Source organism: Tetrao urogallus (assembly GCF_951394365.1).
Source record: "Tetrao urogallus genome assembly, chromosome: 2".
Lineage (NCBI taxonomy): Eukaryota > Metazoa > Chordata > Aves > Galliformes > Phasianidae > Tetrao > Tetrao urogallus.
This window is the reverse complement of record NC_136814.1, coordinates 39017398-39089486: the sequence shown is the minus strand read 5'-3', so window position 1 is coordinate 39089486 and position 72089 is coordinate 39017398. Positions and strand designations below refer to the sequence as shown.

The following is a 72089-nucleotide window of genomic DNA, read 5'->3' as shown; positions in this document are numbered from 1 at the left end:
AGTAACACTCCTTGGGCTTCCTTGTGATGCCCTCAGCATGAAGGGAAAAGGACAAAAATGACCCTCAAGTCAGGAGGTGACAAATGAGATGTCAGCGCTGTAACGTATCAGGTTCCCTCGGCATGCTGAAGGTATACACGTGACCTTTCCAACCACAGCATTTGCGTATAGATTACACCTCTTGCATACCCTTTTTAAAGCGATCCCTAAGACTGTTGGTTTGGAAGACATGGAGAAAAGAGCAGGAGTGGGTTTTTTAAAGCTAGAAAGGTCCGTTAGGAGGCACAGTGTTATCTTCCCTTGAACCGTCCGTGTACACAGCTCTACATTTCCACAGTCCTCCTGCGAAGCCCTTGCAGCAAAAGGCTCCCGTCTGTTCCTCCCGATCCGGTACACATGGTAAGACAAGAAGTCAAATCCTTTGGACAAATCCTTATAACTTCACAGATACATGGTGCACTTCTTCCGCAATGAAAGATATTAGTCACGAAACTCAACGCCAGACTTGATTTATAGCCATGATTTTAACTACAAATCCTTCTGCCACCCTCTTGAGGGCAACGGAGATACCAAGTAGCAACATATACACATACATACAGAGCTAAGCTATACACTCCAGACAACACAGAATGAGATTTCAGCTAATATAGCTTCTATTTGATTTCCTCAGAGCAGCACTCGGGTCCTCACAACTCCTATACAAAACAGCAGTATTTTTTCCACCAGGATTTAGAGAGGTTTTTCATCTTGTCTGGAGTCCTACACTTGGATTTCTTTGGTTGCTGCTGGGTATCTGAGTACTGAATTCCAGCCACAATGGCTGCATCAAAGACCTCCTTGAGGTTTTTCTGAGTCAAAGCCGAGCATTCGATGTAGGACGCGGCTTTAATTTCCTCAGCACAGAGCTTCGCGGCCTCCTCCGGGACCGGCTTCTCCTTGCACTTGTCCAGCTCGATGAGCACCTTGACATCCTCCCGGAGGTCCGATTGCGTCCCCACCAGGATGATGGGCGCCTTGGGGCAGTGGCATCGGATTTCGGGGACCCACTTCTCGCTGACGTTCTGGAAGGACGAGGGGCTGACAACACTGAAGCACAGCAGAAAGATGTCTGTGTTGGTGTAGCACAGAGGCCTCAGCTTGTCGAACTCATCCTGGACAGAACGACACTGTGTTAGCACATGACAAACAGCGCTGCGTAGGCCGCAAAACACCCCCAGCTTCAACCCCTGTCCTCCTGGGATACCACAGCACCAGAAACTGGGATGAGGTGGGGCAGCAGGCCCACGTGCAGACCCAAGGCCTGACCATGCCCAGCCACAAGCCCCCACCCGGCTGAGCTTTTCTAACGCTACAGCTTCAAATGCTTACGTATTTCCTTTGCTACTTGCACATCAGCCCACTGCCCTATATCTGCCCAAAAAAGGACCAGCAAAGCCACAGAGAGCAATGAAGCTAAAAAGAAAGATATGGGAGGGAAAAGGTACGCGGGCCTCAAAGGTACCGTCCTGCCTGCAGGCACAGGCGAGAGCACAGCAGACAAGTGGCAGCAAGCACACTCTGGCCGGAAACATTTTGAAACCAGTGCTACTTAACAACATCCTACAGGAGAGGCAATAATTTCCCTGCCTTTGTAACCAGGGATTTAAATCCAATGGCAGCAACAGCGAATCACAATGCACGGGCTTAACATGCCAATGGCATGGAATAAGAGCTTTACCTTTCCCTCCCACCCATGCCACATCAAACAAACTGCAGAGAGGCCTCCCTGGTGCTATCTTTTTTTTTTCCCTCCTCCTTTCCTCTTTTTGTTAGAGGAAACTCCAACAAAGCAAGGCCCTTCTGCAGCTTCAGGAGGTAGCGGAAAGAAAGCCGAGCACCTGAAGGTAATAAAGGAGCAAAGAATGAAGCAAGAAGCAAGGGTTAACTAACTGCACACAGCCCTTTATGCTGACAGCAGGATGAAAGCAGGGTAACACCAGCAGCCTGAGCAGGTAGGATTTGCCTCTATGAAGTGACATTTTAATTAAAATGGACATGTTCTCAAAAGCTCTGAATTTAAAGTGCAGAGAATAAACGCAGCTGAAGACATCTCTCCAACACCAGCATCTTGCTGCTGAATTGCAAGTCGTGTGTTAATTTTCAAGATGGGAAATTTTGATTTAAAGCCTGTGAGGGCAAAGGATATGCAGCTTAAAGCCCACTGGAAGCCTCAGAAGTCTCGTTCCACTTGAATGAATTTCTTCCAGCAGCAACTCCAAGAGAGACAGCAATTTATAAAACACGAGTCAAGAAAGCAAGCTTCATTAGCTCTGCTGATTCCCAGATTAAGGCTCACAGGAGAGTGGGCTCTCACCATTTGACTGGAGGAGCCCTGTGCTCACTGAGCTGCAGCACTGAAGGACAGAGCCATTTGCAGCAAGGAATCTCGCTGCCTAACTGCCTCTTCTTACATGAGAAACCTCAGCAGCACTTGATTCAATGGGCTTGAAAGTCAAACCTAGATCTTAAGGGTCTCTGCTCAGATGGGACGGCGCCCTTCATGTTCCGAGTGCACTCCTGTGGATTCAATGGCAGGTACACAAACGGCAGGGCTCTGCACCTCTTCAGGCTGCTGACACTGAAATAGCTGGAATTTCACCCTGACTGGAGTGCTCTTTCAGCTGCAGATTCCAGCAGCAATCTCACCCAGCCAGGCGTATTTTATTCAGGATGACTAATGCTGTAGACAACCTCTCCATTTGTAATGAAGCAACTCCCCCTGTTCCAGGGCACTTGGACAGCCAAACACCTGAACCACTCACTCTGCAGCAGTGCAGGTGAGCAGACTGACTGGCACCACCTGGCCTGGGCACTACATCCACAGGCTGTCACCACACAGGTGGGGTCATCTGCATGCTCTGCCTATGAGCACACACAGAGTTCCACCTTGGCACAAGACCAGGGGACACCTGATGCTATTACCTGCAGAAAGCAGGTAATAACCTGCTTGCAGGCTTTCAGGTTGGGTTTGTAGGGCAGATGGAAGACCTATACTGCTGCCAAAGCTGAGTAGCCCTCCGAAGTCCTCTCTTAAGTGGGGCACCTGCTTGCAGAGCACCTAACTAGGTTTGTGTGCTAAGGCCGCTGAGATTTATTTGTGTGGCTATGGGGAAGCCACAGACCTGGATCCACAAAGCAGTTAATGAATCCAGCTCCAATCCCTTTCAAAAACAAGTTAAGCAGCAAAAAACCTCAAGCAACCTGGGCTCAAACAGTACTGCATGTGTTTATGACACACACAAGCCAAGAACATGCAGAAAACACAAGAGATGGGTGCTCTGGTCAGGCAAACGAGGAGCTGGAAGTAGCAGGAGTTTGTCAGCTTGGCAGAGGCAGCACTTCTTAGTGGCTGGGAATTGAAAGTGTGAAGTCTCCACAGATGCCACCAAATGGTATTTTTTTCTCCCTCAAGTCCCTTTAACAGCACAGTTTCCACCTCTCTATACCTACAGCTACGAATGTTTTACATGCCTGTGTCTCAAACACAGTAATTCTCATTTCCATGGTTATTTAACTAAAAAATGAAGCCAGTGACAACTGCTCTCAGCAGATGACCAGGTGGCCCTCCAGATTCCGGGGTCACCACAGGGACTGCTTTGCTTGACCTCTCCTCCTGGGACCTCCCCCCACCCTGCTTGTCACTGGGGTTGGCGGCTTCACTGACCTGCCCAGCCGTGTCACAGAGCTGCAGTCGCACCGGCTTGCCATCCACAGACACCACGGCTAGTGGGGAGAGGAGGGGAAAAAAAGCGTGGTGAGTTCAACTTTGCACATTTTCCATTAGGAAGAAATAAAAATTAAAAAAAAAAAAAAAAAAAAAAAGAGTTAAGAAGGAAAGAAGAGATACGGTCTCCCTGTCCTTACAGCCCTTCTCTTTGCTTAGGCTGGATGTAACAGCTTAGCAGGGCTGGAGCCGGGTCTAGCACCAGCAATCGGGCACGCAGCCTGGGGGCTCTCCGCTTCGTTTCCCCGCGAGCGGCACGGCACAGACCCCCGCGCTGTGCCCTCCCCTGCTGTAGGGGCGTCACTCGACCATCCTCTTACGCGTTCCCAAGCACAGAGAGCCCCCGCCGGGCCGAAGGCACGCGGAGCAGAGCCTCACCGTCCGCAGCCACCACTGGAGATGAAATTTTAGCCCTGCCAGCTCCCGACGCAAGCCGCTCCGCTCGAGCGCGCCGGCCGCGGGCACCCCGGGACCGACCCCCTCCACCCCCCCGCCCCCTGCTCGCTGCCGTCCCCCGGTCCCCGCTTACCGGAGAAGTTGTCGAAGGCAGTGGGGATGTACTCGGTGGGGTACCCGTTGGTGGTGTAGCTCACCACCAGACTGGTTTTCCCCACGGCGCCGTCCCCCACCAGCACACACTTGATGCTGCGCCGGGGCTCGGCTCCTGCACCCGCCCCGTTCCCCGCTGCGGCCCCGGCCCCGCTCCCCGCCGCTCGGCAGCGGCCGCCCAGCGCCGCCCCCAGTGCCGCTGCCGCCCGCCCGCTGCGCACCCTGCGCGGGGGCACCGGCGGCACCTCGCAGCCGCCCGGCACCGGCTTGCTGATGTAGCCCGCCTCGCCCTCCTTCTGCGGCGGCATCCGAGCGGCGCCGCGCGGCACCGCCGGCCGGGGGGCGGCGCGCGGCCCGGGGCCGCCGGCCGGGGAACGGCGGGGCGCGGAGACGGTGGCGACGGGCGAGCGATGCGGAGCAACCGCGGGCCGGCAGGAGCGGCGCTGCCGCCGCGAAGCCAGCACCGGCGGAGCGGGTGCTTCCCGGGGGCGGGAGGGCGAGCGGCTTCCGGAACGGTGCGGGCGACGAGAGCCCGGCTGGGTGTGCTGCGGTGTGCTGCGCTTTGCTGAGCTGCGCTGTGCTACGCTGCGCTCGCCTCGCCCCGCGCTACGGAGTCCTAAACGCCAGCCCCGCGCCGCCGCGTGACATAGCGCGGAGTGGGGAGGAGCCGCCCGGTGCGGCCCGACCCGGCCCGGCAGGCGGCGCCATAGCACCCGCTCCGCCCGCCCGACGGCTGCGGCCGCTGGGCAGGGGCGTGGCGCCGCCCGGCGACCGTGCTCCCGATTGGGCCGCCCTCCCCGTCGGCCGCCGCCATTGGCTGGAGCGGATGGGGCGCGCCGCCTGCACCGTCGGGGCCGCCCGCGCTCCGCTGGTGGCGCCGCCGTCAGGGCGCAGCCGGAGCCCGTGTGCTGCAATAGCAGGGGTGGCTCAGTGCGTACCTTGCGTTATACTGCTGCTGCTAGTCCTCATGGGGGTGCCCGGGTTAGATCAAAAGCGTTCTGTTTTAATTTAGTTTAATTATAGCCTGAGTACCTCCCAGGGCTGTACTGCTTTAGCAGTATCTTCGCGGCACGGAGGCAGTCGTGTCGGATAGAGCCAGTGCGGCTCAGCCTTGCTGGAAAGGAAAGCACCCTGTATGCATGGTAAGGGATGGTATCTGCTGTTACTTCTCCCTCCATAGCTGTCTGCAGCAGAGGGCTGTCGTGTGCCTGGTGCACCTGCTGTGTGCTGCACTGTGCAGGGCAGAGCCACGACTGCAGCCTGGCGCTCCCAACTCACTCACTTCCATTCAAAACAGTTTTGAGAAAAGGAGAACTCTAATTACGTCCTAGCTGTATTTTGTCTCAGCATCCCACAAACGATGCACGTTGTTGGTGCTGTGAAGTGGTACGTGATGCTGGAAGGCGTGGTAAGCTCCGCAGCTTGGGTCACTTCAGGTAGTGTGTCATCAAATGAATTGTAGCAGAATCTGGAAAAATCACTAAGACCACCTGGTCCAACTGCCCATCCCCACCACGGCCACTGACCATGTCGCTCAGTGCCCACATGTTTCTGTAACACCTCCAGGGACGGTAACTCCAGAGCTTCCCTGGGCAGCCTGTGCCCATGTGCCAAGGCCATGCAGTGTCTGTGCCCATGTTGGATGATGCACAACCTGAGGGTGAGCAGCAAGCCACAACCGCTGGCACAAGGATGCAATCTGACCTGGTTGTGGGCATGAGGATGTCTGAGCGATGCTATATCCTATCTGTGATGACAAATAGTAAATCCATGTCCTATATCAGTGCAGTGATGAGAACTCATTAAGAGCACAGTTGCACAAGCTCCTGTAGGTGGGAGGTGAGGGGTGAATGCTCCATACCAGCTAAACATCAGTTTGAATGGCGTTGAAAGATGATGCTGGAAAGCTCTTCATTGCAAACACTGCAAGTGAAAAATGCCATGTGTGCATTTTTGAACACCTTCGGTGGCCAAATGCATTGAGCTGAGTGGGGTCTGGTGAGATAACTACAACTGCCCACATTGTTCTTGTACTGGGAGGGCAGGAGCAGCCTGGGAGCTGCATGGCTGTGCTGTACTGTAATGTGCCCTGCCAGATACAGTAGCCCTTTGTATGAGAGGATGATCTAAGCCATTGTTGTGCCCACCCACACCATAGCAGCGAGCTGGGGCAGCACCAACAGCGGTGCCACCCTGTGTGAAAGATGCTCTAAGCAACATCTGCTGTCCCCAAGCTGTCAGCCCAGCCCTACTGCATGCACCCATCTTGCAGGTTGGAATACAGCTGTTTTCAGAGCTGAGCTGTGGGATAACAAATCTTAGTTTCATGCAGGTCACTAGGGTGCTGCTGTTTGTCCATTATCAGCTCTCTCTCTATCTTACGTGCTCGTGTTAGTCAAATATCATTCTTTGAGGAAAATGACAGAATGAGGAAATTATTTTATCAAAATGTGAAGTAGGTCATTGTTATATCCTGGCTTATCATTTTCCCTGTGATACAAAGAATCTGAACGGGGTGCTGGCCTTGTAGAATGAAAGCTTTCCCTTTTTTTTCCTGCAGAAACTTGACAAGCCTGACACAGAGCAAGGCACTGGGCATGACGTGATGCAGTGCTGCTGGTGCAGGGCAGGGTACAGACTGCCCCAGGGGCTGTCACCGGGGTCCCACTTGTTGTGAAAGCAGCAAACCCACAGCTGGAAAGTGGCCATCTCTGATGCTCCCCATTTTCTTCCAAAACAGCGAGATCGTGGCAATGCTGCTGAGCTGGTCACTGGCTGGAGAGGTGAAAAGGAAGGAAAGGGGAAGTATGAGGGAGCAAAAGAGGGCAATAAGCCAGGGAAGCAAAGGGAGATTGTGTGAAGGACAGCTCTGACCTACCCTGACTCCAGAAGAGTGCTTTTGAGGCTGTTTCTTGACCGCCAGGAGAGAAAAGGGCTGGGGAAGCACAAGATTCTGTTCTTTTTATTATGAACTTCATTTGTTGTATGTATGTATATATATATATATATAGATATATATAGATATATATATATGTGCCAGGGCTTTTTTAGAGAACATGTTTGTCACTCAAAATATCAACCTCAGGCAAGTTTTCACTACCTGGGGAAAAGGTTCAGGAACCGGTACACACTATTAACACAGTAATATCCCCCCACCCCTCCAGCTAAATTCTGATTGAGAAGGCACTAACATGAGCTCAAAATCAAAATGGATTGCTGAAATCAACCTGAAAGCAAAATAAAACAAAACTAAACAAAGCAGAATTGCTTCAAGCCACTCAAATTCCTAATTAATTCAGAAAACAAATTAACCCTAGCCTCCTATCTGCAGTGCCTCTGCAGGGGAGTTGCTGTGGGAGGTGATCCCTTTATCTCACTTTTAACATCCTTTTCACCCCACCTCAGACCACAGCCGCTGGCAGACACTGAGTGTCCTGAGTGCTGTGTGACAGTCTCCAATTTGCCCATCCTAGAGCTTCTCATGGCCCAGGGCTGTCCCACAGCCTGGGGCACAGGGATGGAGCTGTGCTGCAAGGATGGAGCAGTGTCACTGTGCTTCTGCTTACATGGCCTTTTAACATGCTATTTCAGCCTCGGAGTTGCAGAGGCAATCTTGAATGAGGCAATTAACTCCAAGCCCTAGACTGAACATCTGAGGGGAGAGAAAATTATAAGAGAGGAAGCTTTGGCAGCGTGCTGCACGCTGGGGCATCCCAAGATGGGCCATGCACATCCTGTGTGGACCAACATCTCGGAAGAGGGACAGCACCTTCCTCCTGGGGGGCCTCTGCCAGCAGGGCTGGGAGGTAAGGGGCATAGAGACCCTCCTGCCCTAACTGGTTCCTTTTGCACTCACAAGCTGGTTGCTTGCAAAGTCTAAGAAGCGATAGTTGCTCCATGTATTATCTCTTCTGGAGCCAGCCACTTTCTCTTGGTGTCAAACTTGGACAATTCCCATGGGCAGTGCTGAAAAGACTTTTTCCAGTTTTAAAGATCTTCTCTGAAAGCAGTTGCTAGGATCTTGTTAGTGAGGATTAAATACTTGGAACAATACAGCACAAGCATCAGTTTTACTGGAAGTGAATAGGGCAAACTTTCCTATAAGCTGCCCTACTTACAACCCAGAGGTGCACCACGGGATGGCTTCCACAGCCTCACAATGGAAAGAGCCACAGTTCTCCATGCTGCATGGCAAAGCAAAGGCAGGAAAGTAAACACCAGGATTCACCAGGTGCAAAGCAAACAGCTCAATAACCACCACAGTCACAGCCTGCCCTGCTCCAGTGCTCATAGGTGGAGCTCATAGGTGGAGTTCCCAGGTGCCTCCCAGTGCCCAGCCCAAATCCAGCTGCCTTCAGCCTCTCAGCTGCCACAGGTATGTGCAATCAGATATGGAAGCCAGCTGCAATGTGAGCTACGTTTTCCTTTCAAGCTTCCTCTGTTTACCTGAAATGCTACATCTTCCACAGCTTTAAGGTTCTCCATGCCTTTGAAAAAGAATGCCAGAGCAAGAAGAACAAACAAAAGGCTGCAGCTCCCCAGCTCCAAGAGCAGAGGAGTCCTCACCCAGAGGTGACCTAGGGGCTTTGAACACCAGGCACTGTTAGCTGTAAATGCAGACCACTACAACGTACTCAAGATTTCCAATTGCAGTAAAGGCACTGGGAGCAAGAGATGGATAGGTTGCCAGCTGTGTCAGTATGATAAGACAAGCAAGGACACCAAAGCTTTCATTTGAAAGCAAATTGAAACCTCAGCAGTGACACAGGGCAAATCAGCACATAAGCTGCACATGGAACTCTGAGCAAGGCACTGTGGGCAAACGTTTCTTATCTTCAGCTGACGTCAATAGGAATAGCAGCAAAGTGTTTCCTAGAGAGGAGGAGGAGAAAGTCCAAAAGATTTTTCAGCAGTAAAAAAAGTGCTTTTTATAAAGCAGTGCTTTATAAAATGTTACTGCTTTTCATTGACAATGAGCAGACAGAATCACCCACAAGTTCTCCCAGAAGTCTGCTTGCTTGTATGGATTTAACAGTGCCATTCCTGCAGGAATGCTGCCTGCTATCTCCGCTGCATCCCAAAGACAACCTGGGAAGCAAAGTCTCTCAAGCAGCACAAGGTACAGCTGTGATAATTACCCACTTGCTCTGATGGTGTGTGAAACAGGACTCTGGGAGAGGCAGGATGTGGTGACTGAGGCTTTCTGCAAGATGATGCTCCCCGCAGCCACCTCCCCATTTCTCAGAGTTCCTGCTCCTCCAGCAGCCCATCTTACTGACTTTTGCTTTGCTTTCCAGTTTTATTATTTTCATTAAATCTAATTATCAGAAGAGTGGATGAGGCCCATCTTGGATGGATTTTTTCTTTGTCAGTAGTTTTCATTTTGCCAAGTTTGTTTTGTTTTGTTTTTTTGCTTTTAAACTCTTTTGATAATAAGAGGCAGGTGACCCAGCAGCAAAAACACTGCTCATCAGCCTGGACAGCTCAGGGGAGGCTTTCTCCCTCCCTGAAAGCCCAGAGGAACGAGCCTATGCTGCTGCAGAGGTGGAATTGCACCCAAACCACAGGGAACTGTCCTGAGCGTCCCAAAATATTGCCCAGCCTACCCTTAGTATCTGCCTGCTGTTTTTGGGTTGCATTTGCAGACCGGGGCTTGGGCTGCATGCAGACCCAATGGGTCTTGCTGTTGTGAGTAATGGTGTAAGAGCAGCAGATCCCAGAGGCTAGTCTGCCAGGGGGAACAAAGAGATGGTTATAGGTTTGGGGAGAAAAAATAAGGAAATGAAAAAGAAAAGAGAACAAAGAGCCATTGACAAGAGGCACAAATAAGCTAGGTCTTAAGTGTCATTCCCCATCTGATAAAACAAAAATGTCCAGAGCAACCATTAAGAAAAAAAAAACACCATGCAGGATTAAATATCTGTTTGGCTCTATGCACTGACTGTACACAGAGCTCTTTTTCCTTTTGTGCTCTCAGTTATCTTTCTTCTTGATTAATGTGGAGCTGGCCACATACTCATATGTGGACGATGCAGACCCATATTTTGGGAGCTGCCTTTGTGTAGTCTGTACTTTCAGGAGCCTTCAGCAAAGCAAAACAGCAACATGTGTGTGAAGGAAAGGGGAAGGTGCTTGGGCTGATCCTATGACATACATCAAAGGGGTAGGGATGAGAATTTGAGAGGGATTCAAAGCCAGAGACAACTCCAGCAAGGGGTTAAAGATGGCAAAACGGTACTGAATAAAAAATACACAGCAGAAAAGGACAAGTGTGGGGAGTGCCGCTGTGGGCTGCTTGGGGCAAACAGGACATTGGTGACCATCAGGCAGCAAGGAGATGGACGGTGGCTGCCCCTCACTGGGCTGTGAGCAGTGAGGGGGCTGCACGCAATTTGGCTTTGCCATGCCAAAGAGAAGGGGGATAATCCATTCTCCACAGCACATGGAGGTAAATAAGGCAAGAAATAATGAGATTAAAGTGCAGCAAGGGAAGCTCAATACAGCTGTCAGAAAAAACTTCCTAATGGTAAGGACAGCTGCATATTGCAATAGCCTCTTGGGGCCATGGCATCTCCACTGGAGTGAGACGCATGGGGCTGTCAGGAACAGCTGGGTAAAGCTGCATGCGTTTCTAGGGAGCAGGGATGTGCTGGTGCTTCTTGATAGTTTCTCTTCCAGCCACACTTTTGGAAAACAATTGAAGGACTGCCAAGGTCAATGGCACTGCGGTGATTTCCACTGGTGACAGACAGATAGCTAGGTAAGCCCAGTACTCCTTCTCTCTAACCATAGTATTTGTTTGCATGGAAGTAGGTGTACCTGCTCAACATTCCTTTCTCTGTGCACTTCCCTGGCCTCCTCTTCTCATCATGCAGATCACCAGTGTGTCCCTGAAGCACAGGATATGATGTCCTCTTGGGAATCCAGCTGGGGAAACTGGAATTCAAAGGTGAATAAGTAAAAATGTGGGGTGTTTTATTTTCTTCTTCTTCTTTTTTAATATATATAAAATAGAGACTGAATTCTGCAAACCTATGTGTGGTTACTTCACTGTTAACCCAAGGGTAAACATCCTCACACTCAAGGCCCATCTCCACTGACTGGAGCTCCCCATTAAAAGGTCTGTGCTTCCCTATAGCGTGTTCTTCAAAAGCCAGATGACAATAAGAAGTCGTCTTACTTCAGCAAGGCACCTCTTTCACTTCTCTCACCACATCCATAAGAAAATGGCTGTGCTAAATACACTTTGGGATCAAAGCCCCGTCAAGCAGAATAGATTCCATGCACCAAACCGACAGGCTTCTTGCAGATTTGTTGCTATGGTGCTATTGCCTTGAGAAATTAAAATATCACTCATCAGCCTCCATGGGAGCCTACCCAGAAAAGTAACCACCACAAATTAATAGAACATTGTTTTGGCCGCAGTCACCGAGCAGTTAATTTGCTTTAAGCTTTAATCATCCTTAACTTCACGTTTGGCTGTTAACCCACAAACTGATCATTAACTGCATGTAATGAATGACTGATTTCTAAAGGATTGTTCCAAAGCAAGTTGCTTTTTCATTTGTTGCCAAATGACTTTAATATCTCCCACCAGCACATGAGTGACCTATTGATTCCCCCATAAGAATCTGAGGTGAAACAGGGAGGTACTTGCAGGTTATCTGCCTATAAACAGGCTGCTCAGAGCTGATAAACTTGATGGGGCTGCATCCCACTTTCCAATTTCACTCAAGCTTCCCAAAGAGGCAGGAGTAACCTGGCTGGGTTGTTGTGGGTCACAGCTGGAGGTCTTTAATCAACATTCCCAGTGAAACAGCAGGAGTTTGGTTGGCCTGAAACCCAAATCAAGATTTCGCTGGTATTTACTTTGGTGCTTGTCCCTTTCATAGCAGCTGGTTATGGATGAATGTGATGTTGCTGCAGAAATGATCAAATGCCAATTGGACTTCTTGTTTTTTCTTCTCCCTTCAGTTTTAAAATGCCTACAACTGAAATGTTCTAGTGGCAACTCATTTAGGCTGTTTAGATGTATCTGCTAGTAAATGAAAGGAGCAATTTTTTGTTTTAGGTAAACAAAATCTTCTGACTCACAGTCCCTATGGTCAGCCACGAGACAATCCTCCTCTCCCATCTTAAGGTCTGTGAGGCCCAAGAAGCTGACTCTGACTCACTGAGGAGGGGTGAGGACTGGGCCATTTTCACAGTGTGCACCTTTCTTCCTGACAGCGCAGACAGAAGTAAGACGGGAGAAAGCCTGCACCGCACTGTCCCAGTTTCTCTTCGGGTATCACTGGGCTTTGATTGTTCTCTTTGGTACAAGAATAAGTTAAACTCATATTTGTAAGTATCTGTTTGAACTCCCCTGCACTGATAGGGACAGGCATTGGGAAATTTGTATTTAGTACCACCACTGCTGCATCTTTGAACTTAATTTTGGAAGCACCCCTGTCACCCCAGTGAAAGTAAAACACGATATGGAACTAAAAGCTTCCTGCCAGACTTACAATGCTAAGTGCTGCCAGCTTTTTCTGGAGAAGAGTCTTCAGTAAAATATTTTCTAATTGAGGAATGCTGATTCCTTCAAACTGTTGACTTTCTGGTGAGAACCACAAAGGAAAACATGCCCAATATATTTCTCAAATAAAAGTAATGAAGAAAAAATTAGGAATGTCTAATGTGTTTTCATGTTACTGGCATTTATAATGGTGTTTTCTTTATTCAAATGATGCCTGCTATTTAAATAATTTTACTTTCAAGTGAACAAAAAAAAAAAACAGCGTGAAAGTATTGAAAAGCAATGTTTCAGTTGACTCCCACTGCTTTTTTTGTTGTTTGCCTGCAAACATTTTCCACAGTTTGAGTTTTCAGTTCCTTTTTGTGACCTTAGAGGTATTTCTTCCATTTCAAGTACCTTCTATTTGCAGAAAACAGCAAGCAGATAATTGTGCCCAAGCAAAAAACAGGGTGAAGCTCCAGCTAAGGCAGGCCATGGAAACACCAGGAAAACATTCCCAGTGCCTCAGCACCTGGTGCCATGGCTTCAGTGAACAGCAGGGCTCTTCAGGGTTGTTCAGACCAAGCATGCCATGGGTCTCCTGTGAGGAGCTGCCAGCGTGGGGCCCAGCAGGACAAGGAAATGGATAGGAGCAGGCTGAGAACTGGAGGGACAGTCATTTTTTATTTTTTTTTTTCTATGTACATTTATTGAATTTTCCAGTTGCAGAAATGCAATCAAGTCAATTCATAGTCCGCAGGAAGAATGTCCTGGTGTAACAAAAACACAAGGTTTCCAGTATTCATTTCTACTGCTAAAATCTTGCAGAAAAGTATCTATTACCACGCATAGGGAGGGAATGTTCTTAACGGGGACAAAGCTCCCAGTGAAATCCTGGATTGTAGCACTGGGACTAAGGCAATGCAGAGGCACTGCTGCTATTACTGTTTTTAACCCTGCTGTGTCCTGCATCACGGTGGGACCAGCAATACACCAGTAACTTCTGCTGCATTGTGCACTTTTGTAAAGCTGTCCCCTCAGACTACACCAAACTCACATTGGAAAGAGTTTTCCAGATCTCAGTGAGCTCCCATTTCTGCCAGCAGAGCTGATAAGAGGGCCTGAGGCAACAAGCCTGACTATAGGGACAGCCGCCTCTGTGATCGCAGTTATCATTGCTCCTGAGGGCAATAACCACAATAAAGCGGTTAATAATAATAAACCCAGATCTCCAAGCAGCAGCACTGCTAGCAGCACTCAATTCATGCCTTGGGCCAAGATGTGGAGAAGCTTGGACTGCGAGGTGCTGAGTGCTGGCCTGCAGGGCTGCTGAGCAGTGTGGGGCTGGACACAGGATGCCGGAGTGAGAGTACCTCAGGACGCCAGGATGCAGGATGTGGGGTGCAAAGCAGAGATGGGAGATGCGTGCTGCAGGATAAGGGGGTGTGCGGATTTCGGGATGTGAGGATGAAGGATACGGGGAAGCAGGGATGCGAGGCTGGAGAGATGGCGAGGCGGCTGACGGGTTACGGTGGCGGCGGCCGCCCCCTGCTGTCCGTACGGCCGCGGTGCCGGTGGCTGTGGGGCCGGGGCTCCTCTGGGAGCTGCCCCGATGCCGCCCGCTGCACCTCGGGTCGGCACCCGCTGCTGCAGAGCCGCCCCCCTTCTGCCCCGCGATAGCCGCTTCCCGCCAGCCGGCCCCCTGCTTTGGCCCGATTTTGCAAGATGCTGACGGATCCTTGTGTTTTTCGGTTTTTTTTCCGCCCCTTTGTTTGTGCCAACACTTGGCGACAAAGGAGCGCGCGTTTTCCGTGCAAGCTGTCCCGCGGTGCCGTCGGGTTACTGATTTATCCTATTAGCTTAGAGGTCAGAGTAGCACAATCAGGGGCTATTTGTCCACTAGCTGGAGTCACTCACGGCTGACAAAACCGTCCTCATTTCCAGCTCCCTGCAGCTGTGTGAGAATCAGTGCTGCGAGTAGGAATGGCGCCTGAGCCCTCTGCACCCCTTTTCCCAACTGCAGATCATCCTGAATAAGGCAGCACAGCGAACCTGTGCCTACAGGCAGCTCGGTGGCTCCAGCTCTCCTTTCCCAGGGACTGCTGGGACACCCGCACAGCTCTGCACTGTCAGCAGCCACCTGTGGTGGGGCTACTTTCTTATTCCTTTATTGCCTATTTTTGTTTTCTATTAAGAAAAAAGAAAGAAAAATGAAAAAAAAAAGACAAAAAAAGAAATAGTACACTTTCACTATTATCAGAAATGTCCCAATATAGTTACAAACAGGCTGTGCTGTACTAATTTCTTAATCTCCTCTAGGATGAACTAAAAACTTACTCATGTGATTACCCAGTTCTCATCAAATATACACAGGACCAACCCCTAGGACTGGTACATGCAGTACAGCATGTTTTCCATGGCTGTTCTGTGCCACTTGTGCAGTGGTAGCAGCACAGCTGGTGAGAACCAGGCCAGCACGTCTCTCAAGCTTCACATCTCTGTCAACCACTTCAGGGGGCTTTTTAGGCAGCCGAAAATTGGTGCTTGAAAAAAAAAAAAAAAGCAACAAACCTGCTCACAAAGAGCAGGAGGAAATTATGCCAAGGCAGAGGTGAAATCATCCCAGGGCAGAGGTGTGGAAGTCGCCCCTGCACTCTACAGGCAGATTGTTCAGGCACCACACTGCAGAAAAAGAAACGTGTTATTCCATGGATCTTTAATTTTTATCCATTCTTTTATTGGCAGAGCCTGATATTTTCCAGCAGAGTTGTAAACCATCTGTCATGAATTCAAGGCAACTGACAACAGGGTTGATTTTCTTAACTGCCTTTCCCCTATAGATAACCCAGAGGTCCCCCCAGGGCCTGAAGACAATAGGTTGCAAACTGTTGGCATTGATAGATAGGCTTCCTCCCCCTCCGTTCAGCCTGGAAAATGTTTGCCTGTCTTGTTGCTTACACAAATCAAATGTTCCAACCCCAAACAATGCTAGAGCTAATAATGGAAACAGGGACTGCTTTAGGGTTTGAGTCTCCTGCTTCCTGGTCCTTTCCATTCCCATCCCTCTGCTCCATCCAGCACTGAGATTGCATTTCATTTAATTATGAAGTGTGTGCACATGTGTGGCAAGGAATTACAGAAATCATTCCAAAGATACCAGTGTCTTGAACTGTGGCATTGGTGCAGGATTTAAACTGGCAAGGTGGAGAATTAGTCTTCTAAAGAAGCAAAACCAACAAATCACCGTATGCCTTTCCCTCACCTGGCTGACTCCATCTGATCAATGATCTCTGTATTTGCTCCCAGAGATGGGACCCAGTCATAGGAAAAACCATGGCTGCAGCACCAGTGTGAATACAGAAATACAGAAGCAGGGACATGTTTACTGCTGCATGCTCCTGGTGGCAAGCTTGGCTTACAGCTCCCGCACCCGTGTGCCAAAGTACACGGTTGCGTGTACTTTGTGGTACAGACGTGTTAAAACCCTTGCACCACAAAATACTGGATCTATTTTGAGGGTGAGAAAGCATCTGACTAGCAAACTAGCTATGTATGTTTTGTCCTGGCTCTGTTAAAAACCTCCTTTCTAACAGAATATGGGAAGTAATGAAACTGCCTGCAGTAAAATACCTGATAAGACTTTCCTCTTCTACAGAGAGGGTAAATACATGTAATTTTCCAATTAGCTCTTGCTCTGAGCAATTATGTTGATCAAATAATTGAATAAGTGACAGGAATGTGAATTCTGGAGACAGTTAATTTCCTTCATCTGCCAGTTTATAGCTTGACTTGCATGAACACATAAACCAGGCCAACGTGTTATTTATAACTTTGGAAGAACAACTAACAGACATGAAGAACTATGTTTTTGGTGTACAGAGATGAAGGTTTCTGCTAGTAAATTACAATAATAGCATAAAAAGTGAGTTTGCTGTTTATAGCCAGCATGTGGGACAGGAAGGATGTGGGGCTTGCAGATGAAACAGTGAGTAAGGTCAGAGGCAGTGCTAGCAGGGCTGGAAGTGGTGCTGATAACCGTAGGGGGCAGAGGGGCAGCTAAAGCCTTACTGTCATGTTTGGTGATGCATGGCATTTGTGCTGCCCTAGGGACTGTCAGCACAGCTCCAACTCTCCTAAGCATCCCTGCCCTTCCGCACACCTACCCACCCCTCCTCATATTGAAGCTGAGCATCATTTTTGAGGAAGAGCGAGGACCAAAATCACTTTGCATGGATGATCCTTTGCAAAAGAAACAAACAAGCTGTTTCCTACTTGGGATAGGTCCTGGACAAGAACCAAGATGCTCTGGAAAAGAAAAAAAAAAAAAGAAAACAGTCCAGCATGCTCAACATTGATGCACAGGAACAACCTTCACAGACCTGGTCCTGATTTCTAGCAAAAGCACAAGACGCAATGGGAGCTTTCTTCAGAATTAACTTGTTAAAAAGAGCTAGGAAAATGCATTTGTTTTTCTTCTTAAAGCTATCTTTAGATTGTCTTAACCAGTTATACCTTTTATCTGAAGCCCCTGTAGCAATCCAGCCTCCCATCCAACAGGAACTAATTAGCAGAGACATACAGTAATAAAAGTAGCACACAGGCATGAGCCACTGCCTCCCAGGGAGCGTTACCTGGATGAGACCTACGCTGGCTGCAAAGAGGAAAATTGTGCAATTAATTGCTTCCTGATTAAAGACGTTTGCAGTCTGGACCTTACATCTTCAAGGCCTAAGAACAGACACCAAGGTAAATCTGGAGCTTGCCCACAGCTGTTAGAAGACCTCACCACAGACTGCAGCTATTGGTGCTGTAATTTTGGTTTATGAATAAATGCTTTCCTGTCTGGGCATATTATGCCCTAAGCCGAGTCTTCAGAAAGTCAAAACTGAGGGGCAACAAAAGGTCTTGTGTGGGTTTAACTAAATTTCTAAGCCAGTTTGGTTAAAGCAGCACCATTCTTCTGTGGGGACAAGATCCAAGGGGAATTAATTTCCCAGGCTGTGAACCAGAAGACACAAAACTCCCCTGGACGATGCTTCAGGCTAGGAGGCTATTTAAATGATGATAAACATCAGTGCAAATCAAGAAATGACCAGTGATTACAGATGCAGCGGGAGAGGGGCTGTCCTAGGTGAAGGGGCCAGGCTGTGGGGAGGCCTGCTGACTCTGCGCCCTGATGCGGCCGCACCAACAAGATGGGGCTCATCCTCAGGGTGGCCCGAGACCTATTGCTGCAGGAGCTGCTGGGCCTGCAGGCTGGCTGCCATGCAGAGAAACCATCAGGGGAAAACCAAAGGGCAAAACAAGGGTATTTTAGTGCGCAAAATTCCATTCTTGCTGCCTCCTGGGAAGCTGCAGGGCTGGTGATTTATGGATCCCGCCAGAGAAGAGCTTTGTTTGGCACCACAGTTTTTCACGCTTGAGTGTCGCAGGAATACACTTTGCTTGCCTGCATTCTGCTGTTGCCCCAGTATTGTCTCACCATCACTTCTTTGCTAGCTGGCTTTGTGATATTCAGCAGAAATATGCTAATCTTTCAAGCAAGAAAAACATTTTAATATCTAATTAACTCCGACTATAGGAGCGGGCCTGTCAAGCTCAGGGTGAAATGTTATGCTCTTAAGCATTCACTTAAACACCTTGCTGGATGGAAGTTTGAGGAACAAAGGTGACAGGTCTTTTTTGTGAGCCCCCAGCCCTCCTCCCCACATACATTGTGCTAGTGAGAGCAGTGGGGTGTTGTATGGCCTGTATTATGGAAGGCTGATGCACAGATAGCAATTTAACATGCGATTTGACCACCCTCCTCTACAAAACCAATCCAGTACCTCTACAGGAGAAGTTACATCACGGGGAAGGAAAACAATCACACAATTGTTAGTGGGGGAAAAAAAAAGGAAAAAAAAATGAGCAGAATGTAGAACAGGAGCTTATCAGAGACTCAGATTTTGGGAGAAAAATTCCCTGAATCCTGAGGAAGGATCCTCTGCAGAGCTTCAAGTGCCTTTCTGACAGCCCCATCTCACAGGAGCTGGGCCCCTTCCTCTTGTGAAAACAGGGCCTGGAGAGCTGAAAATGAACTTTAACAGGAGCCCCCAGAGTGCAGCAGGGCTTTGAAGCTGTAATTAAGCAGACTGGGTCTTAACAAATCTGACTGGCACAGGCAGTCGTGTGTGAACTGTGATTTTATAAACAGTAGGAATTACTCAGAGTGCAGACAACCAAAGCTTGGAAGCATCCGAGGTGGGGCTTTCTCTCACCTCACAGTCAGACCAAGTGCCATCTGAAGTTCAGATCTCAGTTTTGCCCAAGCCTGCAGGTGTTTACATCTGCATGCCTTATATTGCAAGGGATTTGGCTAACTCACCTCCACAAGAACTTGGATTTTAACTTGTCTAGGGAACAGCTGCATGACTTATTTTTAATGACTAGAAATCATCCTTAATTAAAGCATTTATAAGGACTTCCCCAACAGCTGTGAAGTAAATTTGACCTCTCCTCCTTAGTCCACCTCCCTATGCAGTGCTTTCAGCAATCACCTGAATCATTTAGCACATCAAAATGATATTTCCTACAGTTGCAGGTTCAAATTGTCTTTTGGGTAATGTAAGCCCATATTTAAGAATCCAGATCCTGCTATTACATGAAGGGATTTGTATCTTTCTCTTCTTATACGTTGTTAGCTCTTGTCCTGATCTGTTAGAGCAAACAGAACACAATCGTATCTGCTTGCATTAATCATCAGATGCCTGTTTTGCTCTGCTCACCAATGCAGAGTGCTTGTGAGACACCCACTGGTAACCATGTGCCATCACAGCCCTCTTCAAGTACTTAGGGGAGCAGATTCACTTAATCCTCCCAACAAAATTTTCTGCTTGGTTGTGAAGTGAGATGTTCAGCATGTGGCAAGGAATGTAACCGTGATCCAGCAAGAGCATAGGGAGGGAGAGAGGATAAATAACACAGTTACAGAACTGTGATCCAAAATTGCCATAAAGCTGTCCTGGTTTGTCACGCAAACTTCTGGGAAGAGAAATGCTGTTCAGTGGCCAGTACAGTCCAGGCCTCATGGTATCATTTGCTCTCTGCTGTGTCAAACTGAGGACATCTGCAGCGCAGAATCTTGCTCAACCTCTAGCCCTGAAGTCAAGGATGGTATCATGGGATATGCTGCAATCATTTAAGTTTCATTAGCAAAGTTTCCTAAATACTCTGGAAGAAATTGTTCTCTGTTACTGTGGTGGCTCAAGAAAATTCTCATCTCTTACGCTAGTTAGCATCCATTGTGTTATAAAGAACTTAAATTTATTTTTTATAAAAGCAGAATACTACATGTGATTGGGAAACATTCTTTCCACAGTTTGTGATGTTCGTCTTTATTCTGGCTTTCAGAATTGTAGGCACTGGACATGCAACACTACACTTAAATCTCTGGGGAAAAGGATGTGTCTACAGGCTGTGCTCACAAACCTCTGACAGACAGGCCACATTCTGGAGTTTAATTTCTTCACAGAATATATGCTGGGAGCCTTAAGTAAAAGGCAACCCAATTAAAATACGACTTGCACAGCAAAAGAAACATAAGGAGTGCTTAGGATCTACTGCATCGCTGTGCTAGAGTACAAATCTGCATTATGAAAGTGAGATTGGTTGAGCTCTGGTTTGGAATTTCATTTCAATATTGAAATATAATGACAAGGAGCCATGCAGGCTTGACTATAAGACCCTTCACTTAGCCAAAACAAGTTAACAACCATAACGTAGATGAAGCTGAGATAAGCAAGTTTTCACACCCCTGCAGGGGCCAGTCAAGCAAAATGTCTCTCAGGCAGATTGAAAGTTACTTGTTGATACATACCTCGAAAAAAGTAGACAGCTGAGAATCTGAGATCCACTGAAAGATGTCTGCTGATGATGGAGAAACACAGCAGGAAATCATGAGGAATTAAGAGTACAAAAATCAGCACAGGAGAACAGCACTACCAAACAAGGAAAAAAAGAACTCTGAGATGTCGGCCCTAACACCCACATCTTTTGGTTGAGCATCTTCATCTCCTATAGTACTACAAAAATGTCCAAAAACAAGCTGCAAGGTAGCACAGATTTAATGCTCATACCTACCCATGGCATGCCAAGTTTCAAGTGATAAAACTCCACCTAGCGAAAAGATGGGGCTTACTGCAACATTCAAGCTGAGTGTGATAATGGAAAAGTTCTCTCTGGAAGGTAGCAAGCCTCACAACATTACACTCTCCTAGTTTTGATATGGCTTAATACATCCACCTCAAATCATAGTAGACTACAGCTGATCCTCTTCTTGATTTTACTGAGATAGTATTTTGAAAAAGACTTTCTTCAAATTGCACCTTATTAAGCCACATGCCAACTCTATAGAAATGGAACATAATGGACAGTGCAACTGACATCCTCTGGCTTTTATCACCTTGCTGCCTCTTACAATCACATCACAAATGCTGACTGACCTGAAGCCCTTCAATATCACTGAAGATTTATTAATGGACTTGATCTTTGAATCAGGCCCTTAATGTCCTTTTTCTGATGATGTAATAACAGAAATAAATCACTAGTGTTGTATGTCCCAAAAGTTTTAATATATCGTTCCCACTGTTCAGAAAAGTTATTGCATAAAATTCTAATACATAAATTCATCTGAATAACAATTAAAGAAAGTATACACCACAATTTTGTCAGAGCAGCTAAAGGAAACCAGATTTTATATGCAAATCCCTCATAGAGAAATAAAACAAAGCCTCAGCAAAATTACAGTTCTCTCTTCCCCAAATCAACAGAACTGCTATTGTATTATTTAATAGTTACTGCAAATTTTCATTGGAATCGCACTACCTCCACAAGCAAACAGCTCAGAAAAAGAAAAAACCCATTTCAAACTGATATATGCAAATCTGAAATGTATTTATTAAACAATGACTTTCAGCACACATTGGCTTTATCTGTTAACTGAATTAACATACAAAGTGGGTTTAATGTTATTTACACTCCATTTTCCTTAAGCCAATGTTTTCCTTTCATTATGACTTTAGAACAGACTCACAAGTTTCAAAATACCAATGCTCCTTACAGTTTATAGAACTCGACCTTGCGTGCATTGCTAACAGGTACATGAAAACATTTGAGCACCGAAACAAAAGGCCAGATTCCCTCATCTATTAAAGCCAACATCCATGTAAGCCTACAGCTCCATGATGGCAGCTGACAGACCATCAGGAGGACATGCATGCTTTTATTAGATTGATGAAAGGAATGGTGACAAGGACATAACAAAGTGCGTGGCAGATTTAGATCTTACATTTCACCCTCTGGTTAGAATAAGATGTGCTGTGCCAGCTTGTAACAGAAGCATGAATAGGGCTCTTCAATTTAACAGCGTGCCAGAGCCAAAAAATGACATCTACAATTCAGCTTCTTACACAAAATCCTCAAGCATCACAATAATCAATCTTGAGCTGTAATTCCACAGCTACCCCCCTCTTGCACAGCAAAAAAAGGAAGTGACCTAAAGCTCAGATATTTATTCTTTGCTCACAAGTAAATATACTCTCTTCCGCTTCACATAAAACACTGAAATATACCTGTCTTCAGAGAAAAACACCCTCCTTTCTCCCCTTTTTTCACACTACCCATCATAATGGTGAGTTCTCACTTAAAATTCACTGAAAAATTAAGCAAGGCCAGATTACTACCCTTGCTTACTTTAAACAGTTGATAGAAAATACATTACTTCAATGTAATTCACTAGGCTCTGGTATCTAAGAGAGTTCACTGGTGGAAAAAAAATGCCTGTTTGGCAACTACAGCTATTTCAGTGGTCTTCAAACCCTTTTTAGCTCAGGCTAATGAGTTACCCTTTTAAAAAACATTCAGTACATTGTTTTTGTTGCTGTTATTTTCTAGCAAAATGACCAAATTGGTTAGCAATTGCTACTTGGATAGCAAGTAAGCAGATGCTTGGCAAAATCTGACAGCTCAAAAAGCACTTTAAGAGCAAGAGAATGGAAACTAGCCACTAAAGCAAAAACTACATAGAGCTGGAAGTGTGAAAACATGGAGAAATGACAAAGCCGCAGTATAAGCAGTTACACAGGATATTATACTAGTGATTTCTTGTTTCTTCATGCAGTCATGAGGCAATCATTACCATGACATAAATCGTAAAAGCTTTCATTTGAAAACACAGGAGGAATAAGATACTCAATTATCCCACTTACGATCTTGTTAAGATCTTATTAAGTGTCCAGTATAAGATTATGCAGCTGTAACAATTTTAGCTCAATTAAGAAGGCCTGCAAAATGAAGGGGAAGAAGTTTATGCAGCTTAGAAGGCAATGCTGATAGCCTTCTAAAGACAGCCTTTGCATAAGCCTATTTTGATTTCAGAAATACAGAGCAATATAAGCACCACCAATCCAAACAAAAAAACATTCTCATGGCATGAATACCATCTACATTCAAGTTCTCAATCAAATGCAGTCCTTGTGTGTTCTGTAAAAAGGATCGTTCTTCTGGGTTGGTTATTGCTATATTACAGGAAACAAGGTAATATTTTCAGGAGAGTTACAGTATGCATTTTGTAGATCACATAGTTCACAAATACCCTTATGGCCAGTGTCTTTATCCTCTGCTGCTTCTATAGGGCAAAACTAGAATTCTGTTTCTCCCAAATGACACAGTATCTTCATGAAGACCTTCTCCCTGACTTGAACATTTTGAGAGCATTTATGCCTCTTTGCTGTGGTTTCTAACCTGCAGGTAATGGCCCATAATGCACTTCAGACAGAACCTCTAGCAAGAATGCACAGTTCATCAGATGCACTTGACTCCAGTGAAGTCTGTGAGAAAACAAGGGGAATACGAAGGGGAAGGGAAAGTACCCTTGTTTCTTCTCTGAAAGGAAAAAGTGTTTCTGACAATAAGGAGCTCTGCTTTCAGAGCTGTAACTTGACAGGCAAGCTTATTAAAGAGAAACAGCCCCTACACTCAAACACAAAAATCAATTCAAGATTATTAATTTAGATCTGTTCTAGAAATGAATTAAGAGATTACATACGTAAGAGAAACTGAGGAGTCTGCACTGCTATCAAACAAAGCTGAATGTCAAAACCCATGCTGTTTATCTCGACTGCTGAGTCACATCTAATGGTGGACGTGCCTCACCAAACACCACACCCTGGGAGCGTTTCAGCACTTCCCTTCTACCAGAGCACTGCCTTAAAAAAAGCACACACACAATGATGTGACAAGAAGTGATCTTTTCCTGCTGAACAACGTACATATATTTAAGGTTTTCACAAACATTTGGCCAAAATTTGTACATCATAGTACTTCCCAAGTCACAAACACTACATTAACCATTCTTACAGGATATGCTGTACAAGGACACATGATTTCAACAGCTACCTCTCACTTTCCTGCACCCCCTCAGAAGAAGTGTTGGACCCTTGAAGCCTCTGACTGTAACTTCAGTCTCTGCAATCTTGCAACCAGATTTCCTCATTTTCCAGGAGCTCAAAAAAACCATTTAGTTCACATATGCAATGTACAGTGTTTTCACTAACTGCTTTCACACTCTGTTCATAAGAACTGTTCGTTTACTTCACACCACAGAGGTGGTACTTTCTGGATTTACTCGCATCAATCTTGAAGCATTTCTCAGATCCTGTAGCTGCTTGGCTGGCTTTCCAACTCCCTCCTCAAATCTTTTTTCCACAACAGGAAGGACAGTTTCATAAAGGAAGGATGCATTCTGCCTAATGAATGCTTTCTTCTCAGGGTCCTGTTCGCACCGTAAACTGTAATCGACATGCTGGACAGCCACTAGGATGATTTCCACAAGGCTCTCCAAAAGAACCATGTGCAGCTCTGGAAAGTAAAGCTTTAATGCTTCCTCCAAGAAGGCCATAGTCTGCTTAGTGAAAGCTACTACAGTATAGCTAAGGTTGACCCAGCAGTCATCACCAGTGTATTGGTCAAAACTGCCTACGCCGCAGCTCTTCATCTCCTCCCTGAGTTTCCCCAGAGCCTCTGGAGTCATGAGATTCATCCTCCTCCACATCTCCTCAGAGTTGCGGTGCTTGGTGGCCTCGATGATGATATCCTTGTAGCTCTGCAAAGCACCTTTGATATCCTTTACCAGAAGGGCATGAATGATGAAGGTGAGATCCAGTCCAATGTCGCTAAGCTGCTTGCAGTGCTCTTTAGCTACCTTGGGTATTAAGGAAAAACAAAGTGTTATTTGATAAATTGGGTAAACATAGAAAATATAAAGGGGTCACGGTTCACTTACTTCTGCCTTGAGAAACTCCTTATTACTGAGAAATCAAAAATCAAAGGACAAGCCATGGTTGCCAAGAACACCGGACAACTATATTGTAATCTTTTTCTCCCCCCATAACTTGAGAAAACTGGTTACATAAAAAATTAAGGAAGCGTAGTCAGTTTTGGAAAAGCAAAAATAAGTCTTCAAAATACTCACTGTTCAGATGAGATTATACAAATTTTAAGACTTCCAATTAAAAGCAAATTAAGGAAGAACATATTCTGCATTTCTGATAAGGGCAGGGTTTTTTTCGCTGTGCATTTTCATCTTAATGTTTTGTCTGTTAAATTTAAAAAACAAACCAACTCCAAATGAAGATGAGCAGTTTAATGAAGGAAACTCTTGCACCCAGTCAACACCTACACTAGAATAAGAAATTAAGACCTGCAAGCTTTGTTCAGGCCATCATGGCACACCTCCCTCTTTGGGCACTCTTACCTTCACGCACTCTGCTGCAGTTGACAAGCTCTCTTTACTGTCAAACACTTGTTTGCTAAAGGCATCTACAAACATCCTCATGGAAGAGCGGGCCCACACAACGAAGGCAGAGTAGCAGCCATTGTTGCCAGCGAAGTCCGTCTCAAACTCTCTGGCTGTCTCTAGAAGGCTGGTGAAAAAGACGTGGCAGAGTTTGTGGATGTAGAGCAGCGTGGCACCTTCAATGCGCAGCTGTCGGATGGCCGTGTGCACCGCGGCCGCCCGGTTCTTCAGGAAGAGCTCACACGCCTTGGTGGACTGGCCCAAGCGAATGAGCTGGGACACGGCTCGGCGCGTGGCTCGTGGCCCTCCTCGCAGCGAGCGGTCCGGAGACAGCTCAAAGACCAGTACGTCTGTAAGCTGCCGGACCCGCTCATCCACCTTGGCCCGCAGCTCCTTCACGGGCTGGCTCGCAGGCTTGTCTCCCAAGTACTCATTGAGTTTATCGAGCAGGTCCACAGCCCCTTCAAAGTCCCGCTGAGCGATGCAGACGTCCAGGTCCTCCGGCAGCTCCTGGATCCACTCAAGCGAGAGGTCGACCGTCTCCTCCTCAGCGGAGGGCTCTTCCTCATCCTCCTCATCCTCGTCCTCCTCGAAGGGGTTGGTGGACTCAGGAGGTGTTGGGGCGGGCCGGGGCAGGGCCTCCTGCTCCAGGCGTCGCTTCTCACTGAGGGCCCGGTTGCGCTTGGTCTCCTCCAGCACCTCCAGCCACTCCTTCTTGATCTTAGCGTTCTCGGCCTGGAAGATGCGGCTCTCGGGGAACATGAGCAGCTTGAACATGTCCTTCATGGGCGGGTTGTCCTTGACGTTGATCACGGCCAACCCTTCCAGGGGATACAGGGCGTCGTAGCGGTAGGCGCCGCGGCGGTTGGGCAGGGCGGTGGCCACCAGCAGGCAGTCGTTCATCAGGAAGGCGTGCACCCGCTGGATCTGCGCCATGTGGTCGGCGTCGTACTCCAGCAGGTCGCCGTTGTACACCAGGTACTTGCCGGGGCTCTCGGGCAGCAGGTCGCGGCAGCCCTCCACCTTCTCCAGCAGGGTGGTGAGCGTCCGCTGCCGGCCCTCCTCGCTGGCCGCAGCCTCCTTAGCCGACAGCGGCAGGAAGGGGTCGGCGGCGGCGGCGCGGCGGGCGCCCAGGGCGGGGTCGTCGCGGTCGGCTTGCAGGAGCAGGGCCTGTGTGACGGCCTCCATGATGCCCTTCTGCTCGGTGAGGATGTGGCTGAGCTGGTACATCTCGCTCTCCAGGTAGCTGATCTCCCGCGCCGTCTCGATGAACTGCCGGTAGTTCTGGTAGACGTTGCGCTTCAGGCTCTGCGCCGTCTCCTCTTGGAGCGCCTGGATGCGCTGCCGGTGCTCCTGCAGATCCCGGTCGCCGTCCGACTGCTGCGACAGCTGCTTCACGTACTCCGCCGCCGCGAAGCCCCCCGACTCCAGTTGCCGCCGCAGCCGGCTCCCCCCACCGCCGCCGCCCTCCCCGAGCGCCAGCGCCATGGTCACCACCCGCCGCTGCTAGGGAAACCTCGACTGCGCTTGCGCACGGAGCCCCAGACGCCTCTCGAGACGGCTTTGCCGCCTCCCTTGCGCACGCGCAGCCGCTCCGCCGGAGAGCAGCGTGAGAAGCGGCGATCGGGGGGAAGCGCGGCGCACAACGCACGCGCCGGAGGAGGCGCAGTTGGTACGAGAGCGCCCGGTGAGGCGTGCGCATGCGCGTGCGCAATTGGACTAAGGTGGCCGTTGGAGGGCATTGTAATGCGTGACGCAGAGCGCGTAGTCACAGTGGTTCGGGGACCCACTGCGGTTGGCATGGAGCGGGAGCAGCAGGAGGAGGACGATGATGACTTCGCGCTGGCGCTGCAGCTCCAGGAGATGTGGGAGGCGGACGGCGAGGCGGCAGCGGCGGCGTGTATAGAGGCCCCGCCGGACCCCGCTTCCCTCAGCCCGCTGTCGGTGGTGGATGAAGCCTGGGAGCTGCTGGACCCCAGCCCCGACGTGCGCGCCCTCTTCGTGCAGTTCAACGAGGAGCTCTTCTGGGGACGGCTGGCGGCCGTGGAGGTGTCCTGGAGCCCGCGCATGACTCTGTATGGCCGGGAGGGGGAAAGAGGGGAGAGAGGAGGGGGGAGGCGGGGCTGGGAGCCCACAGGTGCCGCTGCTGGGGTTGTGCCCCCTCCTCTGCTGGTGGGGCTCCTCGGGCACCCGAGAGGGTGTCGAGCTGTCAATTCTCAGCTGGCTTCGCGTATTGTAAAAGCGTGTCGCTGTCACTGTTTTGTTCTCGGGTCTCTTTCAGATGCGCCGGGGTGTGTAAATATGAAGGAAACGGTGGGATGTGTTCTATTCGTCTGAGTGAGCCGCTTCTGAAGTTAAGGCCGAGGAAGGATCTGGTTGAGGTACGTGAAGGCTGCTGGTATATTCAGACATGAAATAGATGGCGCCTTGCCTCCCACATCTAATGTTTCATAGTGGAGTTTGTGTGTATGGTGACTCAGAGATTGTGAAATAGTGGGGATGCTCAAGTTTGCTTGATGAGCAGATGCTGTAATTTCAACTTTCTTACATGTAGCTCTCTGGTTGTGGAGGGGGTGATCTCTTTAAAAGTCTGACAAGCTTCAAGATTGTTTCTTTTTGCAGTATCACTCAGTATTGCACGTGAGTAGATTTAATGAGCACACATAGAATAACTGTTGTGGAATGTCACTCAGTATTATATAGAAGCAGAGTTAATGACGTCATAGGTAGAATAACTGCTGTGTTTTTATGACTCAAGCGCAACATATGAATGTACGAAAATTAGATCAGTGCCAAGATGAATGAAAAAGATTAAAATATTTCCAGCTTAGTTTGTAAATTACGTGTAATGCCCTTCAATTAATAATGATTTTTATTGTTTCAGACACTGTTGCACGAAATGATCCACGCCCTGCTTTTTGTTACTAACAATGACAGAGATCGTGACTCTCACGGGCCAGAGTTCCGCAAACACATGCGTCGCATTAATCGTTTGACTGGAGCCAACGTCACAGTAAGCACAGTCCACTTAATGTAATATATATAGTCATAATTTGTTACCATAGTTTTTCAATACTCTGAGTGTGGTACAAATAATGCACTTGTTTTTTTTCAAGCACTCTGTAGTTGGCACAAACACAAATTTGCAGCCACCTCTGACAATTCTGTAGGTGTTTTGCTGGGAGGGGAGAGGGGTGTTGGAGGGAATAAGTTGAAGAAGATGTGTTATAACTGTCACGTGTAACCTCTGTAAGAATTTTCATTCAACACTGGTTTAAAATTTGCAACAATTTGTGAATTCAGGGTCAGAGTAACTCTATGGTAACAATAATATTTGGGGAATAGCAGCCTGTTTTAGTTGAGATCAATAGAGCATGATGAGTTCATGATATTTTAAGATTTGTGTACATGATAAGATTTTAATTAACATAATAGCCAGAGGAAGAATATAATGCTAGTATTGTGTACATTTGAAATAGGTTTTATTGCAGCTGATGTAAGGCAGCCAGGATATCTCTGTGTCATGTCTTTTTTAAAGCTGTGTTTTAATTGCATTTAAATGTTCATCAAATTTTGCCCAGATTCAACTATTTTAACTGATAGCATAGAAATGATGACAGTAAGGTATCTTTGGGATTAAAATGTAAAACCAGAATGTGGGGAGCAGGGAGAACTTGTTTGTCACAATAGTAGAATAAAGTTTTATCAAAGAGGTGCAGTAAACTTGGAAGGGTGTTTCAAAACACAGAGCACGTGCCAGAATCTTTAGGAGAATAAACTGTTTATTTTGCAAGGAAGGCACTTCAAGAGGGACTTTGTGCTATGTCTATTCCATTAGCAGCTAAGCTCTGTTTCCTTCTTGATACCTTACAGGCCTGCAGGAGGACTTCACCTTTGACCTGTATTATGAAAGAATGTGGTGGTGATGGTGTATGAGTGTGTATGAGAAGTTTGTAGAAATAGCAACGACTAAAATAAGAATTCTTCTGAGTGACTGGAGCTTGTTATATTTTTGTTACAACCTAGATCTATCATAATTTTCATGATGAGGTAGATTCGTACCGCCAGCACTGGTGGCGATGCAATGGCCCCTGTCAGTATAGAAGACCTTACTTTGGGTATGTGAAACGTTCAATGAATAGAGCACCCTCTGCACGAGACTACTGGTGGGCTGAGCATCAAGAGAGTTGTGGAGGTACATTCACAAAAGTGAAAGAACCTGAGAACTTCTCTAAGAAGTGCAAGGAGAAAACCGACACAGAAAAACTAAAGAATTCCAAGTCAAGTAAGAAAGGTATTTAAAATTATTTCTTCATTTTCCCAACTGTTCTTATAAGCAGTCCTTTGAGCAAATATCATTACGTGAGATTTATGTTAGACATTACTATTACGTAGAAAAGAACAGGGCCCATCTTGTTCTTGTATTTCTAGGCTTTTCAACTTAATTGTTCTCAAACTTTATTTTGCTGCGTAGTTTTCAAGCTGCAGATTTTTTCGTATAAGCCCATGGTTTATATATAAAAAAGATGCTAGTTTTTGTGTTCTCTTCTTTGCAGGCCGTGTGGGTGGTAAGGAAGATAAGATAGATCCAAAGCCTTTTAGTGGGAATGGGTATCGACTTGGAGGAGCAGACAGTGGATTCTCAGAAAAAAGCTTAACGTTCAGCAGCGATGTTACAAATAGTGAAAGATCTGATTCACAGCATCGTTCAGCAGCAAGCACAATACCAATTCCTAAAAATGAGATAAAATTTGAAGAATCGCCCCGTCATAATACCTACTTTCCTCTCTTTACTGATGATGCAAGTGAGGAAATGAACTTAGCTTCAAAGCAGGAGTTCCCTAAACTCTCTGTTGCTGATACAAAAGCATACAGGAATGTTAACGGATCACCTGTTAAAGTTGCTCATGTTGTGGAAGACAACTCGAAACAAGGTTCTGCAAAAGGCAAGAGGGCTTTGTCACCGTGCTATCACAGGTCACCAAAACAAGTTTGTCTTCAGCAGACTGCAGCAGATCAGACTCTATCCGACGAGAAGAAAAGTTTGGAAAGTACAGTGCAGCAGTGGCCAAGAAAGGAGGACAAAATTACCTTTGAAAGCTATTTCATAAAAAAGACGACTGATGCGGCTTTAAGCATAAATACACCTCTGAAAACTGAAGCTGAATCTGCAGTGTGCTCTCCAAGATCCAGCACTGCTGAAAGGCAGGAAAAAAATGTCACTTGTCCTGTATGCCAGACTCAGGTTTTGGAGTCTAAAATAAATGAGCACCTTGATTTTTGTCTTACTCGACCAGAGGAATCCTTCTGGAGCGCTGTCATGAAGGGAAAGGAAAAATAAAACTGCCTGCTTTTAAGACAGCTCTTAAAATGGAGATGTTCTAAACCCTGCTAATTTATCTTTGTTCCTTGGACTATAATGTATTGGTTTTAATGTATTTTTGGCTGTTAACCACCCATAAGAGAAAAGAATTACTCTCCTTGTTGCACTGAAGTTAAACAGTAGGTATCTTTAGAATAGCAAGTATTTTGTTTAAGCTATCATTACACATTCAGGTAGTCCTTATTTCCTGTAGATAAGAGAATCTCAAGGGCTTTCATCGAAGGTGGGAGAAGCATAGGCACCACAAGCGTAGCTAACAATCCATTTTAAGCTTGGGATTGTGGAACAGGAAAAGGGAAACTCTAGAAGTTCAGTAAAGATGCTAAGAAATCAAAGCATGCTTGGAAGATGAGAGGGCTCTAAGCTTAAGGGCTCAATTTAAAAAGAATTAAAGTAAGCTTTGTTTTCAAAAGGATTTGAAAGTTAGCCGTGCTGTTAAAAGGATGAGCAAATGCAGGCTAACGATTCTCAATATTCTATGTGCCTTTTGGCCAGGGGTCCCAGCTAGGCCTTCTAGCTACTTTTCTTTGATGTTTTGCACAAACTCAGTGAGAGTTCACTATTTTTGATGATGCAGTTATTAAGTATGTGAGTAACTACCCTGCATTATATTGATAAGTAAAAGTTATGAGCAGTGGCAGCAGTGCTGCTAAAAACTGTTATTAGCCGTGTTTTAAAAGCTTCTTCCTACTCCAATGAAAGTATTTAACTGATGAAACAATTTTTGGCTTGACTACTTAGGTATAAAACTGGTTATAAATATTTTTGCTAAAAGAAGAAATACACTTTCTCATATGGCATTACTGCAGCAACTTTAAATGGTTATCTTAGCTGTAGATGCACATATTTTTGCCTTTATTTATAGTTCTTTTCTAAGACTAGGAAATAAGCTGATATGGAATAGAGGTTGGTAAATGACATGTTTGCTCCTTTAAAATACTGCTGTATTTTAAAATGTTGACACTAAGGATGTTTAAAGTGGATCTGATTGTTCTTATATGTTCTAAATAAACTGATTCTGAATTCTACACTTTTGTTAAGCCTGGTTTTCTTATGGCAGTCATGGCCATCTTACATTAGTCATCAGTGCTCATGTTTATGTTTCCAGTGGCAGTCTAGTTTAAAATACCCTTTCTATATCAACACTTTTCCATCTTACATTTCCCTCCAAAAGCACATACTACCAAATATTGACCTCTGCCATCTCCACTGTGTGTTTAATACAGTTTTACTTACAGTTATATTTCTTTGGATCCCTCTCCTTGATTTTCCTCTTCCCTAGGCTGATCAGTTCCAGCTCTCCCAGCCTTTCCTTATAAGGGAGATGCTCCAGGCATCAACTTAGTGCCACTCTGCTGGACATTCTCCAGTAGTCCCCTGTCTTTTGTGAACTGGGGAGCCCAGAACTGGACACGGGGCTCCAGCTAGCTGTGGACTCATCAGGGCAGAGCAGAGTGAGAGGATCACCTCCCTCAACCTGCTGGTTATGCTCTTTGTAATGCACCCTAGGATACCAGCATACTGAAGGGTAGCAGGAACAAAAGGAATAAGGGTAGGTTTCTGAGAAAAAGGGTGATAGACATCTCCTCTGAATAACTAGAGCAGTTCGTGGTAACCATGAGGTGATGCAGCATGTCTTTGCTGCAGAATGTTAAGAAACTGTGACCACAGCTGTGTGCATCATGTCTTCTGGAGGCAGTCATCCCTCAGCAAGGTGCCTGCACATCTGCTGTCCCATTTGGCCAACCTGCATTGAGTGGCCACTGCGAGGTCACTTTTGAACTGAATTCCTCTGCAAGTGTACAGTTATAGCTGCCTGACACAGTCATGCCTGACAGCCGTTTTCCATCAGCTGTTTTTCACACCACTCATTAATTTTTCACTCTAAATTCCCCAGGTTCTGACTTAATCTGAACTATTATAGTCTCTTTGAAGTCCGAGGATTATGAAAACAGTTGTTTGTAAGTTAAATCAAACATTCTACTTGCATTTACCCTTACAATGTGATTTACAGGTAGGGTGTCCAGGGGAGCATCTTGCATTCAGTATGTTGTGTGCTTGTACGTGTTATGAAACAAAATCACCAGGCGAGGGACCTTTTGGGATTCTCCAGTACGCCGTTAGATGGCACTCCTTACACTTAAGGAATGCTTATTTCTCCCTTAAGCTGTACAGGGGAAGGGAAGGAGTGGAGTTGGTAGGGCCTTATCCTGCCTCCACCAGCACTCCAGGCTGAGGGCAGAGCCACTGCCGAGTTGGAGGAAGGATAGGGATAGGAGGGAGGAAGGGAGGTCTGGAACCAAATGAGATCTGAGAAGCAAGATCTTCAACTCGCTTTCCTTGGAGTGTTTGGCATCTCTGCAGGAGGGACTTGGAAGATGACACAAGAGCTCCTTTTTCTAGCTCAGGGTTCAGCGAATAACAACAAAGGTGTCCTTTCATAGTGCACATGTACCATGCCTATTGCATCCATTGCAATGAAGAGTCTGATTTTGTCATAATTTGGCATTAGCCCAGATAAGGGAAGGAAGGCAGAGCTGTAAGGAGCCAGAGAGGCTTATAAAGCAGAAAATGCTTCTCCTGCTCCTTTTTCTAAGCCTGGGAGGTGTGACAAGCTCAGGAAAGGGGTAATGTACTGCAAGTGTGAAAGATTAAAAAAAATAAAAGTAAAAAAAGAAATAGTCCATGGCCTTAATCTCTTGTTTCCTTTTTAGCTTCTGCCAGGCCAGGCTGTTTAAGACTAGATTAAGTCACTAAGAAGGTGCAGCAGCTTGGCCTGAATACCTCACCCTGTCCCAACCATCCCTTATCATTGGCACCATCTCAGTTGCTTTTTTGTCCTGGTCTGAGAGCCTAACCTTGTATGCTGGGCAACATAGAATGGATAAAGGAGCAAGAAGCAACAAGCTGAATATTTGGCTCCACTATTGCCCAGTTTGGAAGCAATGAGTACTTCTTTCTTTAAATGACATCAACCTTTGGGCCTCCACTTGTGTACTCACTGCACCTGCCTTCTCCTTACAGGTCTGTCAGAAGATGCATAGAAAGCTGGGGTTAAAATGAAGGCTAGATATCCCACTGTGGTATCTTAGCTATAGGAATAGGGTTTAGTTGGGGGTCTTTCTTAATTCAGCAACTCATCAATAGGCGGAGCAGCTACAGGTCCTCCCTGACGCTGTTTCTTAGTACCCTTACCTTCCTGCTTTGTTTCCTTCTCTCATGACACCATCATCCAGGCCGTGCATCAGAGGCTTCAGGAGGAGACGGAAAGCACCAGGTGAAGGGAGGCTCTGCCCAGCCAAGGCTGGTGGAGGAGCAGGCAGCTGGGTCACCGCTTCTCACTGCCCAGCCTGGGAAGGCATTTTGTAATTGCTGCTTCCTCGTCAGGCCCTGTGGGGCAGCCGGGTTTATTGGTGCTGCAGATGACTTGGATGTAATTAATTTTGAATGTACCTGTGAGAGATTTAGAAGGCAGGAAAAGCACCTGATGGTAGGAGGTGAGAGGTATTTCAGGCACTGTAAAACCCCAAAGGACTATTTGAGCTATCTGGCAATGTTTCCCTGGCAATTTCGTGTAGTTAAGAGGACATCACCCAAGAAATTTTACTGCTAATGTTTGAGCAGGCCCTGGGTTCCTGAAGTGCATTTTTGTCAAAACAGACACATAAGATGTAGTCATAGAATCTTTAAAGTTGGAAAAGACTACTAAAATCATCTAGTCCATCCATTAGCCCATCCTCACCATGCCCACTAAATGAAGTCCCTCAGTGCCACAGCCACACATTTCCTGAACACCTCCAGGGATGGTGACCCCATCACCTCCCTGGGCATCCTGTGCCACTGCCTCACTGCTCTTTCTGAGAAGAAATGTTTCCTAATATCCAACCTGAACTTCCCATGGCACAACTTAAGGCTGATACCCGTCATCCCAAAGCATTCCAAACGGTAAGTGATGGTGTGATTCGGAGCAATTTTGGAAGATGTTTCGGACACCATCATTCCCTAGAAAGAATGAGGAGACCTGAGATTAGAGAAGGATGTCTAAAATTCCCCTAGTCCAGGCTTTCTTGTAACCCCTTCTTAGGCAGAGCTCTCCTATGCTAAATGAAACTGCAGGGACTGAGTCACTCATAGAGTCGTGGTCAGTTCATGTCCAACCTGGAGCAGATCCCATGAGAGATGCTGCCTGGTTTCCTCAGGAAGGGCGGAGGAGTGGAGGTCTCTGCTGCTGGGCAAGTGTCTTTGGCATTGGGTTGTTATACAGTGCCCAGCCCCTTAGTTTTTGTGTTTCTCTGCTCCTCCATCCCATCCCTGGTGGATTTTCTGCTGCAGGTGACATTGACAGAGCAAGGTAAAGCTGCCTCACCTTATCTAAACAACAGCTTCCGCTATCATATCAAGTGCCAACAGCACAACCGAGAAGCAAGTCCTTTGGCCGCTGGAAGCTGAAGCAGATCAGGCTCCTTTGGGCCACTGACAACGCTAGGGGGACCCAGCTGCTCGCTGTTGCTCCCCCCCAGCTCTGCACGAGGTTTCCGAGATACTTCTGCATTCCAGCTACATGCGATGCAGATAACAGCTCATGTGAGCAAGTTTGCTGAGTCATTAATGAAAATGATCGGGCAGGGAAAAAAAAAGCCCAGCACTTTGTACTTCCATGGCCTCGTGTGAAGTCTAATTTTTACTGTAAAATAGATTTCCTCACTGGGAATTTCATACCAGAAGTTGTTCTAAATAGAACGAAAATTCAGGTCCAAATAGTTAATTGACTCTGGTTTGGTCTTGTTCATTAAAACTTGACTGTGCAGAACACGTGCCCATCATTATCTTGTAGCTGGGGAAAGGAGGACTGAAGGGAAAGTAAATATGCCTTATGTAGCAGCTGAAACCTTACCATCAGCGTATCATCTCTGCTGGAAGGAATGGTGTCCGCTACACGCTCATCTCAGAAAACAGATCTAATTATTACACACAGCCCTGAGTCCTTTTACCAAATATTAGCAGTGTTTTGAACCACACTGTCCTCAGAGAAATGAAAGGTAACACACATGACTTGTGCTAGTTTTGATCTGCTTTTTTGGCCCTTTGTACGATCCTTGCTGTCTTTAGGTACTGAAATACTGACTCACAATGCAACTTACTGTTCAGCCACATGAAGACAGTAGTTCTGGGCTCATGGCTAAAACAGCTGGTCATCCTTCCCAGCATTTATCACCACTGAGTAGGTTAGAAGATGTCCTGAAGAACACGCAAGCTACTGCCAATAGAAATGTAATCCCAAGCTGTTTTTTTAATAAGAGGGAAAAGCTCCCCAAAGTCCACATCTGGAAGGCAGACAAGGAAACAGCTCAAGTAGAATGTTCAGACCTCTTATCTTCAGACATAAAAGTATGATGTTTCGCAACAGCACCCATGAAGAGAAAGGCAGATGGGATGAATCAGCAATTGCCTTTCCTGAGGCAAACATGCAGCATATCCTCTTCTCTTGTTTGTCTCCCATGGAGACACCTATAACATTTTTGCATGGTTATGTTCCATGTTCCCCACACCCACCCCATACATTTTATTTTGGTCTCATACTTCAGTTCTCTTCCTGCCCTGCTTTCCCATTTCTAATTCAACCCTTCCTTCCTCCCTGTCCTGCTATGGACTTGAGTTGGTGATCTGCACCTCATCTGCTCCTTCCATTTTTAGAGCCAACTCTGAGTACCGATTCCCACAAGGGAGTTCTGGGCTTGTGCCTATCTTTGCTCAGGAAGCAATACATGTGCTGTATATTCACTCCTCTTCAAAGTTACAGGGAAAAGCATGATGGAACTGAGTAAATGGCAGCAAAAGTCAACAAGGTGAATCCTCTAGAACTGGCTTTGTCCGGTACAGCAGAGGACCTTGAACCTGCTTCTGATAGCTAACCCCCCCCCACCAGACAGGGGCATGAGTTCAGAAGGGCACATACCTCACGGCCAGCAGACCTTCTGCACTGATGTAAGGCCTCAAACGGGCTTTGATGCATTTGCAGCAATCACTCGCATTCAAGCTTTACTCACGTTCCCCAAAAAAGGCTAAATAATATTTTGTATGAAAGCCCCAAGTTTCTGCAGATCCACGCCCACCCCCAGAAAAGCAGACGAGAGCCAAACCCAAGCGAGTCCCAGGAAGTTCTTCAAAGTCTTGGCCGCTGAGTACTCACTCCCACTGTGCATTTGCAAGTGCATGCAGCCATCTGCATGCCTACAGGCAAAGTACACATGCTAGTTTCTGGTTTCTCAGATTTGAGTTTGCCTTTGACATTTAGCAATCTCCCCTCTTCTTCAAAGCATTCAGGAGGCACTGAAGTGGTATTTCCCAGTCCGATTGTACTTATCAGTGTGACTTAAGAGATTTGGTCCTTCCACCCCTGACCTCAAGGCGGTCAGCACGTCCAGATGTTTTGCATAAGATATTTGCCTCCAGCACTGGGGCTGTCAGCTCGCTTCCTGTCAGATTTGCAAGTGGCTTTCTTTTGAGCAACAGCCAAAAAAAGACTTCACTGTTCCTTGGTGCAGCATTTGACTTTGCTATGCAAAATGATTTCTCCACACGTTGTGCTCAACAATATGATTATAAAAAATCACATCTGTCCAGAATGGCTGTGAGCACTACAGGTCTCCTTCCTCATTCAACACAAAAGGAAGACAGGGAAAGATTTCAAGAGAACGTAAGTCCATATCAGGACCAGCTAGTGCTCCTGCACTTAGGCTTGAGCCTAGTGCCCTGACAGAAACCATTGCCGCAGAGCAGAGGAGAGACCAGCAGGTATCCATGTGTGACAGAAGGTGCACTAAGGCTGGCAGACTCACCCAGAGGCCCAAGGAACTCCCACTGAACCAGCACAAGACAGACAATCAAACAAGCTGGGGTTTCAAACAAGCTGGAGCAATGGCAGAAGCACAGTCACTGTGATGCTTCCTCAATTACTGGACAGCCATTTTGAGGCCCAATGAGGAAGCATAGAAAATTTGTGTGGCATCTTGTGTGGGCTGGCCTCTGTAAACTCTATCACTCTTCTACCATTGCAAAAGGCCTCAAAATTGATTAGGGACCATGTAAAACTGAAGAGTTCCCAGTAAACCTTGCTATCTCATGAGGCCAAAAATGTACAAGTCTATAGGGCCCGATGACATGCATCACAGGGTCCTGAAGGAAATGGTTCATATGGTCACCAAGCCACTCTCCATCATCTTTGAGAAGTCATGGCTGTTTGACAAAGTCCCCAGTGATTGGAAAGAGGCATCACTCCTGTTTCTAAGAAAGGTGAACACAGAGAACTACAGGCCAGTAAGCCTCACCTCTGTGTCTAGGAAGGAGCAGATCCTTCTAGAGGAAATGTTAAGGCACACACAAGATGGGGAAGTGACCAAGACAACTAGTATGGTTTCACCAAGGGCAGATCAGTAGCCTTCAATGATGGAGTGATGACCTCAGTGGACAAGGGCAACTGCTGTCATGTGCCTGTACTTGTGCAAGGCATGTGACATGGTCCCACACCACATCATTATCTCTAAATTGGAGAGAGAGGGATTCGAATGATGGCCTATTTGGTGGGTAAATAATTGGTTGAACCACCTTAGCCAGAGGGGTTGTTGTCAACAGCTCTATGTCCAAGTGAAGGCAGGTCACAAGTGGTGTCTTCCAGCTGTGCATTTTGAGACAAGAGCTCTTCAATATCTTTATCAATGACATAGACCCTCAGCAAGTGTGCTGAGTGAAATCAAGCCGAGTGATGCAGCTGACACTACAGAAGGGTTGCCATTGCATGAAACCTGGACAGGCTCGAGAAATGAGCCCACAGAAACCTAATGAGCTTCAACAAGGCCAAGGGCAAGGTGTTGCAATTTGGTAGAGGCAGTCCCTGATTTGCATACTGGGAACAGAATTCATTTTGAGCAGCCCTACAGAAAAGCACTTGGGAGTTTTGGCAGGCAGCATAAATGAGTGGATGGCAGCCCTGCCAAGGGCAGGGAGGTTGCAACTTGCTAGCTAATCGTTAAGGTTCTTTCCAATGCAAGCCATTCTTCGATTTGATTATTCCTATGATAAATCCTTTCTGAAGTAGACTTTCACATTATGTTTCTTGCACGTATCAGAAAGTGGTGAAAAATTAGTAGTGCCTCTATGTAGGTCGTCACTCCAACCAGATTAAACTTTGGGCTGTTTTTGTTGGAGAAAATAATGAGAAAAATGATCACCGCACCCACGTGATGAAGACAGCTCAGAGAAACAGATCATTCTCCAGAGCAGAAGTTGCTCTGGTTTAAAACACAAATCCACATACCCTACTTCATCAGGGCCATTCATAAACTAGTTACTACAGTGGTTTCTAAAAATTATATAGATCACAAATAACCACATTGTTTTCAAGAACCTTTATACATCATCTTTTTTTAATTAGATTAGCTTTACAAGCAACTTGAGAGCTCTTTCATAATGAACACTGCTTTTCAAATTACACAACTTTATAGGCAACCTGTAAATGAATCCTGAATTTCTTTGCCTGCTATAGATAAAGGTCTCATATTTTACAGCTGGCTAACATCATGAATAAAAATAGCATTATGAAGCTTTGTCTTTAACCAGGACTAGACACATACAGATCATAAGACAGTTTAAAAAATATTTTTGAAACAAGGAGCTGCTTGGTGATGCTCAAGACTGAATATTCAACCGACATGAAATAAAGTTTCTAAAGGACACTGAAGAAATGGCTGACCTGATTTGTTGACCCTATTGTAATGACTTACACAGAGTGTAAAATTAAGCACTTTTTAAACCTGTCTGGCAAGCACAAACCTACGTGATTAGAATTTGATACGCTGTATAACTGCAGAAGTTTGAATTACGGTGGGACTGAAATGATTTTAAAGGCTTATGCTGTACATTTCTAAATTAAAACCAACCGAACCTCCATTAACGAAGTATTAAAGGTGAAGTAAAAGAGGTGGCTTTTTTACTTGTTTCATTGATAGTCTAAATGCACTGCAGACCAGACAGTTAACGAAGATTTGCACTCCTTGGCCAGGTTGGCAGAGGCACTTACAGTAAAGGTATCCTATCTGTTTTTTTCTGGGAATAAACGAGGAAAGAGGAAGAGAATTGCAAAGGGCAAGAACGTGTTAAGAAAAGGAAAAACAAAACTGGGATTTCCATTGGTTCTCCTAATCGATACACCAATACTGAATTTTTCCCCCTTCTGTCAGTTTGTTACTAAACAATTAGCTTTTTTTCATGTTTTACATGAACAATAGTAATCTTTTTAATAAAAAATTACTGAGCTTTCCATAGAAAAGGTCTCTAATTGAATACAAACTATACAGATGCTAAAATTGTCACAAGTTGTAGTATATACAGAAATATTTCTGTACACTCACATTGTTTTGGCTAAGTAAGGAAATAAGGGACAGATAGAAAACCGCAGTGGGTTAAGTTGATCAACCCCCTAGCTCCTATATATATATAAATATATATATATATATATGTATGAATGCAGTCTTTTATAGGTTTGTTTTTCTGAAGCTTTTAAAGCTTGGGGGGAGGGGGTGGGGAAAAGAAAAAATAGAACAGTGTCCAAAACATTTACCTCTTAAAAATTAAAATACCTAAGTTTCTGCATGTCACTTTTATTCTGTGATGTCCCCTTCTCCAACAAAAAAAAAAACCAAACAAACAAACAAAAAAAAACAATGTAAAAGAAAGCAAAGGTTTTTTTTTTTTTTTTTTTTTTACTAAACATGCATCTCAGTGTTGATCAGAGGCCAGTGTTTTTCTGGGGGGGAAATCCTTCAGCACAGTGAGATTCTAAAGATGTATTGCAGAAGGAGCCTACAGTGATGCGCTTCACCTTCAGTGTGCTGACCATTTCCTTGACACTATATGATAGATCAAGGTGTCAACTTACTTAAAGACTGCATGGGACAGCAACATTTGGAAAGGACATTTTTTTAAAAAGTGAGTTTTAGATATTCTGTTAACTTATATACAAAGGAAAGGGGGATGGCAGGTATTCTTTAGAAAAGGGAGAAAGCTCAAAATTTCTGTAAAGTACACAAGGAGGTTCTGGGTACCTCTAATAGCCTAGGAAAGCCCTTGTATGTTCTTGTATCTTGATGGTATTTACCAGGTCCCCAAAGCCAATGACAGCAACCGATAGTGTCAAGTTCACTTAGTGCCAGTCACTTAAAAACAAAACAAAATAAAAACAGAACAAAACCAGAAACAGAGACCGAAACTTCCCCTCTGTAGATTCAACATACAAAACCACAAACTGAATGTTACTAGTAGCAAGATATTGATTTGCTTCTGTTAATATGGTTCAAGAGGACATAGTCAAAAAACAATACAGCAGCAATCTTTAAAAGTTAAGATTAGTGTGAGATATGATATAAAACAATCAGGTTTTTAGCTGGTAATTAAAGTGCTCCTTCTCTGACTTAAGGTGTAAAGAAAATTATTAAAGTGATTATCAGTTACTGGCAACCCTTACATTAGGTCTTTCATGGCAGAGGAGAACAGTATGAACAGTTTTACAAAAATAGATTCATGTTATTTTGGAGAATACTGTAGTTTTTTTCTTTTTTTTTTTTTTTGTTTTTCTTTTTTTTAAGACTCAATTTTGATAAACTGTACCTGGTCATACAAAAATTACCCAAAATTCAAACTTTTACCATATAAAAAAAGGAGTGATGAATTTGATTCAGCTGGATGACAGGTCTGGCAAAATATAAGGATGAACAAATTCTATGTAGGGCACTTGTTTATGTCCAGATGCATATGTTGTTCCTTACTGATTGCTTATCTTCTTCACATAAGCAGTCACAGGCCTGGAGTGACAATCACATAGTACAATGCTTCAGCAGTCAAAAAAATCTTCTATTTGATGCAACATGGAAACACTGTATGCTTCTTTATTAAAACGTTGGTTTGTTGTTGATTTTCCTTTACCTTGTTATTCACATTCAAAAGTTAATAGATAGCATCAAGGTTTCTCAGGGAGAATAGCAAGAGGAGTGGCTAAAACAAAGGCTTATAAAACGCCTTTCCCAACCGAGTCAGAAGGTTTATTAAGTTCAACCCTCACACCTTTTTCACCTGCAGAAAAACAAAAAGGAATCCAGTATTATTTTTCAGCATTTATCAAAGTATGATCTACAGAACGGCTGCACCACTTTCTTCTAGCTTAGTTTTAAGAGAATCTTCAAGGATGACTCAGTACATGTGATGCATCCAAATGCATATTTCTGTGCACCTGCTCTGCATGGAAAGCCAGTATGCTGTGGTTACTTGTAACCTCTGAAAGCAGGCATTTAATTGGCTGCCAAATAGAAAGCTGGATACTTGAGTCACATGTGCAGTTTTGAAATTAATTACCTCAACCTTTACAAACCTATAAGAACAGCCTTTTCAGATGCAAGGAGGCAGTCCACTACTCTGGATGAGAATATCCAGAGTCTCTAGGTATTCATCTTTGTGAAGAAACACTGAAGGATTTTTTTTTTTTTTTAAATGCAACATCAGACTTGACTCAATGCTAATAATAATAATAACAATAGTAATAATTCAGCATTTCAGTCCTTACGATTAACTTGAATAACGACAAGTACACCCAATGAAAACACTAGCGGACAATATTCCATACCCATAGAAAATTCACATATACTTGCGTGGCTTTAGCCAAAACCTGAATGCTCTTTTATAACTATAATATCAATGAAAAATACAAAGACTCTTGTACGATTCTCAGTTCAGATGAAGAACAAACACCGCAATTTTAACTGCAAATAAAACTGCGATTGAGATAAATAGGAATAACTGGGTAATAGGAACCTGTGCTAGACCTAACCAATAGCAAAATTAAAGCTTCCTCCTTCCTTCCTGCTCCCTGCAGCTGAGGAGGAGACACTGCAGAGGGAGGGGGCAGATCTCCTGCTCACCCAAGCTGCTTCCAGGAGCCAAAGCTGTATGGAGACAAACCAAATGGCTCCGACTGTTCTCTGTCAGCTTTATAAGGCACAGGGTCACATGTGTGTGGGGGCTGACTTCCAGCGCCGACACACTTCCCGCAGAGCCCCGCGGGGCTGGGCATGCGTCACCAGCATTCCCCATGGCCTGGGAGTGCCATTGCCACCCCAATCTCACCCCGACCCCTGCCCCTTGGCTTCTTGTCCTTCCGTGTAAGCCAGGCAGGAGCAGCGTTACTCTGACCGCTCCCAAAAGGCACTGAGCCATGACTGCACCACAAGGCAGTGGAACTGCAGCCCCAATACTACAGGAGTGTTCCAGGCACCGAAAAGTTGTGTACAAAATCTGATTTGGAAGTGACTGGGCCCACGTGTCTAAAAATCGGCTTTTTCAGAGCGATTGGTGAAACCTGTGAGAAATATGCTGTGCATATGTGCACCTGCCGTACACCTGATTGTTCTTTGTTCTTATCACAGCAAACAAAATCGTGATGCGTTTACAAGTACGACAAAAGTCCCAAACCACTTCTCCTTATAATGCTAATTTGAACAGGAAAATTAGATCAGCTTCCTCTTGAGGAGAAGTCAGAAAAGGAAAACAGATGCTTGATACATGGAATTGAAAATGGAGGAAGTCACTTCGTTCTTTGATTACAGATTTTAATTTTAGGTTTTTGTTTCTCCAACACAGAGATTCTAGTCAAGTCAGATCGCCATATCCCATCAGAAGGACTTACATGGCGCTCAGTCCTGTGGTGCATTTATTAACCATCACTCCTACCAAAGTGGCACAGGCAGGGAGAGGCCGCATCCCCCATTCGAAAAGCCCAACCAGCCTCAGATCCCAGAGGAAGTGTGCGCAGAACAAGGAGCTGACCTGGATTTCCTAAGTCATGGGCTAGCAGCTTAGCCACTGGGTCACCATCCCTGTAAAGCCTGACTAGATGAATTATGCCTTGGTTTTTTTTCCCCCTTATTGTGTAGAAGGTGGGCTGAGGACATGAGGTTGGACTGCTCAGCTATTCTTCCAGGAAAAAAAAAAAAAAGAAAAAAAACAACCAACCAAAAAACAGGAGATATTGACAAGAGTTTACCTGTTAGATATTTTACTTTAGCTCGTGCTCTTTCATCTGCATCAAAATACCACACCGTTATTGCGTACCTAGGGAAAATGATAAAAAAAAAAAAAAATTAAAATCCTGAACTGTAAGGAAAAACATTACAGTGAAGCACTTAATGAAAAAAGTCAATGAGACCATACTTCTGCAGTTCAGCAGAAGAAAACCTTCATGAAGAGAAAGCAAGCACTACGCACTGTCTGAATAGCTACTGAAAGGGTGACGCTGACACTGTAAGTACTTTTTCCCCCAGTGAGTTGTTATTACAGTTGTTGCCCAGAAACTGGGCAATCACTCTGCCCCATGACCTCATCTTCAGCTTCACTTGGTCAAGTCCACTGCTGAGTCACACTGCAAGAAATGATTCTTGGACACTTGCCATAAGGGAAAATTAACTGCCCCTTCTTACACAGCTCCTCTGGTTTTCCACTGCCCACAGAGGATTTAAGTATGAAGTGCCAGCTATTGAGAAAAGACATTAAGGAGCTTTAGTGTACGGCATTTCACCCTCTGCACAGAAGGGGGAAGGGAGAGTGCTGCAGCGTTGGGAAAGGCTCTAAATAAGAGGACTGCAGACTGCAGTTTCAAATTACTTCTTGCAGAGGTGCTTGCATTATCTCAGTGCCCTAGTTAATGTTCAGTGCTATGTGTGCAACAGGAAGTTTGGACCAACAACTCCAATGATTTATCTATTAACACAATCTGTCAGTGTTTACTCAAGATGTCGGGCAGTGAATGCATGCACATTTAGCATTATCATCTCCCCTAAACAATAACAAAAGGGGTTTCAAGTTCCATCTGTGACTCAAACTGGGAAGAACCCTTAAAATACTCCAAAGAAAAAGAAGAGATTCACGTACTGATGGTTATTACTGATCTCCAGCCCTCCCCCTATTCCCAAAGTAATCCAACAGTAGAGTTGAAGGGAGAGGGAACTTGACCATTTGCTACCACCTACTTCCTTCCCAGGGCAAGCAGGTATAAAACTGCAGCACCCTGTCAATCTTTAAAAAGCACAGTACTGTGCTAGTGACAATGGGGAAAAAAAACACAATATAAAGCCATTACTGAGTAACACAGACAATACTCCTAGGTTACAGGAGGGTCTGTTTATGCAGGGCCAGGTACGGGCCTCTCCAGCTCTACTGAGTACACGCTCAGCAATTTCTGGTGCTTCAAGTACCACGGCCTACCTACCCTGGCTAAGAGCATGTTCTCTCCAAAATACGTGATAAAACACGGGTACAAACTCAGCAGCACAGCAGAATTCTAATCAACCATCCAGAAGAGAAAAAACAAAATTTTTTGCCATAGTACAACCAGAACTCGACATCCAGAGACCTAGGATCAGGTCATAATTCATGATTTCATTTGTTTCTCATTGGGATTCCCTCACCATTGCATCATGCAATGTATCTGAGCCCATTAGACCTACCTTGTAGCAAATGCTGGCTGTACTTCATGAGGGTTGCGGCGATCAGACCAGAAGAATAGCAGTCTATCAAATTTGGGTTCAATGTCAGCAAATTGGGCTTTACCTTCTGGAAATATCCGAAGGATGCCTCCGCTTACCTACAAATTAAGTGTTTAAAACCAATGCATTAAGTATATAGCAAGACATTATTTTCAAAGTATCACATATCACATTTAAAAATATTTCACATGTACAGAGCTGAAATTAAAGCCTTTATCACACCCAGTTAACTATATCCTTTTGCCAAATCTACCTAAATCACTGAAATGCTTGGATAATCCTTATTAACAAGTCAGTCACCACATCTATAGAGAGTTTTAAACCACCAATAGTGAATTCTTACTTAGACCACTCAAACTGTGCCATAAATACTTATCTATTCCAAACCTCTTATCCACAATAATATAAAGATATGTGCTGATCTGAATGACACTGACACTTTGAAAATAAATGCCTCATCTACAGAACATCTCACTAACTGCAGAATCAGAGGCAAAAGGACATCCAAGTCAACGCAATGTAGGAATACATCTAGGCAGACAGAAGAAAGAATGTGTACAAAGCCCTGCAGCAAAGACACATTAGCAAGTATACGTAAAATTGTATAGAAAGAAGTTGCATACCTTGGCATCCCAGTCTTTATTAAGATAATATATACACGTAACACATCTTCCATCTCCATTTGGGTTATCAACATGGCGAACATATCCTGTTCCATTGCCTGGGTAACAAGCCACCATGGCCTACAGTCAAGGAAGCAAAAATAATGATTAATCTTTTTCCGCTGGGGGAAAAGCACACATTTTATCTGTATTATCTGTACATAAGCAACACATAAATTGAACTAGAAATAGCAGTACATTTTTTTATTTTACGTCTAAGCTTTCTTTCTAGGTAAGAATAGCACACAAACTGATATATATGACAAAGGCATGAAACACATTGTGAGGAACACTGTTAACATATTGCAAGTGGGGCCGCTCTCATGTTGTGGCTAACAGTCAGACTTGGCTCCCTTGACTATGATACAGGAGAAGGAAGATGTCTCATGCATAATTAATGCTTCTCATGAGATGGAGACTGGTTTTCCAGACTCAAGTTCACGGACAGCTATCCTTTACATCTTGGTTGTGGTTTTTTTCTCGCCCTCATTTCTAGTGCAAAGTGTTTCTCTGCAAAAAAAGTGGTGTAAAACTTTATTTTAGGATGCTTTATAAGACAGCACAATTAGCCCATCTTTCTCAATTACTCCAAGTGCATTTTTTTGGTCATGTTTTCCACAGTACATTGGAGGCCTTTGAATCCCTGTTGAAAGGATACAACAAAAACATCTTTTTGATTCAAGAAGTGAGAAATTTAAAAGATGCACCGGAAGTGAAATCTAATAACCCAAGGACATTACACCATTTCCAGTACAGTAGTACTTCTACCTATGCAAATTCCTATGCCGCATTGTCCAAGAGGATGGAAAGACAACTGCAAAGTGATTTTATATACTTCATATACTCAATACTTCATTAGAATCCAGACACTCGCATGTGCACAGGAAACAAACCGGACATGCTGCTCACTGATGGTCTGATCAGCTCGATCAGGACTCAGATTGCAAGCACAGCCCATTTGTGGAACAGCATGTCTGCCCATCTTCAGACTTTTCTTGGAAAAGATAATAATTCCAGGCTTTTGAAAGAGATCAGAACAAAGTTTCCCTGGCCAAGGAATTTCACATTTACCCTGCCATCACGGTACTCAGACATCTGCAGAGACAATATAACTTCCACGAAAAGCCATAACAAGAATTTCAGGGAAATGCAAGAAAGCAAAAATCTGATACGCTATTAACCTCACCGAATATTTGGTTTTGGGGTGAGGGGGGGGGAGAAATTGAACTCAATGATACCAGTGCAGATTTAGCCTGGTTGTTACAATATGAAGTTAGATCCACACAGATTTGCAACCTTCATCCATAACACTCTTCTGTAAACTATCAAAAATAGTTTTCCAATTAAAATGCTAACTGTGGAAATGGAAACCAAAGTTATCTCAAGTCAAGAGTATCAGTGCATTTTTTTCTTTTATATTCCAAATTTAACTTTTTTTCTTTTCTTAATGGTAACAAGTAAAGCTTTCTAGTTTGCATTAGTTCCAAGAAATTGCTCTGAGTAGGCTCAAACAGTAAAATATTTGTACACAGCTTGTAAACAGAATGGATATTGCTATAGCAGCAAACATTTTAAACTTTCATTTACAGATATACTGTAATAAGAGAAAAAGCAATGCTTTGGTAGACGTTTCTAGGACCTAAGAGAACATGACGTTTGCCAAACTCTGTTCACGTGAAAGAGAACTAAACACACTGATACAGCATTGCAGTATAAGTACTCTGAAGTACAACATTTAAATATACTTGTAATTTTAAGGTTAGGCATTTCAGCTTCTCAGTTCCTTTACTGTAACCACGGTGTAGTCATCATTACAGCTCTCATGTTATGTAAACACTCTATATATATATATCAAATAATGTGACCTCCTATTTGACAAAGCCATTACTTATCAGTTTTGCCGCAGGAAGATAAACCCACAAAATCAAAACAGTGAGTTTAAGATACCAAATAATGTAATAAGGGTTCTGCAATTTCCTCTCTTAGCGAGAAAAAAAGGAACAAAACAAAGAGAAGCTGGGCTGGAAAAGGAAGGTATTTGGTTTCCACTGAAGCAAACCCTCTTGAAGAAAGGTCCACGGACCAGCGTCCCTGCTGAGCTCTTGTGGAACACACACAGTGCTGGACACAGATCCTGAGTTTTGCTGAGCCAAGTCTATACAGCAATCCTAACAAGACAAGAACTTGCAGTTTTGCTGAGGTACTGAGAAAAGCAAAGGCTGACATTTGTCATTCGTCTACACCCATGAGAAGCAGCTGCTCCAACTCATCCAGAATGAAGAAAAGATGGAGGTCAAATAGCCGCAGCAGTTTCAATTCTCTCTGAAATCACGAGGAGTCAGACTCAGATATGGAAATGTCTCCAGGCATGTAAATGACCTATCTGTCAGTGACTTGAAACACCCCAGAGTTAGAAGTTTAGAAAGCAGATTCCAAGTCTTTCTAGCAAACACCCTATTAATTAATTTATTTTTTTTCCAACCTTGAAGTTGCTGAGGAAAGAGCAAACCAGCAGTTGGAAAGTCTGGGGGCAACATCAGCTGCTGTCAGCATAACACAGAGATCAGCCATATTTCTTGTTAGAAGTGTTTTGTACCTTCTGAGTCTGTCACTGACACTGTAAGAAAACAACAACAAATGCACTTGTTTTTGGCTTTGGAACCTCAAACTTCTGCTATCATTAACTGCAAGAGAGAGTTTTGCAGCGATAAGTTATCTAATATGCATTTGTTATAACAGTAACAATGACTCAGTCTTTAGCAGCGAATTGGAAAGCAAACAAACTGGCCCATCAGCCAGTGCAGCACAATGTATGTTCCCCAGTTAGCGTGACAATTCCCTTTCTCCAACTGAACTGTGATAAGGAAAGTAACCAACTTTTTACAGGACATGTGAAGTGTAATGCCTTGTGAAACAATGCAGAGAGAGCTGGCATCAAACTGGCACATACTGCAAAATTACTCACATTTCTCTTCTGTGGGAAAGGACGGAAAAGCTACCATGCAAATAATGAAATCATGTACTTTTCTGTTATTCTCCCATATACATAAACATGCAAATATGTATGTCAGGAAAAGGGAAATTTGGAGTTTGTGACTTTTTTTGAATTTTTAAATGGCAGCCAAAAAAAGAACAGGCATTTGAGATCAGAATGTCCAAAATTCCTTAAAATTCTTATGCTCAAAACAATAAGGGTGTCAGCTCTTCAAAACAAAGCTATCTGTCCTATTGGTTCTCCCATAAAAGTTACCAGGCAATTTGACTCAAGACACTGCTTCCATTTTCATAATAGACAAGGTCTCCTCTTTCGTGCTCCTCAGACTCTACAGCTTTTAAGTGTTCGGTCATTGTAAATACATTCATACTCGTGCAGAACTGAAGTCACCAATGCATTGCTCTGCACAACACTTTCAGCGTTAGCCTTTAATCCAGCAGCACTCCGCCTGAGCACTCATGCCTAGCACATGAGAGCTGTCCTAAGATACCCTCTAGAATTTATGAGTAATTGAAAAAGCATGAAAGCACCCTCGCTGCTCTGCAATCAGCACAACTTGTGTCTGTCAAACAAAATTAATCACACACTTAAGCAGCTGTTGATCGCTCATTCACACGCATTCTGCTTCCAAGGGTTCAACTCTGAAAAACGAACTGTAGGTTATCATCCTAAACAAGCAACATTAAGTTGTTAACAGAAGAACTGAAAACATTTTTTTTTTCCCCTATGCATTGCCATCTTTAACGCGCCAAAGGTAACAAAGGCAACAGAAGGAGTAATTCATTGTCCATGCAGTTTTGCTCACTCTGTAAAGAGGCACAGATAAGACATTTGACTGGCACACACAGCACTGCAGTGCAGCAGAATGTGTGAGTTCCAAGGGAAGCATCCCAAGCCTTGTTCACCAAGTACAACAGCCTAACCCCTAGATAAAGAAAAGAGCTGCAGGTAAACACACTGAAGCTTCTTCCTCTCCTCTCCTATTCCTCTTACAGCTGGGTATCAGTAAGCCTACCATTCCTTAAAAGAAGCAAGCACTAACAATAAATTCATAGGAAAGGGAGAAAAATACTACTTACACAGTAAAATAAAATTCCTCCAGGAAAATTAAAAAACAAAATCAAAACAAAACAATAAAATGGAGAGAGGACATGTGTTATGCCACATTAATGTATTAATATAAAATAACTTTATTGTTTAACTCAGGTTAAAGAAAACTGCATCAGTCAAGGAGATGTCACTTTTGCTGTTTGCTGAAGGAACTACAAATCCCAGTGAGCAAAACAAGATGTCTAAATGCAAGACTGATGACTTCCTAACAAAATTTATCAGATGCTCTCACAAAGACTTGAATAGAAATCCTCAGTGCGGGTCATCAGACATATTCAAAGAAAAAAACACTCACTGGAATGAAGAACCAAACTAAAGAATAAAACTTCTGACTTGTTCCTTCGTGGTCTATCTAATGCAACTCTAGTTCAAGTATTTGTTCATCCCTGCCAAACAACAGTTCTGAGGAAACATACCACAGTTTCAACATACATCAACCATGATTTTTTGTAAGGTGTACAAAATGACAATTGAACTGAAAGGAAAAAAAAAATCCTGCATTGGTACATTTTGGCATGAGCATAATCAAGATTATTGACTTTAGCACGCTACTTGGATTCATATGCTTTCTACTGCAGATTCCTCACAACCAGAGACAGAAACTTTCAGCAAAGGCTATCAACTGGAAAGAACTATTAGCTCTACCCAAAACAGAGGAAGTTCAAAGTGACAAAATAAACTCTTTGGGACACAGCTAATCCAAGGATTTCAGCACCGATGTTCATCCTCCAAGTCAGTCTTTATGCTGGTCTACTCCATGATCCAGCAAATAAGGACAGAGAGCCAGGTGTTCACAGTAGTCAGAAATGCATAATTGGAAAAGCTGGAGAGAAATATCAGCATCTGCATCTTTCAATCACTGTCAGCTGGAGAACCTATGTGCTTAAAAACTTAAAAGTGGTGGCTCACATGTCCTTGAGTGAGACTGGGGATCTCTAAATTTCAGTTAGAAACTAACAAAAACAAGAGATCCACCCACTGCTGCAGCTCTGAAGCTCTCCCCCTTAATAGTAAGTTACCACCACAGACATTTAATTTGCTTATTAGCAAAGCAGAACAACTTTCATTATCTGTAGCATTTTTCTCTGCAGATACGCTAAAACCACCTAATTGCAGTTAAAGGAAAGAAAAAAATACAAAAATCCTACTTAAGGCAGCAACTATCTGGATCGCATTCTGGCAAGCACACAGCAAGCAGCTCTTCTAGGAAAAACCAACTGAAGGCAAGGACGAGAAGTGCAGGTCAGCCCAGGCCACGGGGGGGGCTGTGAAGACAGCAGCAGGGGTTTTTATCAGGAGTTTGGCAAAGCTGCCTGCTCTTGAGCTGGCATGCTGAAGGCAAACTGAACAAAGTTGAAAAACAAACTCAGATAGGTAGGGAGGGAGGGAAAACAGAGCTGAAATAACTTCTTGCACTATAAATAGGAGCAGCACGCAGTTATGTAGGTGGTTTATGTTTTCTATGAACTTCCAGGCAGTTGAGAAAGTAATGGCAGGCCTGACCTAATTCACCCTTCCCCACACCTTTCAGTACAAAGGCCACTGCAGGGTTTCCAGTCACTTTGGTAGAACTGTACCTTGTAAACAGGCAAAAAAAAAAAAAAAAAAAAAAAAAATCAAGTAATATGCCATCATGTTTGGCACAACTGATAAACACTCTTACCACTTACCTCTAACTTCCTAATAATATTCAAAAGATATCATATGAGAAATCACATGATTTCTCAGTTCAGAGAAAGCTGTGCCCAGTCAGCAGTCTGGCTGCTCAGCAGCAGCCTGCTCAGTTTCTCCCCGAGTTAACTCACTCCTTCACCCGTTACAGCTGCCTTCAGATTTAAGGGACAACTACCTACTTTAAAGACCCACTGCAGCCCCTCTAATAAATTGAGGCATATCAGAAAGCAGAAACGCTCATGCAGTTTCACTGGCTGTGTTCAGCCCACCCACACCTACTTTGAATTTATGCCAAATTCTCTGCACGTAGCAGAGTTGTTGCTTGGTAAACATGCCAGGCATTTCTAGCTGCATGGGAGTCAGCACCTCCTCTCCAATGTTCATTTCAAACTGCAAGCAACAGCAAGATCACATGAAGCTGGTTGCCAAACACCATCTCTTTCCTTCACACGCATTCATAGGCTTTTAAGAAGTTTTCATGAACTCTTAAAATTGATAAAATTTGGATGCAAACTTGGATAACTCATCGGTTTTTCCCAATGGCATACATAGAAATGCCATTGCTCAAGTTTGATGTTCAGAACATAAACATGGGATGTGCTCATACTTTAACAGACAAACCCAACAGATGTAAAAAAATGACACATAGGAAGGAGAAGCTCTCATAAAACAATCAAACAGGAGCCATTGACCTCAGGGAGATCTTGAAGATGCTTGGATGGTTGGACTGAGAGAATCTTAGCAGAGCTCTGAGGAATCCGGGAGATACACCTCCAAAGGTAAACCAACAAGTGACCAAACCCAATGTCATAGACACAAACAGCAGGAAGACCTAAAACGTGCTTCCTCTCTCCCAGAAAAGAACTCTAACATTAGTTTTACAGCCTCCAACTAGTCTACTACTTAACTGAGATAACACCACTTAAATATTAACAAAGCTCTCACTGCTTTCGTACATTTGAGCTTGTTACCAGTCTCAAATGTCCAAACGCAAAGAGATCACCAAGCCAGTTTGCAAACTCCAGGGGAAAAACTGCAGGTGGTATCTTCCTTAACACACTGGCATTTTCCAGGCTGCTAGCCAAGACACCTCTTTCCTCAAAGTTATGTTAGCTTAACCAAAAGGTTTTGTTTTAAAACTAAATCTGTGAAATCAGTGCAAATACCCTTGCAGTCCTCCAATCTGATTAAGATCTGGCTTCCCTTAGCTTAATCTAATTCCTTATTAGCAAAATAAAAGTGGTTTCAATTAATAAAGTCTACAAAGAGTTGCGCACTGACTTGAACAGGATTATTTTTTTTAAAGTAAGGTTTATCTAACACATCTCTGAATATAAACGTCTTCAAGCTTACAGTACTCTACTACAATACTTAAAAAAAAAAAAAGGAGTACATTTGAGCTGCTATTTACTGATGTGCTTCAAACCATTAATAGCTTCCGTGATGTTCAACATACATAGTTGGAGTTTTAATACCACAGTCTGCTATAAACCTAAAACTCACCAACCCATAACAAACAAACAAAAACTAATCAAGGCTTCCTAAAGAAGGTAGATGAAAATTACTGTTACCGAGGACAGACAGTTATCTTTCAGTAGCACAGGCACAAATACAAAACTCCTCTCTGCAGCTGAGAAAGGTGTTTAAAGCCTAAATCTGTCCACAATATGATTAAATAATTGACCAGAACACTTTCAAACAACTGCTGAAAAGTGTAAAATACATTTGAAGAATTGGCTGGCCTTCACACATAACTCCCCTTTCTGTCCAAGAGAAGCAGACTAGTGACTCAGTGTTTTGGCACTGCGTAAAAATGACAGAGAAATAAGTCAATCAGCACAAATTTTAAGAGTCTGTTTTTAATTTAACACCATGACTGCTTTGAAATGAATAACACCATCAAAAAATAGTCTCAAACTGCTTTTTTCCAAGAAGAGGCAGAACGTTCTGCTCTCGCATGACTCCAGTCAACTTACTCATCACTAACCATTCAGAAAAAGTACAGGGAAGCAGCATCTTTAGCTAATAATAGCACAACACTGAAACAAACTATGATAGTAAATTAAAATAATAAGAGGTTAAGTGTCATTTGGATACACTACTTAAAATATCTTCTGACAGTGTTTTGTGCAGACCAAACTCTCAGAAACTAACTAACCGCATGACACTGACAGACATACTGATGATTCTGTCTTACTTGAAACAATTATTCTGTTTCCACTTTAGGGAGAATTGGGAAAATAAAATTCAGCTTGCAGGAAATATTTCCTAATATAAAGATTCGAATGCTGTGTGACTGCACGACAAGACAATAATAGGACTGTATCTTCAGCAGTTAGCCAAATAGAAGCTAATTGTATGATGTAAGCATCTTGAATTTTCAGCGCCTACAGAAAGCACTCAAGATCTCAGCACACATAAAATTTTATCTGTAGGATTTATTGCCACAAACTCTACATCAACTAAAAATGATTTAAAAATAATGTTCATGATTCTTGCAAGGGGTTATGGAGTATTCAGCAATGCTGACAGTATTCCCAACCTGACAAATTCTTTAGTATACCAAAGCACTCACTCCTAATTTAAAAGAATTAGCTGAGTTCTTGAAGTATTCATAAAAATGAGTAACTACACAGTGAATGTTAGCATGCAAAGTGCTGCTTTAATTCATAGTAACCTTCTGCAGAAGTTCTACTGTGGTCTAAAGCCAAATAACAGCAAACAGTCTGTAATATGCTTTCAAATCATCTACAGTTTATAGGTAAGAAATGCTGACTGTCCATATAGCTTTTTATGGGCTTCCATATGTACACTGTCTCTATTCAAGCTCTTCTATACAACCCCATCACCGCAATATAACATAGCCTCTCTCAGAACTGGTATAAACAATATTTGGGGTTTTTGGTTTTAACCAGATGACTCTGCATACAGAGTTCAAACATAAACTGGCACCTGTGCTCAGCTCACAACACAGCTGGTAGAAAGTCTTGAGAAACAGCTATGGCCACACAGAATTATAGGCTGCTCACAAATGCCGGGAATCCGTCCTATGATGTTGACATCAAGACATTAAATTCAGCTTAGATAAGCGTTCAGTGGCAGTAAACCCAACCCTGAATACCTCCAAGATGACTTCCACTTGAGAAATCTAAACAAAAGGTAGAAACACACTGGCCACAGACACTGGGACAGACAACTTGTTTTTCACTGCCAGTTTCAAGTGTGAAGTAAAATGCCACAGAGCCAGCCTGGGCACACAGGACCACCACCATCAGCCCCCATACACTTTTGCTGCTCCTGCTCGCTGCCCCACTTTCAGGCCCACACAAGCGCATGCTGCGACAGGAAAATCTACGCAGGCACAATGAACTCCCTGACGAGACTGGCTCAGGAATGTGATTTATTTACTTTACGAGTACGTGGCCATATGCACAAGAGAAAGATCTGAATGTACCAAGCACCGAGTCCAGGCCGCCAGAAAAGCTTGAGGGAAATGCCTGTCCCAGCACAGTCAATACAGAACCCCACTGTCTCCTTCAACACCAATTTTACAGCACAATTCTACAATAAATTTAAGCTCGCAGCAACAATAGCATTTCTGGTTTAGGAACTGCTGTTCTTCATACTCTTTCCCAGTCTCCCTAAAAGTCACTTCCCCAACTGCTTTTGTCCCATGAGAGCAAAATGGCTGTTATGGTGGATAGCACACACCACCCTCATGCCCTGGGAGAAATACTACAACCTGGTGCGTTACCAACTATGCGCTGATTAAAAGGCACACATCTGGCTCACTCCAACTCGCTTACATACAGAATCACAGAACTACTAGGAAAATAGACAATCAAAGAAAGAAAAAAGAAAAGCTAACTACTTTCCTCCTTCCTACTGCTTCAATAAGGAAAATAATATTTTATATCCTCATCAAATTATTTACCCTTTCTAAAAGGCAGGTAGGTTCCTCTGAAGATCAGTGTTTCTCTGTAAATAATAATTAGACAAAAAAGTCAAGAATCTGCCAAGATTCCTGTCAACCATGTTGCTATAACTGTCACTCCACAAGTTCCACGGTCAGAAGCACAGTGCTAATCTCAAACTGCCTATTTCCCACTCTGATAATCAGAAGGTAGCTGAACTAAAACCCTGCAGAGCTGTTGGGCTTCTTTTATTTTTATTTATTTTTATTATTTGTTAAGAAAGTACCAAACAATCCTGTTACAGATAACTGTTACGTCTTTACAGCATCCTGTACTCGCTGAGGAAACATGGTAGGGATTAGGAATCACAGCCTAGATCTGGGGTATCCTGTCAACCCATCAGAAATCATATGTAAGATGTATTTATGCAATGCACATGCAAGAAACGCAGAACATAAGTTCTATTTTTCAAAGCCTATTCCCTACTTAAGGTTGTAACCATGAAAAGGAAAGAAATAAAAACTGTACTTAAGAAAGTATATTTGGAAACATCCTGAAATAATTCATGGATACAAATTCCCTGCTGTCCTATGCATCAGTGGAGGAAATCACTGATGTGAAGATGATATATAGTGGAGAAAAAAGACAAAAAAAAAAAAAAAAAAAAAAAAGGCAAGAATAGCAACACTACCACAAGTCAGTAGTACCAGAAGGCAAAAATAATGCTGAGTATCACAAGAGCTAAAGCGAAACAATTGCTTCTGCAAAATACCAGAATTCTCTACAAGAAATAAACTTCCTGCTCAGGTCAGCAGGCAACCACTACAGATTTCAGAGTTGAAAGCAATGAACCTTTCAGCAACAGACTGTATTTTACAATGAAACTTCTTACCATTACTGAAAGTAAGTACAGGCCTTTCTAAAACATGCATATATTATTTAACTCAATGGTGGTTAACAGCTTCTGAGTAAGAGACAACACTTCAGGAAATTTCCTGTGAACAGGCAGGTGATTTACTGTCTTCTATTACATGTAGTGGAGGGCTCCATATACTACAATAAGGATAACACAGCTTCTTACCTTCATTTGATCTGAGATCTGCAACTAAAGACAAGAAAAAGCCATTTTGAAAAGAGCATGATGGAGGGGAAAGAGTGGGAGGAGAACGAAGAGCAGGCAAGAACTCATGGAACGCAGCAGCAACTTGCCAAACATGCACTGCATGATAACGAAGAGGAGCAAGTTCCAAAGGATAGGTTTTAACTGTGCTTGCCCCATTACTAACCCCAAGACATCAATAATAACTGAGATACCCCAGAAAACCTCAGCTTTAATTTTCTGAACCCTCCAGCCTCTAAACCAAATACAAAACATCTCAGATATGAGAAGCCAATATTAGCACACAGGATTGTGACTGAAAATCAGAAGGAAAAAAAAGCCCCACTACACACAGCACACTACTGCCATGCTCATGTCTGCCCACTAGTTCAAAAGGCAGTTCAGATAATCTGTCTCCCAGATGTAACATTCACATGGAATGCATACTGTGGCATTGCAGAAAGCTAGCTAGAAAGAAAAATAATCAATTCAAATTGCAGGTGCTGTAACAGTAGGTAACTGCAGGGCTCCTAACAAAATTCTTCCACTAGTTTTAGCTGGAATTGACTGACTTACTGCTTTAAATCATTAATTAGCTTTTTGCTGGAGGGTGGGTACACACAGAACTGTTAAAGTGAACACTGAGCTTGTATTTAATTGTAAATTCTCCAAGGGAGGGCATTGTTTTTGTATGCTTTATTCATACAAGCAAAATGGAATTCAAGCTTATGGGCAGTAACACATAACAATGTTCGCTGGGTTCTGAAGAACTTTAAAAAGCTAAATTCTCAAGTAAGAAAACAGAGCTTACAATGCCACAGGCCAGGATGCTGACCCAAGCCAGCAACACCCAGGGCTGCAGCAGCATCCTCCCAATCCCCTGCTCTGAAGGGCAGCTCTGCTCTCAGGCAGACTGACTGGTCCCCCACCTGGAACACAAAAAAGCCCTAAAGCACAAGCAAAAAGCCTGGACTGTATTTAATTCCCAGGACCAACACAAGCAACACTATGCAGTTACACATGTTACTAGCTTCATCTTTGCATGGGTGCATCCTCAAAGAAGCAGGATGTATGCTTAGAAAGAAGAAAAGGCATAGTAAAAGCTGAAACTCTGCAACATTCTTGTTGCAATGGGATAAGATTAAGCCAAAAAAGCTAGTTGATCGTTTCTTCACCTGTGTTTCTTGTCCTTCGGGTTGAAGTCTTTCATAGTTTTTAAAACTAAATTTCTAGAATTAAATGGGTAAAAAAAACCCAGTTTCTCTCATTTATACCTACCGAGCTTATAATATATAACTCTGGCCTAGCCTTTGGCTCATGAGAAGTTACCACTCCCATTTTCTGTTTTCTCTGAGGAAAATGACAAAGTCAGGACTTCAGTCTAGGAACTCCTGTGTTGTTCTTGAGTCTATGCCAACATTAGGAGGCCTCAGGGAGCCACTGTATGTCATTTTCCCCAGGCTGCAATGGAGATTTAGTCAAGGCATTAATTTTGATGCAAAAATTAGAAAATTTTAAGTATAAAGCACTTTAAGTATGGCCCTTACTCTCAAGGCATTCTAAAGTACTGGAACAGATAAATGCAAATAGCAATAAAACCATGAGTTGAAGCAGCAATTTCACCACGGCAAACTAACTTCTGTTCAGTGAAAAACAACAGCTCCCAACAGGATCCCCACAGGGTCTGTACTTTCCACGTGACCAGGAAGAGGGAGGGAGTAGCAGGGCAGCAGCATTTACACGCAATAAGGAAATACACTATGGGAACCATTCCAACACTGAATGCAGAAAGGTGCACAGAAGGTTGGAATGATATCAAGTACCTGGACAAGAAAATGGCCATTCAGTAAAGAGGAAGTGCAAAAGGGGGATTAGCAGATGCACAGAGCTGCATAAATGGGCAACAGGAATGTACAGAGGTATAAAACAATTCCCAGCCAAAGAAACGCTAAAAAGATCCTAATTCTTCAGTTCTGGAAGGAAAAAGTATCAGCTGAAAAATGTATGAAGGAAAGTATCAGGCTTAAAACCACAGAAGATAAAACTACTGCAAAATGAGCTTTCACAACAAAGAATCTTGAAGACGTTGAAAATCATCAGGCTGTAGGCTTTAAACAAAAGGAAGTTCCTTCCCCATTTAATCAAACTGCAGGACTCATTGTTACAGGATATCACAGAGGCCAAAAGTACAAATGGCTCTTAAAACCAAGATTACGTAAATTAATAGCAAGTACATCCATCCATCCGTGCATACTAAAAGCAGCAGTTCAGATGCAACCTCTGGCCAAGGAAGTTTTTGAATTGCTGGAAGCCATACACAAGCATCATTTTGTCAGTATTTTGAAGATTCACCTACACACAGACTATAGATTACTTGCAATAAATGCATTATGATATGAAGAGATCACATCCTTAGGAGAAAAAGAGACATTTGATAGGGAAGAACAAACACCAGAAGGCAAATTGCAAGAAACTGAAACAAGATTTAGGCTGCAAGAAGAGTGTAAGCTTTCAGCAGAAGAGATTGGTAGTATTTGAACAGTATCAACAGCTGCTTTAAATGTAGCTTCATCACAAATTTTGTTCCCAGTAAGACTGAGTACTCATCTGAAGTATTTCTGAAGAATACAACTCCATCCAGCTTCAATTTACTAGTAAAGATGATCAACAGGCATCTCACAAAAGGCAGGCACTCTTTATCTTTCAAATGCAGTCCTTGCAGAGGATAGCCCACTGGAGGGGTGTCTGCCCTGCCAAATATCCAGCAGGGCACAGAAACTGAGCAAAGCCTCATGCTCTGCAAGCTCAGCAGGGTCAGGCAGCCCTGCCCTTGGTGCCTGCTCCTCCTCCATCCATTCAGCAGGAATACCAGCAGCCCAAGGTCTTGAGGGGACCATAGGTAGGAGCAGCAGGTATCTGTGGGGAATGCACACGAAAGAAAAATTGACAGGATTAGCAGGACCATAAGAGGACCATAAGCTCAGGGCTGCAGGGTTTTGATTTATACAACAGCCTGGAAATATACATGAGCCTGACCCCTGCCTGTTGAGAGGTTCCTTCTGTGTACGCCTATGAAATGTGTAAGTGGGTGGCATTTTTCTTGGGTAAAATAAAACATCCTGAAAATAACTTCATCCAGATGTCTGTTACAAATTCACTGCACAGAACAGAGTAAATAATACGGAGAATATTAAAGAAAAGCACTTTTTGACAGTGGCTTTGGAAATGCCTGCTGCTCTAAGTTCCAAAGGATCCCTGGTGCATTATACCCTCTCACTACAGAAATCCCCTTACAAACTTCAAAACATTTCTAGACAGAGACAAGCCTGCTCTACAGACAAGGAATTGATTTTACTTTCCTTAAATTTTTCGTTAAATCAATGTGTGAAATGCACACATACTCAAAAACAGCAAGCTGCACTAAGCCAGGACCATGTGATGGGCACAGGTCAACTGTATAATAGGTAAACTGGGAGAAAACTGTCATTAAGCTGCAGGAGAGACTGCGGTACAATTACCACCTGCATAATGAAAAGAGATCCAAGCTAGGAACATTTCAGACTGTTTCAGTCAACTTTGATGATACGATGCCCAATGAAGCTGCTGAAACTGAGCGAGTTCAAGATGCCCTTATCAACTGGCCACAGCTTCCGTTCTCACAGTGGCAAGGCCGTGTGCCAGCTGCTCCAACAACAATGCAGCAGCCAACCGAAACCAGAAGGGCCTGACGCCTTCAGCTGAGTACCAGCCACACACAGCAAAAGCTGTTGACACAGCCTGATGACCACAGCAAGAGCAGATGTCTGAACAGGACAGAGAGCAGCAACAGGAAAAATACGCCATTCGTCAGCTCTGAGCTGCCTGCTCCATTCTTAAGATTTATTGCTTTAATTTAACTAGTACCTTCAGAGACAGTTCTAGCTACATATCTGTGGCTTTCTGAACTACGTTAATACAGAGATAACAGATCCCGGCACTCCACCAGGGCAACAACAAAAAGGCAGAGGAAGAGTATGCCCAGAGATGCCTCTGTCCTCCGCAGCTTTGCCAACATTTTTGAGCTATCACAAAGTGATGCAAATTGACAATACAAACTCTTCTCGTAAACAGATTTAAAATACATTTACAAATCAAAAAATAAATTAAAAAACCTTAAATCTTCAGTCAGTTTATTGCATCTAAAGATTTGTGAAGTCACCTGACCATCTTACCATCAATTCCCATTAGCTGTACCCCACAGGCACGTCCTTCACGTATGTTAGGGCACTGTGCATAGAACACATACATTGCTGCCCTACATCACACAAATCCGTGCACAGGCGATTCCTACCCAATACCTATTTATAACATTATATGCTAACAAAAATACTCTTGAGTCATTTCGAGTTAAATACCAAAGAACAAGAAAGTCTTCAAACGCACGCAGCTGTTACGTGCATAGAGGCACTGCTCTATTTTTGACAGACACTGTCCTGGAACAGCGAGTGAATTAGCTTTCAACCTGAGGCTTACGACTGCAACTTACCAGCTAGTTCTGGAACAAGCTCACACTGAAAATATGCTTGATCAGCTATGGTTAACCAATAATCTTCGGAAACTGGGAGGAGTTTACAAGGACTTAATGAGCACAAAATGACTTTTGAAAAAGGCCACAAAGACCAGCATTGGTTCTCTCCTCAAACGCGTTCTAAGTAAACCATGAACGTGAAAGGCAGAAAGGATATCATAAATAATGATTACTCCATTTAGTAGTAGCTAGAAAGTCAAACAACTGCTCTGGGGGGTAGGGCAGGCAGCACAGTGCATCAAAGCAGCAACACCATCAGAAAATGAGCAATGCCACCAAGAGGAAAAAGTTAATGACCCACTGTACACAGAGGTCACTCATGCACGTGTACCCCTGTGGTTTATACACCTCTGGAACAGCAACGACTGAAAATCTAACTGCAGCTGTGTAGCCCAAAAGGACTGGAAATGCAACATGCAGTGAGCCAACCCAGCACTTCACAGAGCTATATCCTCATGCACCAAGGAACAGAGAGGAAATGGGACAATAAAAATAAAGCAGTACTAAAACAGTCCACTTCAGACTGAGCCTCTGCAGCTATAGAGATGAAGAAGGGGACATGGCTGAGCAGGGGCCCTCCGCCCTCACCCTCCAAATTACTGAAGCTGGAAAGATTCAAAGAAAATGTTTTCTTTCTTGCGTATGTTCTATTGAGGAAAATCAGTAAAGCTTTTGTATAAAATTGTCAAAAGAAAGATTCCTGAAGGATAGAACAACATGTTTCTGATGGCAGAAACTGAATCTCATACTAAATATGCAAGGATAAAGGACAAAGAAAGCATGAGGGGAAAAAAATGATATAGGAAGCACAGATTTCTTAACTCTTATTCAAAGTTTCATGGGCAAATTTTGAGATAATCAGTCCCGAACTGTTAAATTAAGGCTGTAGTTTGGCAAACCCTTTAAGCTGGCATAAATTAGCACTGCTGTTGAAAGAAAGTCTCAGCATCTGCCAGTCCCCTGCGCCAGCACAAACATCCAAACACTGAACCACTGAACCAGGAGCATTTCTTTTGCCAGTTCATTTTTCAGATGGATCAGTTCCCCACTCCAGTTCACAGGATGGCCATGTAAATACTTGTACCAATAAAGAAGAGTGACTAATTTTTCAGCCTGAAGTGCTTGGTAAACTACACTAAATCACAAGGATATAGAAAAGTCAATAGGGGTCACGGGCAGTGCTCCCCAACTTTGGACACATCATATGACTCTTCAATTACAATCACTATACTAATACGTGCAGAGGGTTTCACTGTTATTTGTTATTGACAAGTGTACCCACATATGCACCTGCTCCTGGAGATCAATCTATAGGGAAAACTAATGTAGTACCTGTGTACCTACAAAAGCTTTTAATCTATCTTTTAATTTTCACTGGCCGTAAAGAAGTGTCTTTCCTGGACACCCTGTTTCTCAAGTGGAAGACTACTTGCATTTAGAAATAACAGCCTTTTGAGACCCAAAACACGAGAAAGGACAAATAAAACTGTACTCAGCTCAGAGCTTTAACCCAACAGGAATGTGAAGTCTGCGGGCTGCCCTAAGTATCCATGAATCACCACATAATCCTTCGCTGAGCAGCACACATGTCTAGAAGAAAATGCAATTGCCAACAAAAACACCATCAGGAGGAAAAATCTTTAAGCTAAAGTATCTGTAAAACTCTATCAGGTTCAAGGAATTCAAGCAAGTACTGAGAGACTGAGACCTACCCACTTTTTCCCACAACCCAGTGGCCAATTCTGGTCCATGCAAGCATCCATTACTAACAAATTAAATCAGCAAGTTTGCTATCCAGAAATAAATTAAATGCAAGGGTGATGCAGAATGATCTCTAGAAACGGACATGCCACAGGCAGACTGAGAGGAAGCTCTTCTCCTCCACAGCTGTTGCTCAGCTTTAACCACACCTTCCCTCTGCCCCAGTCAATACCCATATGGCTGTCAAGTTCTTATTCCCTACCTTTGATTTTCATCTGCCATCTTCCCACTGCACATGTAGCGTGACATCCTGCAGAGTAAGATTTGCTGGAAAGAACTCACAGAAGTCTTGCTCAGATTTCCAGCACGCTATGTTGAATGGTATCTGCAAAACTCAAGAGATACGTCTTTTGCTCCCTCTGCCTCTGTTCAGTGCTACACCAGACACTGACAGCTTCAACAGCTGATTACTGCTTTTTTAGCTAAATTTCTCTGTCTTTGGTGACACTACCCAGCCTCTTTGTAGGACAGCTGCGACACAAATGTCTCAATTAAAAAAAAAAAAAAAAAAAAAAACCTCTCCCTTCCAGTTTCTAGAATAGCCAACTGCAGGATATGAGAAATCCACTCACTGACAGAATTTATTTTCTAAAGGAGCATTACTAACTTAAGGATATTATAGGACACAGTCAGAGCAGTCAAATCCAGAGTACCCAAGGACTTCAGAAAGCTCCAGGATGCTCTAGCATGCAGCATCATACTGAAAATCGACCCATGCCCAGGAAATGACAAGCAGCAGATAAAGTATTTACAATCAGGTTAGTTTGAGATCAAGAACAGGAGTAATTCAGCAACTTTAAAAAAAAAAAGAAAAAGAAAAAAAGCATGGGAACAGGCTTGAACAGTATGCAACCTATAAAGCACATTTTTAAGCCACTGGTGGCTGAGGAGCAGTGGGTGTGCTGCCATGATGCAAGAGATAGGAGAGAGTTAAAACTGAGCTGTTCAAGTTGTAGCTCTTCTGTCAGGCTACAAAGGAGTGGGAATGAAACAAAGCTAAAAGAACATAATGGCAATTGTCAAGCTGTCCAGGAACTCCCCCCTCAATAAAAGGGGCAGGGCAGGGACAGGAGATGGGTACTGCTGGGTGTGGGGAGAGCACAAGTAGGAACAGTTGATGGATCAGATGCTTCTTTATACGGTGATTATTAAGTCCCAGCCTGTAATTACTATCTCCCAATATTACTATAACACTAATAAAGAACACAAAGCTTCTGAACTGAAGTCTCAGCTAATCAGCAAAGCCCTCAATAGAGGAGAGAGATACCTAGCAAAAAAAAAAAAAAATTATAAAGCTTCCTTCTTATCAGGCTCTGTATAGAGGGAAGAAAAACCTCACCTGAGGAGATTTGAGAGTACTTCACCCCATCTTTGGTGAGCCACCCTCAGCAGCTATCTAGGACAGGATAGGCAGGAAACAGAAATATGTGCACGTACAAGTGCAGCAGCAGATAAGAGAAAGGGAAGAGAATTAGCATTTGGGGAGGAGATGGAAGAAGAAAAACCTGGAAAACAACAGGAAGCAGGAGAAAGGCAGCAGAGTTCACATCTGCTGGTACCTGCCATTTCTACCACAGGGAGGAAAAAAAACAGCACAATCCAGAAGGGAACAGCAGAACAAAATAAGGAATGTACTAAGTCAGGACTTCTGAGATGAGTAAATACTGAGCCAGAGTGTCCGTCCTGCAACTGTATAGTCACTCTAAAAGCAGTTGGCTGTTTATACCTACTACCATGCAGACACCTCTCAGCCTACAGAATGATCTACTGACAGTCTGGGCTAGGTAGGACAACATCAGCCAGCCAATTTTAGACAGCCCAGTTAGTTTAGAGAAAATCCAAATACAAAACCTCAGATTCCTCACATTTCACCTTATTTATTGTCCTTTTCCTTAAGACTAGAATTAGAGAATGTGTATGGGTTTAAAATAAAATACTCCTGTAAATCAATGCACTTTTTCCCCATAGACAGATTTACATAACGTCCCTGTCTTGGCCTGTACAAGACTAACTTCTTTTCCCTTTTTCATGAAGTATCCAGAATCAGTTTAAGCAACAGCAAGTTCAGTGGCATAACACCAGCAGCTGTACAAGTTAAGCCGAAACTAAATTTGAAGTGACAACCTTCGTATTATCAATTCTATTTGATTTACTTCCCACCATCAAAAACAATTACCCTTCCTTAAAACCTTTGATCAAGAACCCATTTACCCCTGTTAAAGAATCCAGCTGCTAGTTAAAGCTCAGAGAACAGAACTCTAAGATTTTACAGGTATATTTGATTAACAAAACATTTTTGAAGACACAGTCTAGAAAAAAGGTTAATTCCAGCACGCTGTGGAGTGGATTTATTTACGATTCATTCCCTCTAGTAGGATATGCTTGTTTACAGAGCTTGGACTAGATATGGTAAAGGTTAAAGATTCAGTAAAGGCTCCTGTGACTGCTATGACATGATGCCAACCCTTGCACAACATTCGAAAACAAAGATAGTATTCTAAGACAACACACCACTGAACCCAACAAAAATATCATAAAGAACAGGCTGCAAGTGGTTTGGGGCTTTTGGGCTTGTTTTACACGTAGAAGTCTATTTAACAAAAATAATAATGAGGAAGTTGGACTTTAAAAAAGTCCATTCAGAACTGTCCGTACAAAATTGCCTTCTCAAAGCTGTAATAGTGCATGCTGGATTTCCCAGCATGTGAGGCCACACTGGCCCCCCACCCACACAGCTGCAGGGTGAGCAGGGCCCCAGGGGCTGGCATTCTTCAGGTGCTGGGAATTACCCTTCTCACCAGTGGCACGTTGGCTCATTTAGCACCCTCAGTAAAACAGTACACCCAGTTCTCCACACACAAACTGAGCAAACCACAGAGTTGCAACATATGCATACAGGAGTAGTAAGATTATTTGGTAGAGTCTATGCATGCTGCATTTCTATCCATTTTAGTCCTATTACTTGAAGTAAGACCAGTAAAAATTAGTACTGCACAGGGACAGGTTGTTAAAAATTACTGCTGTGAGTGCAAATCTAACTGCAGGACAAGGGGAAATGGTTTCAAGTTGAGGGAGGGGAGATTTAGGTTGGATGTCAGGGGAAATTCTTTACAGAGAGAGTGGTGAGGTGCTGGAACAGGCTGCCCAGAGAGGTTGTGGATGCCCCTCCCTGGAGGTGTTCAAGGCCAGATTGAATGGGGCCCTGGGCAGCCTGGTCTAGTATTAAATGGGGAGGCTGGTGGCCCTGCATGTGGCAGGGGGGTTGGAGATTTGTGATCCTTGAGGTCCCTTCCAACCCTGGCCATTCTGTGATTCAGTGATACTCACAAATATCTGGAAATTGGCTGTATTTGGTTAAGCGAACTAAGCCATGCACTTTACATGGTGAGCTAACAGAAAAGCTTTGGAGTAACTACTGAGTAGTAGCAGCATCTCCACTGCACACTCATCTCTACAGATAAGAACAAAACACATATACACTGCAACTCCTGCAAGAATGAGACTAAACCTTGATCCAGAAAAAGCAGAGGCAAGAAGCAAACAAAAAACAGGGCTTTCCCAATAACCCAGAGGTGTCACCATGTTTCTATCCATCCAGAGCCAGGAGCTCTGACAGCAGGTGTCAAAGAAGCTCCTGTCCCTGGGCCCTACTCACTGTGGCAGAAGGGTGGAGGGAAAGTGGAGGCCTCCAAGGATGCATGAGAGAGGGTGGAAGTCAGTGCATCACTGCTACCTCTGCAGACGTTATGAACACAGACAAACCCACCAAGTCTGACTCTTCCACTGACAGCCCCTCTCACCGATACACCTTTGCGTATGTGTGAGCTCACTAGTAAATCTGTGGCAGTGATGGACAGATTTCCTTCTACTCTTGCTGAAGCTTTAGGAAACTGAGCTTTCCTGCAACACCACAAGCACTGACTTTGGGAGATAAGCAAGGGAACAGGAGAAGACAGAACATACTGCTCCTCACTAGTACAGAAATGCAAACCTGTTGCGATCCCTGGAAATACAGGCATTTCAGCAGCAATTGAAAACCAAGTGGCGCTCAACAGTCTGCATAACCGTACTGCCACTCTACGGAAATGCGGAGCATGCTGCAGTTAGAGATTTCTTTCCCCACCTGTTCCTTCTCAGCTAGCAGAAGCGTTGCTTGGAGGTGCCACATACAGAAGCCCAAAAGTCACATCTGTGATTCAGACTTGCAAGAAGGGACACTGGGAATCGCAGCCCTGGCACACATTACTTCCAGCAGCACATCACTGTGCACACAGACAGAAGCAGCTCTCCTCTTTGATGCATAAAACTGAAGCCCACAAGGCTACAGATGTTTGCAGCAGGTGTGTCTAAAGCACTGGCACCTTAAAGAATCATAAAGGCTGGAAAAGATCACTAAGACCATCCTGTCCCAACCATCAGCCCAGCCCCCCATGCCCACTAATCGCTTCCCTCAGTGCCACACGCACGTTTCTGGAACACCTCCAGGGACCGTGACTCCACCACCTGCCTAGGCAGTGCGAGCCGCTGCCTCACAGCTTCTTAGATTAGAAATATCCGAGTAAATAGGTCTGGAGGAGAAATCCAGACCACGTTTGTGATAGCGTTAATAGAACATTGGTTCAGTACGCACAGTACGCACAGATCGCATTTCAGAACAAAAAGAAGAAACGAAGAGTTCCCCCCACATTCTTCTGCGGCAGGAGGTAACTCAGTGCATCCGAACAGACCCGGGGCTGTCTCTCGCCTCCCAGCTCTCCCCCTCCCACTCCCGTTTCCCACCAGCTGAGGCCCCGCAGCTGCACCAACAACAGCGCGTCTGTGCCCGGGCCGGCCGCGCTGGGCGCCCCTCGGCAGCTCACTGCCCGCCTTATACTTGAACAGAGGTAGCAAACTGTGGAGGGGCTGAAATGACAGTAATGAATATTCATCGCAGTCCTTCACGGAGGGTGCGATCTCATGCGGCGGACCTGAAGGGAATCACCAATCAGGCCGACACAACGGGGCTCGGTTCTGCGTCCTCGGCGCGCGGCCGCACGCAGCCGCCTCCGAGCAGCGCGGGGGTCGCGGGCACGTGCCGCGGCGCTCGCGGGGACGCGCGGCAGCGCAACGCGCAGGCACTCGGCGGGGCGCGCGCACCTGCGCGCCGGCGGCCACGTGCGCGCGGGCACGATCCCGGCCGGCCGGCGGCTCTCGGCCCGTCCCCACTCAGTCCCGCACTCACTTTCGTCCTGCCGTTGATGCGGTAGTTGCCCAGCTTGCCGTTGCAGTGGCGGATGAGATCGTCCATGCTGTTCATGAGCAGGCGGATGGTCTGGCAGCCCGGCTCCTTGCCCTCCACCCAGGTGATCTTGTCGCCGCGGATGTCCTTGGAGGAGTCGCTCTTCTGGCTGACCAGCTGCCCATCGGTGAAGCGGCCGGTGTGATGCAGGGCTCGCACTTCTTGGGCCACCAGCCCGCCCAGCTCCTTGCCCAGGAAGTCGTCCACTACGCAGATGCCGTGCTTGTTCATGCAGGGCACGATGTACTCCAGCGCCAGCCGCTGAGGCACTAGCGACTTGGTCTGCCCGTTGGGACGCAGCGCGGCCCCTCCGGGCCCCGCCTGCACGCCGCTCGGGTACAGGTTCGACTTGTCCCGGTACAGCAGCACCGCCTCCGCGGCGGGAGCCGGAGCCGGGGCCGCCGCCTCTCCGCCTCCGGCCGCCGCCGCGACGACGCGGTCGTCGTCCGGCGGGGCGGCCTCGGCGGAGGGCTCGGGGCCCGACGCCGCTCCCTTCGCCGCCGCCTTGTCCGGGCGGCCCGCGGCCCCGGCGCCGTGCGCGCCGCGTGCGCTGCGGGAGCCGTGGGCGCGGGGCGGCGGGGGCTGAGCGCCGCGAGGCTCCGCAGCGCCCCCTGCCGCAGCCGCCGCGCCTCCCCCGCGGCAGATGAGCTTGTGCTTCTTCCAGTCCTGCCGCTGGTGCTCCTTGCTGCAGTAGAAGGAGCTGCGGCAGCGCCCGCACCGCAGCAGGTTCTCCATCTTCCCGCACAGCTCGCAGTACTGCCGGTCCCGCTCGCTGCTGCCGCCGCCGCCTCCACTGCCGCCGCCGCTCCCGCTGCCGCCGCCGCCGCCCTGTCCGGCGCCGCCGCCGTTGTCATTCGCCATGGCGCTGGTGGTGCAGCCGCAGCCCCGCTCCGCCGCCGAGCGTTATGTAAGGAGGCGGGCGGGAGCGGCGCTACGCGGGCCCCCGCCCGGCCGCGCTGGGAGCAGCGCTCACTGCATCATGGCCGCCCGGCTCGCCGCGGCCCCCGCCGCCCTGCGCGTCCGCCGGCCCGCGGCCTCCCTCCCTGCTCCTCGGGGCGGCCAGGCGCTGGGCTGCAGCGGGGGCCCTCCCTGCGCCTTTAGCGCCGCTTCATCGCCGCCCCGCCAGCGGCGCCGGAGGGCCGAGGGGCGGGCGGGCGGCTGGCGCGATGCGCGGCCGCTCTCCCGAGTGCGCGGCCCGGCGCGGCCGCCGCCTCTGCCTCTGCCCGCCGCGCCTCAGCGCCGTGTCGGGGCGAGGAGGAGGCGCCACGCTCGCGGCCCGCTCTGCACGTACGCCACTTCCAGCCCGCCAGCGCCGCCGGCGCGTCAGGCGGGCGGGGCCGCGCCGCCGGCGGGCGGGGCCGGGCCGGGCAAGCAGCGCCGGGCCGGGCCGTGCCGGGCTGTGCTGTGCCGTGCCGCGCCGCACCGCCCCGCGCCGTGCAGAAGGCCGGGGAGGTCCGCCGTGCTGCGAAGCTGCTGGCGGGGCGTGGCTGGGAACCTCGGAGCGAGCCCCTGCTCCCGGCGCTGGGAGCGGGTGGCATCGGCGTGCCGAGGGGCAGCGGGTGATGAAAGTTGGACTGTGGGTCCGGCGGCCGCGGCCGAGCAGAGGATCGGGTTTTGTCAATCCGTAGGCCCCGAAATAACCCGGCGAAGCAGGAGGCAGCGCCGGCACTCTCCTAAATAATGTGCGGCTTCTATTCGACCTAACCCGGCCCTGACATACGCCGGTGTCAGGCAGTTTAAACGCAGTAGGAAGAAAGAGCAGGTGATGGGGCCGTGAAACCACGAGGAGCTGCAGTGAGCGGGACAAAGCCCCACAGGAAAAGGAAAAGGGTTTGGCAGAGTAACAGGAGCTGCGGGGACCGCGGAGAGGAGACTCCATGGAGGGAAGCGAGTCCCGGCACTGTCATATCGGCTGTCAGCAGCCACGCGAGGAGCTCTGGGATGACGTGTGTGCTCTCATCCACCCAGCTTGAGCCTTGCTGGCTTGCAGTAGATGTCAAGTGAATGCTGTGTATCCTGTACTTCTGTGCAGTACAGCTCAAAACAGTGTGTTGAGGTGCAGCACTCGGCAAACTCTGCACTAAGCTCTAGCAGCTGTCCTTCCTGGGCTATAAGGTTCATCTGTACTGTGGCCCAGCAGGCAAGCAGAGCAGAAACCTTGGTTTGCTGGGCTGGGCAAGGGCACTCAGCTGCTGTTCGCCTCTTCTCAGGACAGAAATCCATCCTAAAGCCAAAGAGGGCCAGAGAAAGGAGCCAACGTGCAGACCTGGGAGTAGAAAAGCAAAATGCGTCCTTTGGTTAGTAACTGAAAATGAGCTATGTGAATGTTCTGCTCATGCTCTGCCAAAGTCTCTTGTGATTTTGGGGACATCGTTTGGTTTTTTTTTCAGCACTGAAGAACATACACCCATATTGTTGCTCCTCACAGGCTGTTGTGAGGGCAGGGATTGTGATGTACTCTAGTAAGAGGGCTTCATCTGTGCAATTAAAGCAGCTCATTCTTACCATCTCTCTATATAGATCTAGATTTAAAATTAACAGATGCAGCAGGACTTATAGGAATGTCAGGCACTGCTGGTACTATGTGAGGGCTGTAACAGGAGAAACAGAGCGCACCAAGGCCACAAACATCCATCATATGCGTACAGAAAATGGAAAGGAAAACCAGACTGGATTATGAGAAAGGCAGAAGGAGGACTGAGAGGACAAGGTCATGTCATACCCATGAATCCAAGGTGAATAAGATCCGGAAGTACCTAGGCCAACTGAAAAAAAAAAAACAACAACAAAACCCAACAAAATAACAACAACAAAATCTGAAAGAACTGGAAAAGCTGGGAACTAGAACCAGATAGGGTACAGGTCAGTAATTGCTTTGTTCATTGCTCTTAAAGGAGGGACAACATAATAGTAGAGGCAGAAGGAAGTGGTTTAAAGACAATGTTTGAGTCCAGAACATAACGTGAACAGGTTTTTAATCCAAGTTTAATGGGAATTGCTCTTTAAATCCAGAATATGAGGTATGTCTGAAGTACCAGGCCAGGCGTTCCTCTAGTAAGCTTTGTGTTGAAGTTAATGTGGCTGAATTCTTTGGACTTGCAGCATTGTTAAGCCAGATCAAATGAGAAAAGAGTCAAGCCTGTTATTTTCAAACACTTTAGAAATGCAAGCAATTATATTCTGCTGGGGAGAAGCTGAGGAGGTAAAAGACCATTTTAATTTATTGTGTACTCTTTCAGCAAACATAATGGAGATGAATGTCACAGACTCCATCATTCTATGATTCTAACTCAACACTCAGACCATGAAACCAGTAAGAAAAGGACCAAGGTACAAATATGGCATCAGGCTAAAACCCAATGATAGTTATTAATTCATGGGCTAATTAGGCTTCAGAACTCCTTTGTTCTTTTCCTC

General features: G+C 45.1%; 4 protein-coding genes across 4 annotated transcripts; 1 reads left to right on the top strand and 3 right to left on the bottom strand.

Moving 5' to 3' along the window:
• Positions 1-695: 695 nt before the first annotated feature.
• On the bottom strand, positions 696-4620 carry RHOU (ras homolog family member U; the record flags this gene model as incomplete). The annotated part of the gene is made up of 3 exons (XM_079532509.1): positions 696-1151; positions 3704-3762; positions 4293-4620. 3 exons carry the CDS (start codon positions 4618-4620, stop codon positions 696-698), a joined length of 843 nt encoding a protein of 280 aa, XP_079388635.1.
• Positions 4621-24441: 19821 nt separating this feature from the next.
• On the bottom strand, positions 24442-27132 carry EXOC8 (exocyst complex component 8; the record flags this gene model as incomplete). Its single annotated transcript, XM_079550521.1, has 2 exons — positions 24442-25050; positions 25603-27132. 2 exons carry the CDS (start codon positions 27130-27132, stop codon positions 24442-24444), a joined length of 2139 nt encoding a protein of 712 aa, XP_079406647.1.
• On the top strand, positions 27131-30985 carry SPRTN (SprT-like N-terminal domain; the record flags this gene model as incomplete). Its single annotated transcript, XM_079550312.1, is given in 8 exon segments — positions 27131-27149; positions 27262-27332; positions 27336-27386; positions 27388-27719; positions 27926-28025; positions 28529-28657; positions 29671-29938; positions 30201-30985. Coding segments are annotated over 8 exon segments (1755 nt in total).
• Positions 30986-41410: 10425 nt separating this feature from the next.
• Positions 41411-69533, bottom strand: EGLN1 (egl-9 family hypoxia inducible factor 1; the record flags this gene model as incomplete). The annotated part of the gene is made up of 5 exons (XM_079550597.1): positions 41411-42151; positions 44115-44182; positions 45574-45710; positions 46236-46355; positions 68616-69533. 5 exons carry the CDS (start codon positions 69531-69533, stop codon positions 42087-42089), a joined length of 1308 nt encoding a protein of 435 aa, XP_079406723.1. The 3' UTR covers positions 41411-42086.
• Positions 69534-72089: the final 2556 nt, after the last annotated feature.